The following is a 72089-nucleotide window of genomic DNA, read 5'->3' on the forward strand; positions in this document are numbered from 1 at the left end:
TCACCATACTCAAAGGAGACCCATTGAAATCTATGAGACTTCAATTAGGCATGACTAACTGAAGTCCCATTGATTTCAATGGGTCTGCTCTGAGTATGATTAAATCTGGATCCAACTGCTAGATTGCATGTTTCAGATTTGGTGAAAAGCTGCACTGTTCTCTTGCTTATTTTTTCCCCAAGTGGGTTTAGTTGTGCACCCCTGCACTAGAGAGCAGAAGTTCACAGCCTGCAGAGATTTAAATCAAATAAATAGGCAAAAGCTTCACAAAGTAGCAGGGCAGTCGTGTTGCTCCTTCTCACCATTCACAGCCTGGGCTAGGGTGACCATATGGAAAGGAGGACAGGGCTCCTGTATCTTTAACAGTTGTACTGAAAAGAGAATTTCAGCAGGCGTCATTTGTATGCATGCAGCACCTGGTGAAATTCCTTCTTCATTGCACAACAGGTAAAGCTGCAGGAGGTGTATTAGCCTGACCAGATACAAAAGAGGGCAGGGCTCCTCCAGCTTTAACTGTTGTGATGAAGAGGGCATTTCACCAGGTGCTGCATGCATACAAAGGACACCTGCTCAAATTCCCTTTTCTATGCAACTGTTAAAGATACAGGAGCCCTGTCCACCTGTCCCTGTGGTCACCCTAGCCTGGGCAACATCCAGGAGGGGCCTGAGTAAAGTGACCATACGGAAAGGAGGACAGGGCTCCTGTATCTTTAACAGTTGTACTGAAAAGAGAATTTCAGCAGGCGTCATTTGTATGCATGCAGCACCTGGTGAAATTCCTTCTTCATTGCACAACAGTTAAAGCTGCAGGAGGTGTATTAGCCTGCCCAGATCCAAAAGAGGGCAGGGCTCCTCCAGCTTTAACTGTTGTGATGAAGAGGGCATTTCACCAGGTGTTGCATGCATACGAAGGACACCTGCTCAAATTCCCTTTTCTATGCAACTGTTAAAGATACAGGAGCCCGGTCCTCCTTTCCATATGGCCACCCTAGGCCTGTGACTCATGCACAACTGCATTCCATGTGGCAGCTGAAATCACAGTTTGGACCAGAAGTGGATTTTCCCCTTGTACAAAGTTATAGTGGTTGGAGTGCCTGGGAAATATCGTATTCCTTGGAGCTGAAATGCAATTTCAGAAGATGGCTGGATATAGGAACATAAGAAGCTGCCTTATACCCAAGTTAGAGTATTTGTCCAGTTAGCCCCATGTTATCTACTCTGAGGGCTTTTCTACACGAGGCTGTTAACCCACTGCACCTGCTTTCAGTTTGCCTCGCTGAATTGAGATCCAAGCACTACATGAGGAGTGTTTCCTTTCCTGCTTCCCCACTAGATAACCTCTAGGTGGCACTGTGGCACAGCAGAATAGTGCAAATACCCAAGAGTAAACCGTGCTTTGTTTTGCCATCAGAAATAATACCCCATTTCCCTTGCTCTGAAAAAAAAAAGTGGAAAGTGCCATTTACAAACAGAAGTGAAACTGGGGGTGGGGATGGGGGTCACAATGTTGTCTAAAGAACCCATAAACAATCTTAGTAGGAATGATGGGTGCATAACAAATGCCTCGTGCAGAAAAGCTCTAACTGGTAGCAGTTCTACTGAGTCTCAAGTAGAGATCTTTATTGTCACCTTAACAGGAGATGCCAGAGATTGAAGTGTGTGTGTGTGTGTATGTGTGAGTGTACACAGACCCACAACAAATAAGTAACAGGTCAATTAAAAAGTGGTTACCTTGAAAAGAACATTGCAAGACACACCTAATGCATCTCTTGTCTTGCAATTGTAGCCTACAACAGGTGAAAGCAGCAGGAAGGGTGATGCCTACTTTCCCCAACTCCTATCATCCACAGCCATGCTGCCTGGGGATGGTGAGACTTTTGCTGGCAGTTAGTCGAGGGCCACCCCTGCCCCTTACTGGAGTGTGGGGCCCCAGCAAGTGCCCGACGATGCTGACCCAAGACAGTGGCCCTTAGTTTGTGTAGAGTCTTGCACAAAAGTTTGTACGAAAAGAAGATCTTCTCCGGATTTGTGTGCTTGTGTGTGTGTGTCACTATTCCCACGTAGCGCTCTTCTAGTAGGTTGGAAGCAGCCCTTTTGTGAGCGGAAGAAGCTTTCCACTAGCAGAAGGACACCTTTGGATCCAAGACATTGCCACCAGTGGAAGAGGAGCATGACTTCAACTGACTCAGAGACTTCAGGTGTGTTTTTCATAGCCGTTTCTGGGCCTTCGAGATCTTCCGGTGTTCCTCAGGATAGCAGCTTGTCCATGATGGGGCTGGTAAAAGAGAAATCGCTGAACATGTTTTGGTCCATGCTGTTGATGAGGGTTCTGTCTCCGAGTGACAGCCGGGGTTTCTCATTCAGAAATTCCTTGTCGAAGTTGCTGCAGTCACCTGGTGATTTCTTTCAGAAGGAGAGAGAAATTGGAGTAAGCTCTATCACCAAGACCCTTGGTCCATAGACTAACCCAGCCTTCCCCAACCTGGTACCCTTCAGATGTGTTGGACTACAAACCCCATCGCTACAGCCAGATGTGTTTGGACTACAAATCTGTCGAGTCACCCAACTTCCAGGATAGCCACTTTGACCTACCATAGGTTTACTGTTTTAAACTACAGCAGTCAAAAATGGCAGGCAGATGGAGGGGCAGAGGCTGGCCATTGGGCTGAATCCACCCAAAACACTTCAGCTGCTTCGGGCTAAGGCAGCCCAATCCGGTCCCAAACTAGATTCGGGTTGAGGTGGGCCGAATCAGCCCGCTTCGACTCGGATTCAGGGCTCGGGACCAAGGCAAAGCACACTCCTAGTATATACATGTATTTAAAATATTATATTTACATATTATCCTTCCTTGTGAAGGCGCTCCGAAATGGATAGACTTCTAATTAACCCTGTTTTGAAGCATTTTGTGTTCGTAAGGCATTCTAAGCATGGCTAAATATCAGCTGCATGGGGCACGTCCACAAGACAGCTCAACCGTTAGTGAGGGGCTGGGAAGCAACTTCAGCCCGATGTTCTGCCATTAGGGCTACGAGCTTTGCAGAGAAGCAAAGAACATGGAAAGGGAACAAACAAAGTCAAGGTTGGTTCTCACCACTCTCGGTCTGAAAGGTGGCTCTACGGCTCTTTCTTCCAGTGGTTCCCAGTTGATTTCTTGGAAGAAGGCATGCTGGCGGATACTCCCTTTGGCCCCCAGCCTCCTCTCTGGTTCTCTTACAAAAAGCTGGAAAGCGACAGAAGGCTACATGAAACAGCGCGCGGTGGTTCAGAATTGACCAGAAATCTGCGCAAATGGGCCAGAAATTTGCGCAAATTGCAGAATCTGCAGCGGGGGGGGAAAGGTGCGATATGCCTGGAGAAATCCAGCAACTGGCCCGATCCACTGCAGACTGAGTCAGACACCACAGCAGGAACCTCAATGAAGTGCAGCGAACCAAACCTAGGAAGTTTTGTCAAACTTCTCCCCCACCCCCCGAACAGATTTCCCTGACATGCCTATTGTTAGGCGATAGCTGGGAATCTCCCAGTGTTTCAATGAGATACTTACCGGAAATAGAGGAATGTGAAGGTAAGAGGAGTTGCAGGTGTGTGTGTGTGTGAGAGAGAGAGAGAGAGAGAGAGAGGCCTTAGCTAGACCTACTGTAAAGCCCGGGGGAAGAGGAAGGGAGACCTCGTGTTGTGAATAACGTGAGATCTCAGCCCCATTTACATGTAAGGCATGATGACCTTAAGAAGAGAGGTGTCGTGCCCGCCATTTTTTATTTTTAAAGGGCCAGCAGCGCATGAGCGCTCGAGCAACACAAGGTAAGTTGTTTTTTTTAAAAAAAATTGATTTCCCCACTCCCCCCATCCTAGCCCTGATGGACGCAGCTCCCGGCTCCGTGCGAGTAAAAGCGTGGAACGGGGTCAAGCTGCGGAAACAGGCCACAAGCTCCGTGGTCTCGGGGCTCAGCCCGAGACCACGGAAAAAGTGGGCCCAAAGGGTAGGGCTATATCCCGGGGCAAGGGAGGGATGATCCCTCCTTGATCCTGGGATCCCCTGTGCGTCATGTGGACACACAGGGATGATCCCGGGTATCACCCTGGGATATAGCCTGGTCTAACTAAGGAGAGAGAGAGAGAGAGAGAGAGAGAGAGAGAGAGAGAGAGAGAGAGAGAGAGAGAGAGAGAGAGGTTGGGTCTACAGCCTGATGCTAGCATCATTAGAAGCAGGAGATTCACTCTAGCTTCCACAACCCCATAAGGGTCTTTCAAGGTATTATTATGTAAGGTCTAGGGTAGCTGTTTCTGCCTGCCAACCTCCTTCCTTCAAGACATGATGACACAGTTCAGGGACCAACCCACCCCTACCCCCAATTGTACCCACAGTATGCTGGGGACCGAAATATCCCCCTCCCTCCTCCCTTCCATATAGTTGAAGGAAACAACATTCAGCAGAATTTGGTACAGCGCCAATTTTCATGGCTTTCTCTCCTCCAAAGGGAACTCAGCCCATGTAGCAGAGTCCCTGCGATTCTATCTGGAAAGGCTCCGATTCTAGTGCAAAGGAAACAGGGCTTCTTAAGAAGAAAAGGTTGAGTGGGATTGTGTGTTTGGGAAGCTGTGGGAGATGGATTCAGCCAGGAAAGGACGTTCCTTAATCCAGTCCATCCCTCTTCCCGACCTCACCTTTACTAAGAGGTCCCTGGCGTCCTTGTCAAGCCAGCGAGGGTAGAACGGGCTGTCCATGCGGATCGACTGGAAGAGCTCCTCTTCGTTCTGGCCATGGAAGGGAGACTGGCCGATCAACATCTCGTACAGAAGGACGCCAAAGGACCACCAGTCAACGGATGTGCTGTATTTTTGCCCCAGCAGGATCTGTTGAGGAAAGAGGATGGAGACTTGAAGAAGCGGGGAAGCTGAAGCATAAGAACCCGCTTTCTTATGCTGAGTCAGCCCATTGGTCCCTCTAGCCCAGTGTTCCTCATTCTGATTAGAAGTTCTCCATACAGTGCAGAGGTTAATGGGAAGTTAGATCTGGGACTCTCTGCATGCAAAACATAGGCTCTACCGTTGCACTTTGGCTCCTTCCTGCTTTAGGTATAGCATTGTAACCCCTGGCATAGTTGGCAAAAGGATCATGGCCACCACTCACAACCTGTCCCTTGGTCCACCCACAAGTTCACAGGCTGAGCATGATGGTAATGCATTCTTCCCTGCTTCCTTTTCATGAGTTCCCTGCAGGACAAGAATGACATGAAGGCTGTGCTTAAGGTGAATGCAGTTTGTGGACTTCTTCAGCAAATCTCTTTTCGAAGTAATTAACGTGGCAATGAGTTCCACAGATGAATCATCTGGTTGTCTTTATTGATTGATCGATTGATTTAGGACAACACTTCTCTCTCTCTTTTTTTAAAATGACTCTCAGATGTTTATGCAATTCTTTTTTAAAAAGGTACTAAAATAGCAATAATAAAGTCAACGTCGTATTAAATTTTAATTAAAATAAATGGGCATTAATGAAATTAATAAAGTAAGAGAAAGGGGCGGATCATATCACTATCCATGTTCACATATACTACAAAGGTGGATAAGTATGATAAAAGCCTTTTAATATATCAATAAGTTTCACTAGTACATAAAAAAAGTATATTGCCACTGTAGGGCTGTGTAGTCTGACATTTAAGAACACATTAAGAACACTTTAACAAATACCACAAACCCATTAAAAACACTCAAAGTCAAGGAAATTTTTTTAAAAAAACAAACAGACCCAATGCGTTTCGACCCTAAGGGAGGGTCTTCCTCAGTGGTCACATATACTATATAAACACTTAGAGATACTAGGTAGTTATTTACAAATTGCCAATACCACTAGATGTTACTGTCCCTTGCTTTTTAAAGTAGGTATTGGGCTAATATATTTCAGCCAGTATTCCAGGTTTGGAAATTAATCAATGAGAAGCATTTTGGAACAAGAATGTCTGTTTCTGCTAACAACTAGGGAAGAAAGAGCTTCAAAGCCATCTCCTGGCCCTCTTTGAACATGTTAAGAGAATGTATCAATTTAACGCACCCTTCCCTTCGCATGGGTTGGGACACAACTTCCATAATTGGTTTACCTTGGCTTGGGATGATGGGAGTTGTAGTCCAACCTATTTGGAAGGCAGTGGGTTGGGGAAGGTGGATTTATACAGCTGCTGAGAGGTCCACAGATGCCTCTGCACCTGTATCACCCAACATGGCTACTAAAGCAGAAACCAAAAGAGAAGCCAGATTTATATTGGTCTGGGAAGGATTTCTCATCCAGGAACGTGAAAAATGAATTTGGGAAAAGAACAACATGGGCAAAATCCCGAGACTTAAATTGGTGAGGTTTCCATAAAATACTAGACACTGATCCTGTTCAGACGACATGCAAAGCCATGGTGGTTAAGCATTTTGAGCTAAACATGATGGCTTAGTGTGTTGTGAGAACCATTCCTAACCATGGTGGCAACAAAACCAGTTTAAACATGCACTCTAACCATTTGCTGCAAAAAGTTTAGCGGTCTAACCATGGCTTAGTGTGTTGTCTGAACAGGCCCAGGAACTGCATTCCATTCCACTTGGCTGTCTCAGAGGCAGAGGTGATTCATGAGGCCCTGTACCTCAGCTGGGCTGAGACTAACAGATTGGTTGAGAATTCGAAGTAAAAGGTGGAAAGCCTGATCTCAGACTAATTACTGTTAAAGAATTTCCAAGTGTCTATACCACAGGACAGAATGCACAAATCCTCAAATGACACTTGGCACTAGGGAAATCAAGTGTTATCAGCATTTAGGATAGGGGTGGGCAATTGGTGGCCCTCCACATGTTTTGGCCTACAACTCTGATCAGCCCTAGCCCAAATAGCTAATGGTTAGGGATTTTTAAAAACATTTTCCTACAATTGTAGATCAAAACTATCTGGAGGGCCACAAATTGCTGGCTCTTGATCTAGGACCAGCTACGTACAGAAACCACATCTCAGAGAATCCTCAGGTAAAGACAAGGTCATCACACTTCCATCATTCAAAGCTGTAGTTCCTCTAGTTTGGGTGATTCCATTATCTGCTGCACCCGTGTCCTGCTTGTGGGTTCCTAGTTGACAGTTGGTTGAGCAGTGTGAAAACTGAGTGCTGGACTAGATGGACTTTTGGGCCTCAGCTAGACCTACCTGTTATTGTGCGACAGAAGCGTGAGGATCTCGTGATGTTTTTATCGTGAGATCCCCCCTCTGTTCACACGCGGCGTGCGCCGACCTCAGAGGGAGAGGCGTCACGTCTGCCATTTTGTTTTTTTCTTAAAAGGGAAGATGTGCACGAGTGCTCGTGTGCAAAAGGTAAGGTTTTTTTTTAAAAAAGTATTGTTTCCCCCCAGAATTGTTGTTTTTAAATGGATACTGTTGTTTTCATACGGTTTTTATGTTTTTTAATTTTTTGTATACTTTTAATGTTTACTATTTTTAATTGTTGTAAACCGCCCAGAGAGCTTCGGCTGTGGGGCGGTATATAAATGTAATTAATTAATTAATTAATTAAATAAATAAATAAATATTTTCCCCACTCCCCCTACCCCACCCCCGATGGGCGCAGTGCTCCTGAGGAGCTCTGTGCCCCATGTGTGGGTCCTGACTCCTCACGAGGAACCACGAGGAACCGGGACAAACTGCGATGCCCGGCCACACATTCTGCGGTCTTGGGCTCAGCCCGGGACCACAGAAAAACCGGGCTCAAAGGGTAGGGCGAGATCCTGGGGCAAGGAAGGGATCATCCCTCCCTGGTCCCGGGATTTCACCCCGTCTAGCTAAGGTCTTGGTCTGCTACAAGCAGGGCTCTTCTCGTGTTCTTATCATCACTAATAGCCAAGAGACATGGTGAGCGATGCTGTCATGCCTACCTCTGGTGCAATATAGTCTGGGGTTCCACAGAACGTGCTTGTCTTGGCATCTCCATACATGTTCTCTTTGCACATCCCAAAATCGGCAATCTTGATATGCCCTTCCTTGTCTAAGAGGACATTATCCAGCTTGAGGTCTCTGCAAGAGAGGAGCAGGTTAGGAATCTTCTTTGAAAATGCTCCTCTCTTCAAACACAACATGTTATATAATCCATGGCAGCCTTCCCCCAATCTGGTGTTTTCTGGACATGTTGGGTGCTGCCTTCCATGGCCAATGGCCATTCTGGCTTGAGGGATGATTGGAGTTTTAAGTCCAACACATCTGGAAGACACCAGGTTAGGGAAGCTTCACTGATGGGATATTTCCATGTGTATGAGGTAGGACCAAGGCCACAGCTAGACCTAAGGTTTATCCTGGGATCATCCAGGGTTCGCCCCTGTCTGAGCACTGGATCCCCTGTGTGTCACCTTGATGAATAGGTTTGACCTCTGGACGATCCAGGGATAAACCTTAGGTCTAGCTATGGCCCAAGTATCACATCACATTGGTGTAAATAACACTGAGCTACGTAGAATCTGTGAATGTTGTCATTGTTATTGACAGTGCCGGCGTCCAGTTTTTAAGGGCCATTGGGCAAGGCACACTCAATGGTCCTCCTCTTACTTAGGCTGTAGCTAGACCTAAGGTTTATCCCAGGATCATCCCGGGTTCGTCCCTGCCTGAGCGCTCGATGCCCTGTGTGGCACTTAGATGAACAGGTTTGACCCCAGGACAATCCTGGGATAAACCTTAGGTCTAGCTACGGCCTTAGTGAGTCTACCTTCTTATGCCACTGTCCCGAATTGCTGGTGCTCCTTGCTCTCTTTCTCATCATTGTTACCACTCGCTTGCCTGACAGGCAGAGAGCCAGAAGTTGGCAGTGGCGTCTCCTTCTCCTCCTCCTCACCAACACCATTGTTTGGGCCAGAGCAAGAGGCAGGTGAACAAGCAGGTTGCAACGGGAGAGCAACTCCAGGGGGCTTTTGTCATAGAATCATAGAATCATAGAATAGCAGAGTTGGAAGGGGGCTACAAGGCCATTGAGTCTAACCCCTTGCTCAATGCAGGAATCCACCCTAAAGCATCCCTGCCAGATGATTGTCCAGATGCCTCTTGAAGGCCTCAAGTGTGGGAAAGCCCACAACCTCCCTAGGTCACTGATTCCATTGTCATACCGCTCTAACAGTCAGGAAGTTTTTCCTGATGTCCAGCCGGAATCCGGCTTCCTTTAACTTGAGCCCGTTATTCTGTGTCCCGCACTATGGGATGATCGAGAAGAGATCCTGGCCCTCCTCTGTGTGAGACAACCTTTTAAGTATTTGAAGAGTGCTATCATGTCTCCCCTCAATCTTCTCTTCTCCAGGCTAAACATGCCCAGTTTAAACATGCCCAGTCAGTGGGCCCCCGCTGCGGGTGGTCCCTTGCAGGTGCCTAACCCTACCCTTGATGCTGGTTATTTATTTTACAATTTGCACAGGTATCAAATATAATAAGGCGCTACCACAGACGGTGCAGCAAAGAAGGCGATACATTTGGTATGTAGATCGTTCAATATGTTGTTGTTGTTGTTGTGTGAAACCAGGAAATGTCCACTATTTCTCTCCAGCAAAATGCGGGTCATGAAAGCCACAGCTCTGCTCTCTTCATGGGTGAAGAGCACATACTTTCTCATAAGAGTCCGCTGCATTGCCCCTTCCCTCTTGCTCTGTGCCAGCTACTTCACTGCTGTGAGCCGGCCTGCATCATTGTGACGTTGCTCGTGTGCCCACGGTCATCCAGTGCAGAACGGGAAGAGCAGTGCAGGCAAGCCTCACCTCCCTGTTCCACTCTGCATTTTTGCTAGACGGGCTTTTTTGCCTGTCTAGCTGGGGCGCTTCAGAAGGGTAGGGAAGGAGGCTGGAGAGGCATCCTCCCTACCCACTGGAATGCCCCCTTTACCCCCTCTCTGAGGTTGTGTTCTTGACCTTGGAGAGGTAGCCGGCGCGGTTCTGTCCGTGCAACTGGGGAGAGGGAAGGGGGTTGGAGTGCAGACTTCTAGATTGGAGGTCAGAGATTTGTCTTTGACCTCGGATCCAGGAATTTGAAATATTCTATGGCCCCCTAGATGCTCTCCAGGCATAGGATTGTTTCGTTAATTAATAAAGATGAAGCAGACTTTGTTGGCCTGGTTTCCCAAATGGATGGACAATTCTGCAATTCTAATTCTGCAATTGCAGTGCTTTTCTGGAACTTTTGAACAGTCTGCTTATGGATTTCAAAATGGATGTAATATTTTGGATACCATCCAGCACCTCAATGTTTATTTTATTGTACGCATCTAGGATATTCCACACCCTTTTCTTTTGGGACAGACACTCATCCCACCTTATAATTCTCAGAGAATTTCTGGCACTGTGATCCTGTGCACTTTTATTTGAAAATAAGCACCATAGATTGGAACACACACACACAGACACACACACACACACTGACCATGTTCAGACAACATGCTAAGCCACGGTGGTTGAGCATTTTGAGCGAAACATGTTGACTTAGCGCATCATGAACCATTCCTAACCATGGTGGCTACATAACCATGGTTTAAACATACTCACTAACCATTTGCTGCAAAAAGGGTTAACAGCCTAACCATGGCTTAGCATGTTGTCTGAACAGGCCCAATTTCTGGTTTAGGGTAAAAGTCCTACCTGTATACAATCCCTTTGGAATGAAGGAATTGCAAGCCACAAATGATTTCAGCAGCATAGAACCTGAAAAATAAATAAATTCCAGGGACATTTATTTTCCATGTTATGAGCATGGGAAGAGCTCTGTTGGATCAGAACACTGTTGGATGTGAACCGCCCAGAGAGCTTCAGCTATTGGGTGGTATAAAAATGTAATAAATAAATAAATAAATAAATCTAATCTATCTATCTATCTATCTATCTATCTATCTATCTATCTATCTATCTAGTACAGTATTCTACCTTTCAGAAGCCCAACAAGCACAGCCAATGATCAGGAATGCTGGGAGTTATAGTCCAAAATATCTGGAGGGCCATAAATTGCCCAACTCTGCTCTAACCACTGCACCATACTGGAACAAGCCAAATGCAACTTGCCAGACATCTGTGGCGGGCTGCTGGGAACTCAATAATTATCCCAATTTTGCAAACTGCAGGCAGAAAGGTGTCAATGCATAGCTGGCAGGTTGTATCTGGCTTTGCAGGCCAGAAGGGTGTGAAAACTTCTCTCTAAATGATTAGCACCCCTATTCGTCACTGTGAAGATAGTCTCTCTCTCTGTCTCTGTCTCTCATCCCTTTCTCTGGCTCAATAAAACTTAAATTTCCCTGTCTGGCTACTTATGCATCACGTCAAACAAGAGGATAAATGAGGTTTGCTTAAAACTCCTCCTGGTGCCAGTTGGGAGCAGTTTTATGCAAAGTGCATTCCAGTGGGAGGTGGAGCTGAAAGCCAAAAGCATGAGGCCAAAGGCAAAGATTGTTTGTGGCCGGCCCAAAATATCCCAATCCCAAGCATATTTCAATTTAAAGCTAGAGGTAACTAAGCATTAGCAGAGCCATTTCAACCTTTAAGAATGCCCCCCCCCCCCAAAAAGGAGGGGGGTAAAAGCTAGGAAACTACCAAAGTGTCGGTGGTCAAGAGAAAGGGGCGTGGCCATCTGGGGAAACTTGTGTGGGGAGCTTCAGGCCCGTGGGCCGGAGGTTCAACACCCCTGGTCCAGGATTCAGTTTTGGGATCTGTCAACTGTGCCCTGAAAATGGTTTGCGAAGGCAAGGGCCATGCCAATGAACAACTGGGGTGCAAATGAAGAAGATTAATGCAATCAATCAATCAATCAATCAATCACTTTATTACGGTCCAAGACCAGCACAACATTAATTACAAAGTAGTACAGATCCTTAGTTCCCATCTCCCAGAGATTTAACAGTCCTCTGAGGTTAATAGGTTATGATTAATGCCTTTGAGGACGTGCAGAGGTCCCTCACCAGTGAGAAACCATTGCCCACCCCCATTCCCATAAGAACATAAGAAGAGCCCTGCTGGATCAGACCAAGGGTCCATCTAGTCCAGCACTCTGTTCACACAGTGGCCAACCAGCCATCGGCCAGGGATGAACAAGCAGGACATGGTGCAACAGCACCCTCCCACCCATGTTCCCCAGTAACTGGTTTACAGGCTTACTGCCTCAAATACTGGAGATAGCACATAAACATCAGGGCTAGTAGCCCTTGATAGCCTTCTCTTCCAAGAATCTATCCAACCCCCTTTTAAAGCCATCCAAACTGGTGGCCATCACTACATCTTGTGGTAGTAAATTCTGTATGTTAACTCTGTGCTGTGTGAAGAAGTCCTTCCTTTTCTCTGGCCTGAATCTCCCACCCATCAGCTTCATGGGATGACCCCATTGGGTTCTAGTATTTCGAGAGAGGGAGAAAAATGGTCTCCCTGCCCACCTTCTCCACTCCATGCATGGTTTTGTCCACCTCTATCATGTCTCCCCTTAGTCTCCTTCCCCCCCCCCACCCCACAAGCTGAACAATCCCAGCTGTTGTAACCTTCCCTCCTAGGGGAGATGCTCCAGCCCCTTAATGCTCCTGTCCGGAGACTAGGGCCACAGCTAGACCTAAGGTTTATCCGGGGATTATCCAGGGTTCGCCCGTCTGAGCACTGGATCCCCTGTGTGTCACCTCGATGAATAGGTTTGACCCCTGGACGATCCAGGCATAAACCTTAGGTCTAGCTATGTCCTATAAGGGGGGATCTACACAGCGGTGTGAAGGCGCTTGCGTGCGCCTCCAGTGCGCCCCAAAACTCACTGTGTAGATCCTGACCAGAAGAGGAGGAGGAGGAGGAGGCCCCGCATCGCCCCTCGCAGGGACGGGGCGAAAAGTTCCCAGGGCTCTTGTCAGATGCGAGGTGGAACGGCTCCGAGTGAGTGACACCGTTGGTGCCTAGAGCGTCCTTGCTGCCGCCGCCCACCTCCCTACCGGCCTCCTGCTGCCGGCGAAAGAGCCACTCAGGTCGGAGAGCTCGGTGGAAGAAGGTGGCCCCTCCTTCTTCTGCCGAGCTCTCCGACCCGGGTGGCTCTTTCGCGGCGGGGAGGTGGGCGGCAGCGGCAAGGACGCTCTAGGCACCAACGGTGTCACTCACTTGGAGCCGTTCCTCCTCGCATCTGACAGGAGCCCTGGGAACTTTTTGCCCAGTCCCCGCGAGGGGCGATGCGGGGCCGCGTCCTCCTTCTCTGCCTCTTCTGGCCAGGATCTACACAGTGAGTTTCGGGGCGCACTGGAGGCGGATGCAAGCGCCTTCACGCCGCTGTGTAGATCCCCCCTAAGTGTCTCTTGCAGATCAGCTTCCAGGAAGGCTTGAGTCCCATCAGTTCTTTCTTTCAGAAATCCAACTCAGGAATCCCCGAGCGAGGCCGTGTGAGCCTGTACATCCCAAAGTCACCTTCGCTCCCTCTCCCCTCTCTCAGGGAGAATGAATAATTGATTTCAAGTAGCTCTTCAATCCAAACAAGTTTCTAAAGTGGGTCCAATATTGATTTTTTTAAAGAAAAGAAATCTCCCTTGTGGCACAAAGATATATTCTATTTGTTCAGTTCTTCTATTTGTTTGAATCATGGCTTGATAATTTTTCTTTTAATTCTCAGTTGGTGTTTGCTTTTTATTAGCCCACCCCTCTTTTTAATTTTTAACGTTTATATGATTCAGGTGAAGGTTTTTTTGGGGTGTGTGTGTGTGGAGGGAGTGTTACTGCCGTCTTGAGTTCCTGATAGTTATTCAGTACTCTTGAAAGCAGTTCAACAGATACTATTTTAATATCAATACTAATAATATCAATATTCAATATTAATTATATTAATTTTAAGATTGATATTTAATATTAATACTAGTTAATATTAATACTACTAATAATATTTAATGTACTGATTCCCATTCTGTGGAACTCCCCGCTGCCTGTTGATGTCAGGGCAGGCACCAATATTGTTTTGTTTTAGATGCCTCCTGATGACATTTTTAATTTAAAGAAATCTTCCCTGACCTACCAGCTTCAGCATTATTGGCATAATCTGATTTTAAATATTTTAATTCTGTATTTTGATTCTCCCCTTTTTTTTCTTTTATTGCCTGCTTTTTAGATACAGAGTGCTATATAAATCCTGTAAATGAATATAAAACAGAAACAAATAAATAAACAAACAAACAAAAGGCAGGTATGTTTGAAAAATGATGGTTCTAATATGGGATAGTCCTCTCATGGGGCTGTACCGTCACAGAACGCACTTGCAGGTTTCCTTGAAAACACCCCCAGATCAAAAACCATCCTGCAAATTGAAAGTTAAAACACCAGAGAGAACATGCTAGCTCCATACATGTGATCTTCTACATGAATTCAGAGCAGACTGGACCACATCCTTATACAGATAAGGATATGGTATAGCCTGCTCAAAAGTCATGCCATATCATTAACTGTAGATCTGAACAATCTCGTCAAACGTTCCTGTATGGACCGGGGAGGTTATCCGAAGATGGGGACTGAGGTGTCATTAATATGTGGATGATACCCAGCTCTACCTTTCCTTTTCATCAAACCCAGGTGAGGCAGTGGCTGTTCTGAACCAGTGCCTGGGCACGGTAATGGACTGGATGAGGGCGAACAAATGGAGACTCAATCCAGACAGGACGGAGGCACTGTTAGCGGGTGGTTCATCCGTCCGGCGAGGTGATGTTTGCCCTGTCCTGGAGGGGGTTGCACTCTCCCTAAAGGATCGGGTCCATAGTCTGGGGGTGCTCTTGGATCCAGAACTGTCACTTGAGGCACAGGTGAACTCAGTGGCAAAGAGCACCTTTTATCAGCTTAGGCTGATATACTAACTGCGCCCTTATCTGGACGGAGATAGCCTAGCTACCGTTATCCATGCTCTGATAACCTCTCGTTTGGATTACTGCAATGCGTATACGTGGTGCTGCCTTTGAAAACAGTCCGGAAACTTCAACTGGTACAAAACAGGGCAGCACGGTTACTAACAGGGACTGGCCGACAAGACCACATCACGCCAATCCTTTTCCAGCTTCATTGGCTGCCAGTCCAGGTCCGGGCCTGATTCAAAGTGCTGGTATTAACATTTAAAGCCCTAAATGGCTTGGGGCCAGGCTATCTGAAGGAACGCCTCCTCCCATATGTACCTGCCCAGACCCTAAGGTCATCCTCAGGGGTCCTTCTCTGCGAGCCCCTGCCAAAGGAAGTGAGGCAGGTGGCTACCAGGAGGAGGGCCTTCTCTGCTGTGGCACCCCGGCTGTGGAATGAGCTCCCTAAGGAGGTTCGCTTGGCACCTACATTATATGCCTTTAGACGCCAAGTGAAGACCTTTTTATTCTCCCAGCATTTTAACAGTCTATAAATAAATTTCAACGTGGTGTTTTAAAATTGTAATTTTGCTTTCCTGCTGCTTTTATCTGGTTGAGCTTTTATATTGTATTTTATGTTATGGTTTTATACTGTTGTTTTATACTTTGAATTGTTTTAACTTTTGTGGACTGCCCAGAAAGCTCCGGCTATTGGTCGGTATAGAAGTGTAATAAATAAATAAAAATAAAAATAAAAATATCATTAACTGAAAATTTGAACAATCTCTCTAGCCCTGTTCAGGTATTAGCCTCAGTGCTTGAGGGCTTAAAGGCAGAAGAGTGATGTTGCCGTGCCATGCATGTCCCCACTCTCACTTCTTTGTGTGTGCCAGTCCTGGCAATGTTGAATCAGCAAGGTTTGAATGGGAGTCCTACTTGCATTTGCTCAAATGCGAGTAGAATTCTCCGCATGATAAGAGTTAAGGAAGGGTCCGTGATCACGTGGACAGTTCTGTTCGTGTTCAAGCGAATGCGAGTAGAGCACCCTTTCAGACCTTGTTGATTCTGGACTGAGGATGGAGGTGTTCGCACACTGGGAGACCAAGGAGGTATGGCCAGTGTGCCCGGCCTAGTTGCTCTTCCTATTTTAAGCCATCCTGCATTCAGGCAAATGCCAGAACTGGGTTTCTGTGTCCATGGGAATGTGCGACCTAAAGGAGCCAGTGTCGGTGTAGTGGTTAGAATGTCGAACTGGGAGTCACGAGATCCGGGTTCTAGTCCCCACTTGGCCATGGAAACCCACTGGGTGACTTTGGGCCAGTCACAGACTCTGAGCCCAACCCACCTCACAGGGTTGTTGTTGGGAGGATAAAATGGAGAGGAGAAGGAGGATTATGTACGCTGCCTTGGGTTCCTTGCAGGAAAAAAGGTGGGATAGAAATGCAACAGTAAATAAATAAATAAATAAATAAATAAAATCTTACCTTGCTCGGCCAATGTCAAACTTGTGACAAATCTGGATATGAAACATCAGGTCTCCCCCGTTGAGATACTCCATAACAAAAAAGAGATTTTCCTAGGAAATGATAAAAAGAAATTATTTGCTTTATTAATTTTTGAAACGTCTTCTAGAGAAGTAGATACCAGAAGACTCGAAAGGGAATGTTGTCTCAGCAACTGCTTTCTCATTTGGAAGCATAATGGCTGAACACTGCTTCATGCTCAGAGTATTTATTGTACCCATTCTACAGATGGCGACCTGAGGCAGCCTCAACCGCTCCATGGTTCAGGTGAGCAGCCTTTTAGTTTATCAAAATATCAGCTCTCCCCACCCAGAGTTGTCAAAAGCCACTAAAATCTTCAAAATTCCACCTTCCATGGCAAGAATTCCACTCTCAGAGTAAATAGGGTTGACATTTGCCAAAAACCCAAAGCAAACATTCCCTCTCCTCAGAGGTGAATAAGCATATGTGTGTGTGTGTGTGTGTGTGTGTGTGTGCATGTAGGTGTGTGTGTTTACCTTGGTTTGGAATGTACAGTAGACGTGAGTGAGAAATGGGTGCTCCCAAGCCAGGGAGAGCACACGCTTTTCCACCATGGTACATTCCACGTCATCATCCATCAGCACCACCTCTTTCTTCAGTGCTTTCATGGCGAAAAACTGGTTGGTAGCCTTCAGTTCGGCAAGGAAGACCTGGAGCAAAAATTTGTCACGGATAAGTGAGGTGGCCGCAAAAACAGGCGATTCTTGGCAAGGTTAGCAAAGCCATGAAATTTGGAACAGAGTGTAGAATTTCACATCCTAAGTATCTTAGATCAAAATTAAGGCTGGCCCTACCATGAGGCAGAAGTAAGGCAACTGCCTCAGGCGGCAGAGGCTCCAGGGCAGCACAGACAGCCCTCTGACCATTCCTCTCTTTTAAGGGACACAGGTATTTGTGCCCTATGGTCTGTACTGCATTTGCTAAACTAGCTCGTTGCCCTCAGGTGTAGTATTGGGCATGGTCCTGTTGCCAGTGTTGAAGGAAAATTCAATTGCCAGCCAGGTTGCTTCTGTAGGTGGAATGGGGATGGACAGATGGGAACATCTTATACAGCAAAATATTTTGGGATGCCCCTGCTTGAAATGTGTGTGTGTAATATGCATGCCCCTTTTAAATGCCTGAAATCCTGTAGAACCACTGGTTGTCAATGTTGATACTACTGGGCTGGATGGATTTAGTAGAAGGCAACTTCCTATGTCCGTATGAAGCTATGGAAGGTAATTGGTCAGCCCTAAAGTGTACTGAAATACATTACATGTTCATTTCTTTAGCTACTGCTTTACTTAGGGTGACCATATGAAAAGGAGGACTGGGCTCCTGTATCTTTAACAGTTGCATGGAAAAGAGAATTTCAGCAGGTGTCCTTTGTATGCATGCAGCACTTGGGGAAATTGCCTCTTCATCACAACCATTAAAGCTCCAGAAGCCCTGCCTTCTTTTGTATCTGGTCACTCTAGTATAGTGCCTGCAGCTTTAATTCTTGTGATGAGGAGGGAATTTCACCAGGTGCTGCAAGCATACAAATGACACCTGCTGAAATTCCCTCTTCTATTCCATTGTTAAAGATACAGGAGACCTGTCCTCCTAGCTTTACTCCGATCTTCTGTAAGGAACATTCTGGTTAAAAGCAAAGGAAAAACAACCCTGATGACAGCCCCTTGAATAGCAGGAAAAGTCCCGGGCACCCGCCTTTGTATATTTTGTGGTTAAGACAACCCTGGTTTGCTGTTCTACTCCAGGAGTGGCTGCCAGACCCTGTAGAATTCACATACTGCTTGCATGACATTACATTCAATTTAAGTTGGGCTTTGTTTTTGTTTTAAAAAAGCACCAATGTATTTTGCCTCTTCATTTGCCTTTTACTACTTACCTTTCCAAAGCTTCCTTTCCCCAACATTTTGTGCAAAACAAAGTCATCTATGGTCAATTTCGGCAGTTCCAGTTGGAGGTCTTTCCTTGGTTCCAGTTCCACTGGAGATTCAGGACGCGTTACGTCTTCTGCCGGGGATTCCCAGGAAACCCCTTGAGGCTCTGTAATGGATTCCAGAGCATTCATGTTCAAACATCTTCAGATCAATTTTATTTATTTTATTTATTTATTACACTTATATACCGCCCCCATAGCCAGGGCTCTGTGGGCGGTTTACAGAAAACTAAAATAGCTCCCTGGTACACCAACAATGCTCAACCGCTTAGTGTACTGCATCCCAAATTGTGTCCTGGGGATAATGCAGCTTGGCTCGCTTGCTTATACTCTAGGTACAATGTTCATTTCCTTAGGGAGAGATTTTCAGCATTTGGCATGTAAATATTTGAAAACAAGTGACAAATATATAGTCCAGATGAAGTTTCTTATTACATTGGAGGTTACTCCAATGACAAAATGTAGTACCTTTTTTCTCTGTCAGAGGTGCTGGCACAGAAGGAGTGGACAAGGCATCTTTGTCAGGGAAGACTATTTCAACTGGCCCTTCTCTTAAGATCTGCTCTGTGTCCTGTAGACTTCGAGCCTGGATCACAGTGAAAAAGAAATACATTAAATGGCACATTGCCGTACATGCCTGTGGACTTTACAGATTTTGGAATTTGGGATCAGGAACCAAATGAGAGACCAAGGGCTCCTTTAAACGAGTGATTTATTGCACACTCATGAGTGGCCACACATGGAAGTTTTCAGGTCCATTATATGATGTTGTCAGTGACCAGGATGTCTCTCGCAGTATCCCCTGGAAATCCCAGTATGAAAAGAAGCACTTTTAATGTTGTAATATCAGGGGGAAAGTGGGATTTTCTGCCACTAGATGGTGCTGTCACAATAGAAGTGAAGGCAAAGAATGTATTCAATTCAAAGCACATGGTCCCCCTCTCTGCCCATGTAATGCAGTCCATAACAGTCATGCCAAAGAACCAGGCAGCACAAAGCCCTGGATAAGCTTCGCAATTTCCCCTTAACGTAGAGATGCTCATAGACTGGGTTACTTACAACACGCTAAAAGCCACAGTCAGCATGGTTTGGCATGTTGTGTGGAACAGCCCCAAAGATTCTAAGAAAACACAACCAACCAAGCAACAGCAGAGTAAGTTTTTCTGCTCCTATAAACTGGGATTGTGCAGGGTTGAGTTAAAAAGAAACAGTTTTGTAATGTCCAGTTTGCCTTTGGAAAGATAACCTGAGTTTTGAAAGGGGGCAAAAGAGAACGGCAGGGAGAATGGCAGGAAGCTGGTGCTGCTGCTTTTTGGGGGACTGATGCCATTTTAAGATTAACTTTAGGGAGCTGTAAGGATCTGTTCTTGCTTTTGTGCTTTCATGCCATGTTTGTGTATTTATTTATCCTTTTTACAGTTTTTTGTATTTTAATGACACAAAATGAAACAGCAGTAATAGTAAAACAATACAATGAAAGCAGTTAAGAGGGTTGAGAGCAGAGCTAGGGAAGAAGGAATAGAAAATAAAATGGCAAAGCTGTGTTTGGGGTGGGTCATAATACAGGTGTCTCGATATGAATGACACATGAAAAATAACATTTATGTACAGTAAGTCTTTGAAGTTCTCAAGTTAAAGCTCCTGTATATGCTGACCAAAGTGTTTAACGCACTGGTTCCCAAACTTTTTCAGGTAACCGCCCGCTTGGTTCCACAAACTCATGCCTAGTGCCCCCTACCCTACATTATAAAAATCATTATTCAGAATAGCGGTTTTCAATGACCCACTAAGGAAGATAACAATAAAATTCAAAACAGTAACAATTAATTGAATACTTATTCAAAATCCAAAGCACCCGCCGCAGGCTTGCCGAGGGAGGGAGGGAAAAGAGAGTGAACGCCTCTGTTTTGCAGCCGGCGTGGCGGGGCACACCAAGCAGGGTATGTCTCTTCATTAGTGTTTTGGTGCTTTTGAAACATTTCAATTCACCGTTAAAAGGACTCTTCTTAAACGGTATTAATACATGTGTGGATTCTTCCCCTATATGGCTTGGGACCAAACTACCTTCTCCCATAAAAATGTCCCTGGGTTTTAAGACCTTCTGGAGAGGCGCTTCTCGGAAAAGACCACCTCGAGTGCCCCCTTGCCGCCCCTTTGCTTCTTAGTGCCCTCCTGCCGCCCCCTTACCTCTTAACGCCCCCCTATGCAATCCCACCGACTTCGGGAACCACTGGTTTAAAGTATCTCCATACATTGGCATCTGCAATAAGCAATACATTCAAACAAAGAGAGTGCTGCTACATCTTCAGTCCATTGATGCTTGGAAGGGATGAAATCTTTCCAGTGCTGTGTGGTGCATCTTTTGGCTACAAAAAGGGCTTGATGGAGTCAGGTTTGGCAGCTGCGGGGGATTCGGCCCATCTTAAAACTTCCCTTGGCTGCTTCCACCCATAGATTTCCAGGACGCTCTCCATACGAGGAAACTGTCTTCAAAAACTCTCCCTGGAACTTCCTACTATCTCTTGTGGAAGTGGCAATCCCAAATCAATAAATGCACCTAGGTCTCCTTGCTGTTCGCCACAGGGGAGCCATCGGATGATATTGCTCACCTACCTGCTGCCTGCTCTCAATCAGTGCCAGTGCTTCAGCCATGAGCTTCTGGTTCACGCCACAGAGGTTTGCCACTTTAGTTTGGCACTTGTGGTGGACGTTCATGGTGCAGGCTGCAAGGAAGACATTTCGTCAGGAGAGGGAACCCTGCGCTCCGAATCGGCTCGCTTTGTGGTGCTATGGGGTTAGATACGGCGCACTGTATTCTTGCTGGGATGTTGTCAGGAGGCTTTATCATTAAACTGACATGATGTGTGAAGGGCGTATAAATACCGTAATCAGGCCCCTGTCTTAACGGCCTTGGGTCTGTGCCCCAAGGCCCCAGGCCCCCGAATTGGCGATCCTTCCCAGCATCTGCATGGGCAGGAGCACCAATTCGGAGTTGCTGCTGCCACCGCTGGCACAAGCGACGAGAGAGGAGGAACGGGGCAGCAGGCTCTCCTCCCTCTAAGCTTTGACTGTGAAGTACCCCCATGCATCCTGCTTTAATTGTGCTATAAAGAGAAAAGACCCACCCTATTTTGCTACTAGTTTCCAAGCGTGTTTTCCGAGCGGCCACTGGGGCACAGGAGCAGGATTTGATATGGTTAAAGAAAAATCAAACAAAGGCTTACACCTGTGTAAGTTTTAAAGATAAAGACATCAAAATTGGCACAGTAATAGATATTAAGGAGAGCTTTAAGCATACCAAATTTGAATCGGATTGGGTCATCCGTTGATTTTTTTTTTTACATTTCCCCCCCTTAAACCCTTTGCAAAGGATCTTAGGAGCGCTGCCACCCAGGGTGTGATTTAGCAACAACAACAACTCCAACAGCTTAGTGCTGTAGGGGATAAATCGAGGGAAACAGGTACGTGGGATGAAGTCATAAGATGCCAGTTTCGTTAAATGCACACATGGCTTCGTTGTGTAACTGGATTGCACCATGAGAGTTAGAATCCCGCCCCTTCCTCCTTTGTCATAGACCTGAAGGAAATCCCTCTTCTGAAGCTAGGAGTTGTCTGTGTGGATGTGTGTGTGTGTGTGTGTGTGTGTGTTTGTGCATGCATGTGTTGGAGGGGGAATCCCCCATTGGTGCTAATGGATTTTTTTCCTCCCGATGCAAATTGCAGCTGAAAAGGGGAGATTTTCATCAAGGCTGCAGCAGCAAAAAAGGGAAGGGCCACCCCCCACCCTCCGTGCCTACTGTGAGTCTGATCATTGTTGTGCCCAGCTGCTGATGCTATTTGCGTTTTAAAAAATGGCGCCTGCACTCAACGTTGCATGCAGTTTGGCCCCGAGAGTCAATAACCAGCGGGACTCACCGTCGCATTTCAAGCCCTGCCGGGCCAAGCCCCAGAGCAGCGTGCCGCAGTGATCGCAAAACGTGGGGCTTTTGTAATTGTAGACCTTGAACCGGTGGGGCATGTCTATGTTAAACCTCTCCTTGTGAAACTGCAAGAGAGAGAAAAGCAACGTGTCGATTGCTGCAGCGATGGTAGAAACCAAAGCTACGCTAAAACCTGACGCTTCTGTTCCTATCTTTCCCCGCCTACCTTTTCAAATCTAAACCATTTCACTGCAAAATTCCACAAGGCTTTTTATATTTGGCAGCGGCTGTAGTCAAAGGCTGTGAATCATGTTTACATCGCCCTGTCTTTACCTGACTCGCCTTTACAGCAAGCCTGGGAAGCACATTGCGACTGTACCCATTTCACAGAAGGGGAACTGAGGATGCGAAATAAAAGCCAAGCCAAGTCCAGACATTGCTAAGAGCGCAATGGGACAGTGGCAGCATGAGACCCAATGTGATTTGTGACAGGATCAGGGCTGGCCCTGTCGTTAGGCGAAGTGAAGCAATCACCTCAGGCGGCAAATGTTAACAGGGTGGCAGTGAGGTGTTGGAGGACAGAGCTATAGATGTTATTCTGCTTGTCATGAACCTTTCTGTCCTCAGATGTGGTAGAGGATGCTATCCCATCATCTGTGTTGAAGTAAGATTCAACTGTATCACTGTGGTTGACTTCTGCATTGCTGGCTGCAGCTGGCTGCCATTTTATCCTTTGCCTCAGGCGGCAAAATGTCTTGGGCCATCCCTGGCCAGGATACCTGAGTTCAAGTTCTCATAGGATCCTCGCATTCCTCCCCCTCACCATTTATTTATTTATTTATTTCATTTCTATACCGCCAAACAGCCGAAGCTCTCTGGGCGGTTCACAAAAATTAAAACCATGAAGAGCATAATAAAACAACCAACAATTTAAAAACACAAATACAAAATACAATATAAAAAGCACGACCAGGATAAAACCACACTGCAAAAATTGATATAGGTTAAAATGTGAGATTAAAACAGCAGAGTTTAAATTTAAGTTAAATTAGGTGTTAAAATGTTGAGAAAATAAAAAGGTCTTCAGCTGGCGACGAAAGGAAAACAATGTAGGCGCCAAGTGAACCTCTCTGGGGAGCTCGTTCCACAGCCGGGATGCCACTGGTCTCATCCCTGTCAGCCTACCTCACAGGGTGGTTGTGAATATACAATAAAATGGGATCATGCCATGGAGGACATTTGAGACAATAGTGAAGTAATCCAGGGATGTTGAACCTCAGGTTCATGGGCCAAATCTGGCAAACCTGAAGTCCCTCCCTGCCCCACATTTCCTCAGAGGGCCACGCCCCGGTCCCCCAACCACCAATCATTGGTGGTTTCCAGGCCTTTGAGCATTTTTCCACATTCTAAAAGGTTGAATGCTTCACCTAAGGCCTAGTTAACAGCACTGAGAGCTTCAAGATAAAATACATAATTTGGTGGGTTTTTTGCCTTTTCCCTTTGGCTCCGCCCATCACTGGAATGTGGCTTCTGAGGCCTTCTCCAAAATTGAATTCGACCCCCCCCCCCGATGTAAACAGACAGGAGAAACCAGTGAATCCTGAAGCCAAGGAGCACAGCTACAAATCCAGCTATCCAATAAACCACACTAGAACCCATTTTATATTCCAGTGACCATGGTTGCATACAGAAGTTTTGCGTGGATTTCTTTACTCCAGTCATGGTTTTAAGAGAAGTTTTGAAAATCCTTCCTAACTGAGTGCATAGCCATGATTCATTCAGATTCCTGAGTGCATAGCCATGGTTCATCCAGATTCCTAACTGAGTGCATAGCCACGGTTCATTCAGATTCCTGAGTGCATAGCCATGGTTCATCCAGATTCCTGAGTGCATAGCCATGGTTCATCCAGATTCCTGAGTGCATAGCCACGGTTCATTCAGATTCCTAACTGAGTGCATAGCCACGGTTCATTCAGATTCCTGAGTGCATAGCCATGGTTCATTCAGATTCCTAACTGAGTGCATAGCCACGGTTCATTCAGATTCCTGAGTGCATAGCCATGGTTCATCCAGATTCCTAACTGAGTGCATAGTCACGGTTCATTCAGATTCCTAACTGAGTGCATAGCCACGGTTCATTCAGATACATACCATGGTTTCTCTGCTATTGACGGCTGATCCTGTACACTTTGCGATTATTTTGTCGATGCACTTCTTGTGAATGGCAGCATTGCATTCTGGGAGGGGAGGAAGGAAGAGGTGTGATTTAATAAAGGGTTGCAACAGGCCACAGAAAGGCCACAAGAAATAAGGCCAAAACCAAAATGGAGGAACGCGTCCAAGTCAGGTCAGGAAAAAAAGGAGAGACAAGTTTGTAATAAAAATGTTTGCATCCTGAGAACTTGTTTCTCCTTTTTTCTGACACAAGAAATAAGAGAAATATCATTATGCACCCAGGGTGGATACAACTCTGCACAGGGCTCCATGGAGTCCTTTTCCTACCATCAAAGGGGGTTCTGACTGTAGGAACCACGGCACACCGGTCATTGCATATAACGGGAATCCACAGACACACATTCAGTCCTTTTTCTTTGCTCCAGGACCAAGTTCACAAATTATTTGTCCTTAGAGATAAAGCGCCTGAGACTCAGACCTGGCAGCTGCCTCCCTCTCAAACCCCACGTTTTCTCTCTCTTGGGGCAGTGGTGGGAGGTTTCTGGGTTTCAGGGTGGCCATCTAAGTAGCGGAGCCGCCCCGCCCTCTTCCTGGTAGAAGGTGACCAATCACTGGTTGCCTTCCACCAGGCACCACACCCAGATTGGCCCTGGAGTGACGGCAGATGGCAGAATTGCCGTATTGACGGCGCTCCGACAGAAATACAGCATCAAACCGCAGCATCACGGGAAAGCCCCGATGCAGCGTAGATCCACAGACATGCAGGGCTTTCCCCATGTATAGAGAGCTCCCTGGAGGCTCAGGGGGCTAAAGGGGAGTGTCTGATTGATCAGGAGGTGGAGCCTAAGAAGGTGAGGGCGGAGTCTGTTGGAGTAGAGAGTGACATCTGATGGGTCAGGGGTGTGGCTCATAACTTAGGGGTGGAGCCTGATGGAAATGGGGGTGGGACAAATAGCAAAAGCTCTCAAACCAAGCAGGAAACACGTTACCCACTTGATTCTGGTATCTCACCCTGAGATTTTACAGTTTCCCTTAGAGATCCCGAGGGAATGGTACAATCCCTAAAATGGCAGACCAAACTGTGAGGCCGGGCCACTAGTGCCATATCTGCACAGGGAATTGCCCTGTTTACAACTTTATTTTTCTGTCTTTTAAAAGTGTTTTTTCACGAAACAGCCAAACATCAGCATTTTTAATTCCTTCCGACGTCAGTCAGAGATAATTTGAGATGACGAGGCTCTTGTAAGATAATAATTGAGAGCAGAATTATATTATGTTTTTATACACGCTTCATTTCTATAGCTGGCTTCTCCCCCCCCCCCTTCTCACAATATTCAGCATCGTGTGCAAAAAAATACGGTAATATCTATCGTGGTCATAATCAGCAACATTGTCATTAGTGTAGTGTAATAAAATCTCTTACGCCTGCACTGATATCCTTGCTTGTTAAGACCCCTGGAATAAAGAGGGAGGGAAAAGTGTTAGTATAAAAGAAAGTACAAATAATCCTTGAATGAAATGATTTTTAAAGACAAAGCAAAAATGAATGCAGCATGCTGCATTCAGGCCCAGAGAAGTGATTTATTATTTCATTTCTTTCTTTCTACTGTCTGTAGGCCACGCTATAACAGACAATTACGAGATTAAAATAAAGAAAACAACAAGTTAAGAAAGCAATTCTGTGCCCCACTAGACAGAGTCTTGTGGGTGGGGATAGGGTATTTCAGATTCCTGGATCTGAGATACTGCTCCAACCTTGAAGACGGGAATCAGGGTTCCTAGCCCCTCCCCTCCCCATTGCAAGAGACCTTAGAGAGGAGGGATAGGGGGCATGCCGGTGGCTGGACATAGGTGTGCACAAGGGGTGTGTTGGGTGTGCCCAGGCACACCCTAATGTCTCAAGCAATAAGCGCCGAATTGAGGTGGGGGGTTGCGTAGGGATCCAGAGGGGAATCCCAACGCAGCAGGAAAGGCCCCCCAGCTGCTCCACCGCCACACCAAAGAATTGCTGCCTCTGAGGGAGCACCATTGCTCGTAGCAGCAAGAGCAAAGAGGAATCACTCTGCTGGGAACCTCTCTGCCAGGAGCTGTACCCCCTCGGCCACTAGGCCTCTGCTTGAGCACCTGCAATGGCCCTCCCACGTGCCGGCAAACTGAATGCAGAGTTGGGCATCAGCGTCTACAGTGTTTAATAAATGTGAATAAAAATAATGTCCTTTATGATTGAGTATTCAATAAATGGCCGCCTTTAAAAAACAACTACCCTGGGTGCACACCGTAATGAAATGTGCTGCACACGCCTATGTGGCCAGAGATGGGAGGGGACTGGCGGAAGGTTTTTACCATATCCCCTGGCCTCCCCAGCTTTCTCCCCTCCTTTCCACAGAGCTCAGCTAGACGGGGTTCCCCCCCCCCCCCGTAAAAACCCGCCTAGCCCAAATGCAGAGCAGGAGCAGTGTGGAGGTGAAGATTGCCTCCTTCCGCTCCACACTGGAGGGTTGTAACCCTCTGAGACCGGAAGCTTACAACCACCCCCATAGAACTGCACAAGAATCACCATTACACTAAAGTACATAGAAATGCCACAAATAAGCCACAGCTATAGGGTCAAAAGGGCTCCTTTAAAAAGAACACCACTGTGCAGCATTAAATAAATTTAAAAAACAGAAATCAGAAGAATATAAATTTCACCGAGCACACTCAGTCCTCATTGAGATGTTTTGGGGTTTATCTCCCACCCCCTAAAGATTTCGTCTATTTCTGTAAACTTTGGGGTTTGCTCAAGCCTGCTGGTGCCTCCCTCTTGTACGTGGGTAGTGCTGTTTTGGCTACGTGACTCACGGACTGAGGGATTGATGCTGAGAGGAGAAGTGCCAAAGCTCAGCGGCTTTGCACAGAGAAGGTCTCAGATGCAGCCTCTGGCGCACCCAGGTGAAAGGATCAGGGCAGTGGACGCCTGGTGGCTCTGATGTCAGTGGAACAGTGAATCTGTTCCAGGTTTCAGCCAGAACCAGACAGAACTCCAAGGGAGCTATCCAAGGTGCTGATCCCTAGCGCCAAAATCACTTCAGCACCTTGGATAGCTGCTTTTGGAGTTGGCCTGGTTCTGACTGAAACCTGGTCTGAATTCATGTCCCCAGTGACACTGGAGTCACCAGCCTCCACTGGATCAGGTAGAATCATAGAACAGCAGAGTTCGAAGGGGCCTACAAGGCCATCGAGTCCAACCCCCTGCTCAATGCAGGAATCCACCCTAAAGCAGCCCTGATAGATGGCTGTCCAGCTGCCTCTTGAAGGCCTCTAGTGTGGGAGAGCCCACGACCTCCCTAGGTAACTGGTTCCATTATCATACTGCTCTAACAGTCAGGAAGTTTTTCCTGATGTCCAGCCAGAATCTGGCTTCCTGTAACTTCAGCCCATTACTCCGTGTCATGCACTCTGGGAGGTAGCAGGTCTGGGAACGATCTGGGAGATTTGTGCCACTCCTGAGTAGACCATATGGGTGGACTAGATAGACCAATGGCATAACTCACTATGAGACTGCTAACCTGTTTTATGTAGGCTAGGTCAAAGTGTCACCAAATCAATGGAGAGGGTCTATCAAAAGCTACAAACCAGGATAGGTATAAATGGAACCGTCAGCTACTCAGGCAGCATCACTCCCCTCTATTTCAGATGCTCAGCGGTGAGTGCCAATGCAATTTGGCAAAACAGTACCACCCACGCAAAACAGGAAGGTATCAACGGGCTCAGGGAAACCCCAAGTTTTGCGGAAGTAGTAAAAACATATATTTTAGGGGGAGGTTGGAAGTTTTAAGGGGAAATCCTCCCAAACAGGAAGACTGAGCATGCTCAATGGTAACAGAATGCTGATTGAATGTTGGGGGAGGGGAAAAAAGGGGGCAGAAATAGATCGGAGTAGGGATGCAATGGAGTGGCTGGAATCCTGAGCAGAGAACATTCCAAATGGGAAGATTTTGTAGATGCTCATCTTGACGGTCCTTATAGCCATGCCCACAAGGAGAGTCCAAAAGTGGGGTTGATCTGTAGCAACAAAACACTTCTTGTAATTTTCATCACCCACTGGAGCAGATCTTTGGAAAATGAGACTTAGCCCACAATCCTATGCAAGTTTAGATGGAAAAAAGCACCCCACAACTCCCAGCTGGGAAATGCAGGGAGTTGTAGGACTTTTTTGTGTGTCTAAACATGCATAGGATTGTACCCTTAATTGCCCATTCAGGACCAAGTTGCCCCAAAATTCTTTGCATGATAACAGAGAATATATTGTTGGCCTGAAAAAATCTGTAGTGCCCTAAATTAGCAGTCCCCAACCTCTTTGGCATCAGGGACCAGTTTTGTGGAAGACAATTTTTCCATGGACCGGGGGTGGGTGGGTTGAGGTGATGGTTTTGGGAAGCGACGCCTGCCCCCCAACTCCAGTGTCCTGGCTTCGCTTTGGCTGGGCAGGCGAGATGGCGCCCCGCACCCAGGTACGCTGAGGTGGGGGTGGGTAGGTGAAAGCAGCTCACCTGCATGGCCTGGTTCCTAACAGGCCACGGACCGGTCCCGGTCCATGGCCTGGGGGTTGGGGACCCCTGCCCTAAATTACTATAAGGATGGCAGCTAAACTCAGAAGAAATAGGGTGGCTTCAGGGAGGTGGCAGATGATGTCATGGTCCCTGCTAATCAAAATGTCCTGGTGCTTCAACCCTATGAGGCCCCTGCACCACTGAGGTTCATCTCAGCAAAGAAGAAACAGGCGACCCCCTCTGTAGACCAAGCAAAAAGCCTAAAGTCATACCAGACAAACTCGTGGCAAACGGAGCAGAACGTGGGCTGGGGGAAGAAGGTGGCCGTGAACTCGTGACATTTGACATTGTGGATCTTGGCTTGCTTGATGGCCCCCCTGCGCTGGTGCAGTGTGAAAAACCCTTCCTTTTCACAGTCGATAAACTCTGGGTCATCTAAGTGTAGAGAAAGGAGAAAGATGATGATGATGATGATGATAAAATCTTGTGGTCAGGTTGTCAACTAAAATAACATGTTGTTAAATCAGCGTGAAAACACCCCTCCCTCAAGAGAATAAAAACAGCAAGGCACACTTCCCAAAATGTCTCAGAGCTAAGTTACAAGCAGGGGAATTGAGAGCTGGTGCACCCCTTTTTGGACTCTACCAGTTCTGTCTGTGGGGCGTGAGGGTATGTGTGTCATATATTTGAATGCTCCCTCCCCCAACAGCAAAAGCTCTCTGCCTGGGGGAGAACTAACATCTCAAGGAGGACAAATCTTGCTTATATTTGTCCTTAAGGTGCACAATTTCCTTGCATAGGGAGCATTAAACATGAGTCCGCCTCCCCCAGTGTCTGACAAATGCAGAATGCAATTTTGCCAATAGGGACTTTGGCTCCCAGTAAAATTCTGTAGTGTCCCATGAATACCCTCCCCAGTGAAATAACCTTCTAGACCAGGAGTGAGGAATCTGGGAACCCCCAGAAGTTGCTGGACTGTTACTTGGTAGTTCCAAAACACACACTTTATGTTTAAAACAGCTGGCCCCTGGAACACTAGGAGTGTCCATCAGATGAGTGTTTTATTGCACACTCATTACCCGGAACTCATGGATTTTTGCAGGTTCCTCTCATGATGTCTTCTGCCTCCTGTGTGCTTCCTGCCCCTTCTAGCCTTCTTCACATGACACCCCAGTAAGTTCAACTTATTTGTAAAGGCAGAAGTTGCCGTTATCTCTTGCTATGTGCAGGAGAAGCAGTGGGATCAAAACGGCCCACTGAGTGGGCCACGCACATGTTGTTTACTTCCTCTTTCAAAAGAGGAAGTAATGAGGGACAAATGCGTGGGTGGGGAAGTGACGGTAAGCAAACACGATTTCCCCGTGTGATGATGCTCTACAACATGGATGTCATGTCAAGTCATGCATGAAAGGGAGGAGGGAATCTTTGTGGCACCACAACGGTGGCTATGACTAATCTGGAATTTGTGTGCTGTCCTTAAGGTGAGTCAGACATGCATATTCATTAGGGATAATTGAAAATAAAATAGCAATATTGCCACTTGCCAGTGGTTTCCAGGAAGTATTTTGCATTCATTAGCATTCTGCCTTGGGGCTTCAGTTCTAGCTAGAAAGAAAGAGAGAAAGAAATAGACAAAGTTTTGTTTTCAGTAAAGTCTTTGTGCAAAAGTAAGCAATCTGGTGTGCTTCAGATAGTTTCGACTACAATTCCCATGATCCTTGATCACTGGCCATGCTGGCTGGAGATGATGATATTTATAGTGCAAAACATATGGAGGGCATCAGTTTTTCTTTCCCTCCCTTAATGGAAAGAACTCACAAATCTTATTGGTGATGCATATAAAAATTAAGGGGTCTTTTTGGGGGGTGGGGGTGGGGAGCTTAAACTGGTCAACCAGAAATGGCCTCCATGGCACATTCTTTTGCATGTAAAAGGGATGAATAACATATCGAAGGGAAGATTAAACTGCAGGTGTAACCATGTGAGATTTCACCCCTAGATCTACGATGGTTGGTAAGTTTCCAAAATTCGATATGGTGAGTGCAAATGTAAGAAAAACCATAAAGCGTCTTGTGGCATCTTAAAGACTATGGCCACAGCTAGACCTAAGGTTTATCCTGGGATCATCCAGGGTTCGCCCCTGCCTGAGCACTGGATCCCCTGTGTGTCACCTAGATGAACAGGTTTGACCCCTGGACGATCCAGGGATAAACCTTAGGTCTAGCTATGGCCTATGTCTGATGGCCGACATTTTCACCAGCTAGAGCCTGCTTAATTAATTGCATCTCATAAAATGGACTGTACGCCACAAAAGCTTATGCCATCATAAATTTGCTAATCCTTAAGATACCACAAGATCCTTGTTGTTTCTGATGCAACTGACTAACACAATTACCCCTCTGGAAATTGTTAAAAATGTAAAAAAAAATTAATGGACATTACTGATCCCCAAAACAAGTTCTTGCAACACGAGCAACAGGATTTTTACACAAGTGTATTTCAATAGCGCCCTGTGCAAATTGCAATTGATTTGCACAGTTCACTACATTTCTTTATTAGCCTCCTGATTAAATTTCGGTGGGGAAATTCCCCAGCGAGGCATCCAAGTATTCAAACTCTCGTCGCTTTCATTACTGCCAATTATTATCTCCCTCCGCAAAGGGAGTTTCTGTCAAAGTGAAGCCTATTACAACAGAATCCAGACTTGGCCAATGCATTATTTGTTTATTGAAAACATGTCTTTTCAATCTTGCGGGAGAAGGCGTTGTAAATGTAATGTATTGTGCTTTCTGATGATTGTGGTCAGCTTTTTTTGGGCAAAGTTTCTTTATACAGTATATTCCTCGCCCTGAAGCCTCTTTTGGTCACTTTATGCACCTCATCATCTCACTTGGATTTATTCCATGGTATAAGATGGGTATAGAATACTGTGTACAGTTCTGGTCAACACACCTATAAAAGGATATTATAGAGTTGGAAAAAGTGCAACTAAAATTATTAAGGGGCTGGAGAATCTCCCCTATGAGGGAAGGTTACATCAACTGGGATTCTTTAGCTTGGAAAAAAGGAGGCTAAGGGGAGACATGATAGAGGTGGACAAAATGGTGTACAGGATGGAGAATGTGGCTAGGGAGACCTTTTTCTCCCTCTCTCAAAATACTAGAACCCAGTGGGGTCATCCCATGAAACTGATTGGTGGGAGATCCAGGACAGATAAAAAGAAGTACTTCTTCACACAACACATAGTTAAATTATGGAACTCATTGCCACAAGATGTAGTGATGGCCACCAATCTGGACGGCTTTAAAAGGGGGTTGGATCAATTCCTGGAGGCAAAGGCTATCAATGGCTACTAGCCCTGATGGTTGTGTGCTTCCTCCAGTATCCCAGGCAGTAAGCCTGTGTGCCCCAGTTGCTGGGGAACATGGGTGGGAGGCTGCTGTTGCACCAGGTCCTGCTTGTTCATCCCTTACCGATGGCTGGTTGGCCACTGTGTGAACAGAGTGCTGGACTGGATGGACCCTTGGTCTGATCAAGTATCAGGGCTCTTCTTATGTCATTGTTATTAACATGTATTTATGTATTTATATTTATATACTGCTTAATAAAATAAAATACCTAAACAAATATTTTATTTAAACCTGTTCTCTACATTCCACCCTTCATCATATTTACAGTCAAATTAAACCAAAACAACTACCGTTAGAAGTACACTAAAACAATTAGTATTAATAAGCAATCGACACAATTGAATATCAATTCAATCCCAGCCCATATTTAAGCAATGGAGTTTTCTAACACAAAGTGTAGTTATGGCCACCAATGTGGACGGCTTTAATAAGAGATTGGGCAAATTCATGGAAGAGGAGGCTATCAATGGCTACTAGTCATGATGTCTATATGTTATTGACCTCCAGTATCAAAGGAAGTGTGTCTGTGTGCACCGGTTGTTGGTGAGTATGAACAGAAGGGTGCTTTTGTACTGATGTCCTGCCTCTGGATCTCCCACACGAAGATGGTTGGCTATTCTGTGAGCAGAATGCTGGATGATGGACCTTTGGTCTGATCCAGCAGGACTCTTCATTATGTTCTTAGTGACAACTTCATTTCCATTGCTTCAAATACAGCATCCATCCAATACTTAAAATACAAATCATTAAAATGTCCAAGAGATTCTATGGGGAGGGAGTCTGATAACTGGTTGCCACAGAAGGGAAAAGCCTTTTAAGAACATAACAAGGTAATGCTGAATCAAGCTGAAGTCCTATCAAGTCCATCACTCTGTTCTCACAATGGGCATGCCTACACCAGCCATTTATCCCAGGATCGTCCTGGGATCATCCCTGTGCATCCAAATGCCACACAGGGGATCCCGGGAGCAGGCCGGGACAATCCCTCCATTTTCCTGGAATAACTCTTGGGTGTAGAAAGAGCCGATGACCAACCAACTGCCTGTAGGAAGTCTACAAGTAGGACATGAGTGGAACAGCACCCTCCCTGTCATGTTCCCCAGCCATACTGCTTCCAATACTAGAGGACAAATAGAGCCATCATGACCAGTAGCCATTGATAGCCTTCTCATCCATGAAGAACCACTTGCTTGATTTCCAGTGGTGGTGGCATTCAGAGATGAGCCTCAGTGGAAGGTCCTACTGTTCAAGCAGCTTGATACAAGAGAAGGCAGAACTTAAGACGTCAGGGACCCAAGCCATGAAGGCCGTTGAAGTCCAAAGCCTAACAAGTAGCATGAAAAACACAAGCAAGGGTTCAAAGGTTCTGACACTTACCCAAATTTCTGTTTTCCCGTTGTTCTTCTTGCACTTCTCTGCAACTGAGTTGAGCTCAATGGTTGTTTCTGAAACCATCTCTGCACTCTTATCCTTCACAACGATGTGCATGACACGGCCCTTGCGGATATGGGCGTCAAAAGTGCTGTTCCAAGGCGGGTACATAGTAGGCTTCTTCTGAATGTAAACCTGACCATTCTCTAGGATCAAAAGTACTTCTGTCTTTATTCATATAGCATCAACAGTGCACAGGGCACAGGGCAGAGTAGCAACAGAAGAGTAACTCCCTGCCCCAAGGAGCATGCAGTCTCATACTCTCTCTCTAATTAAAAGTATTTCATTCATTTAAAATAGTTTAATATTTTTTTACTCTGCCTTTCCAAAGTTTGTGGGCAGCTTATGAAACAAAATTTAAAGCATACTTACAAACAAACAGACACATAGCAATTGGCAGAATTAAATAATCCAAGAACCAGCAGCAACAGCAGCAAAGTAGGGAAAAGAAAATGGATCTTCACTGGGGACCTAAATCACTAAGCTGGGGGCACTACACGCACATTTCTGGGAAGAGTGTTCAAGAGATGGGGTGCCACCACATGAGAACATCAGAAGAGCCCTGCTGGATCAGACCAAGGGTCCATCTAGTCCAGCATTCTGTTCACACAGTGGCCCACCAGCTGTCGACCAGTGACCCACAACCAGGACATAGTGCAACAGCACCCTCCCACCCATGTTCTCCAGGAGGCCTGTTCTCTGTCCAGTTGTCATCCTGTCTATTTAAATGTAATGATGAGCCTACATGCGAGACATTCGTGAGTTGTGTACTTGAGGTTGATATGTGTCCTACTTTTGTTGTTGTTTATTCGTTCAGTCATTTCCAACTCTTCGTGACTTCATGGACCAGCCCACGCCAGAGCTTTCTGTCGGCTGTCGCCACCCCTAGCTCCCCCAAGGTCGAGTCTGTCACCTCCAGAATATCATCCATCCATCTTGCCCTTGGTCGGCCCCTCTTCCTTTTGCCTTCCACTTTCCCTAGCATCAGCCTCTTCTCCAGGGTATCCTGTCTTCTCATTATGTGGCCAAAGTACTTCAGTTTTGCCTTTAATACCATTCCCTCAAGTGAGCAGTCTGGCTTTATTTCCTGGAGTATGGACTGGTTTGATCTTCTTGCAGTCCACTGCACTCTCAGAATTTTCCTCCAACACCACAGTTCAAAAGCATCTATCTTCCTTCGCTCAGCTTTCCTTATGGTCCAGCTCTCGCAGCCATAGGTTACTACGGGGAATACCATTGCTTTAACTATGCGGACCTTTGTTGTCAGTGTGGTGTCTCTGCTCTTAACTATTTTATCAAGATTTGTCATTGCTCTCCTCCCAAGAAGTAAACGTCTTCTGATTTCCTGGCTGCAGTCAGCGTCTGTAGTAATCTTTGCGCCCAGAAATACAAAGTCTGTCACTGCCTCCACGTTTTCTCCCTCTATTTGCCAGTTATCAATCAAGCTGGTTGCCATAATCTTGGTTTTTTTGAGGTTCAACTGCAACCGGGGCAGGATCTACACTACTGCTTTAAAGCACTTTATAACAGTTATAAAGCGCTTTAACTGCTTTAAAGCGGTATAAAACTGTTATAAAGCGCTTTAAAGCAGTAGTGTAGATCCGGCCCAAGCTTTTGCACTTTCTTCTTTCACCTTCATCATAAGGCTCCTCAGCTACACCTCGCTTTCAGTCATCAAAGTGGTGTCATCTGCATATCTGAGATTGTTAATGTTTCTTCCTGCGATTTTAACTCCAGCCTTGGATTCGTCAAGCCAAGCACGTCGCATGATGTGTTCTGCATACAAGTTGAATAGGTAAGGTGAGAGTATACAACCCTGCCATACTCCTTTCCCAATCTTAAACCAGTCCGTTGTTCCGTGGTCTGTTCTTACCGTTGCTACTTGTTCGTTATACAGATTCCTCAGGAGGCAGACAAGATGACTTGGTATCCCCATACCACCAAGAACTTGCCACAGTTCGTTATGATCCACACAGTCAAAGGCTTTAGAATAGAAGACAGTACTTTGCTTGAAGGCATGTTCTGTTTGAAGGGCTGTCCACACCATGCCCAGTTGAAAGACAGAGAACTCTTAAGAAGGGAGAGGAAACATTGCGTCTGCTAGAGCTGGCTCCTGGCACCGTAGAGTTCTGACTGAAACCTGGAGCGGATTCACAGCCCCACTGACATTGGAGCCACCATCTTCCACTGCGTCCAGTCCTGTGAGCTGCCATCAACAGTCTGAACCTGCAGTAGTGGTACTGTCAGGATAGGACTTTGGGGCAGGTGCCAGGGCCCATTCGACAGAATGTGCAGGAGGGCCCCAAAATGCAGCAGGGCCCCAAAATGCAGCGGGGCTAGCTTGCTCCATTTTGAAGAAATGCACATTACAGTGTCCACTGTAATGGTCAGTGGTCAACTGCACCACTGACCTGCAGTGCTGAGAAATTTTAGTGACCTTTCCCTGTTTTCTTGCTTGTTTATTGTGTCTTGCTATATGGATGGATTGATATGGGAGAAGATGGATTAGATGATAATAATAATAATAATAATAATAATAATAATAATAATAATAATAATAATAATTTTAAAAATCTATTTATTACCCGCCTCTCCCTCTGGATTGAAGCGGGGAACAACATAAATGCAAAACACCATAAAATAATATAATTAATTAAAACATATAAAACTAATATATTATTAAAAAGCAGCACATTATTAAAAGGCATCTTAAAATTTAACTGGGTAGGCCTGCCGAAAGAAATCAGTCTTTATGGCTTTCTTAAATTCCAGAAGACTCTTAAGTTGACGAATCTCTCCCGGCAGGCCATTCCACAATCTGGGAGCGGCAGAAGAAAAGGTTCTCTGGGTAATGGTTGTCAGCCTTGTTTCTGTTGACTGGAGTAAATTGGTAAGAGATTCAGGAGAGATAAAAGGAAGGATTTCTTCACATAGCGCATAGTTAAACTATGGAATTCACTTCCACAAGATGTAGTGATGGCCACCAAATTGGACAACTTTAACAGGGATTGGAACAAATTCATGGAGGACAAGGCTATCGATGGCGACTAGTTAGTCCTGATGGTTCCATGTTGCGTCCAATAACTGAGGCAGTATGCCTATGTATACCAGTTGCTGGGAAACATGAAGGGGATGGTGCTTGTGGGTTTCCCGTGGGCATCTGGTTGGCTACTGCATGGACAGTTTGCTGGTCTAGATGGAATCCAGCATGGCTCTTCCTATGTTCTTAAGGTCAAAACGGGGACTTTTCAATTAGTGTAGACCACAATATACTCTGCCACCTCCTCAGGCTCACCTGTTCCCTCTGAGCATAGCAGCAATTCTCACAGTAGCTGGGGGGGGGGATTTATTTTCCCAGCAACAATATACTGTTGTGAGCAATCCGTTTTGTAATATAAAGTATTTTGGGGTGTGTGTGTCTTGAAGGCATGAAGAAAACTCCGATGCCACCCCCTCACACACAAGGCTTTGACGCGCACACGTCCCTCAGGCTAAGCACCACCACTTAAATACCTGAAGAAGGGGTAAAAAGAAAAGTATAACCTTCCCCTTATAGCAGAGGGAAAAGGTAAGGAGATTTGGAAAAGGCTTTTCTGTGAATATAACAGGCTGAAGGTTTAATGTAATGTGTTTATTTATGAACCAATAGAGCAGGAGACACAGCCAAACTGACACGTGGTTTTATGGGAGCAAAATAAAGAAAATGTTTATTGTAGTTTACAGTTCTTAGTTCCCTTGAATTATATTCCAATCCTGCCTATTCTTAATAATTCTGGTAGTAACCAATCTAATAATAACAATCCTTAGTCATAGAATCATACAATCATAGAATAGCAGAGTTGGAAGGGGCCTACAAGGCCATCGAGTCCAACCCCCTGCTCAGTGCTGGAATCCACCCTAAAGCATCCCTGACAGATGGTTGTCCAGCTGCCTCTTGAATGCCTCTAGTGTGGGAGAGCCCACAACCTCCCTAGGTAACTGGTTCCATTGTCGTATAGAATCATAGAATAGCAGAGTTGGAAGGGGCCTACAAGGCCATGGAGTCCAACCCCCTGCTCAATGCAGGAATCCACCCTAAAGCATCCCTGACAGATGGTTGTCCAGCTGCCTCTTGAATGCCTCTAGTGTGGGAGAGCCCACAACCTCCCTAGGTAACTGGTTCCATTGTCGTACTGCTATAGAAAGTCCCTATGATCTTATTTTCACTCGCTCCTCACACAACTCCTGACAAAAAATCACTCAGCCAAACACATCTACCCTCCAAACCCACCCACCAACTGAACACCTCAAACCACTCAGCTATATAGACTCCTCCTCCATCACCAGCCACACCCACTCAATCCAACATTCCACACTCTCTAAACATACCCATCCAGACATACCTAAGGGAGGAGAAATGTGGGTAACGCCACAGAGTCCCATTAGCTTTACAAAACAGCAGCAGCAGCAACACCCCACCACCTGCTCCTGGTGGAGATTAAAGCAGCTAAAATTGACTTGTTGCCTTTGAGATCAAATGTTTCTCTCTGGTGCTGGAGAAAGAAAGTCCTGGAAAATCTTGAGCTATTTGGGGATATGTTGTGTCCCTCTCTTTGCATTGCTCATGCCATCTCAGGTGTCTCCCTAGCCAAAGTCCAGCAGGCTAATCTCTACACTGCCCTTTGCCAGCTCACTATTCTATGACTGACAGTGGATTGTAAGAAACTGAGTATTATGCAATAGACTGCTGCTCTTTAGGTGTACACAATGGATCAACACAGCTCCGTGCATTTTTGGACTCCCCTTGGGGGAGCTGCCATGATCAGTGCCTATACTTTGAAATTTCCTTGCTACACCACTGGGCAGCAGCACTTTGAATGGTGGCTGGAAGCAAACAGAGAGCCAATGAAACTGTTGCAAAACAAGTATGATGAGATGCCTCCTCCTGGTCCCTGTCAGCAGCATCGCACCTGCGTTCTGAGCTAATTGGAGCTTCTGGACGGTCTTCAAAGGCAGCTCCACGTGGAGCGCATTGCAGTCCTCCGGCTCTTGAAGTTACCCAAGTATGGAGAACCGAGGCTAGGCTATGAAGAGAAAGTCCCCCTCTGTTAGGCCCTCTGAAGAGTTGTTGGGGATGGACTCAGAGGAGGAGGAAGCAGAACCTTTACAGGCAGAGGCTAGTGTCACGGCTGCTGAACTGGTGCCAGCTGGGAGTGGGGCCAACTCAGAAAATGAAGTGGAAGCAGAGCCAAGTACCAGTGTGCCAGTGATTAAACCAGCAGGGAGCTTGGCCAATTCAGAAGACACAGAGGGAGAAGCAACAAAGTTACCTGCACAGTTGTTTAGACAGCATAGGGCAGAAAAGGAAGCCCGGCGCAGGTCTCTGCGTATTTATACTAGACGCCAACTCAATAGGGAACACCTGTAGCTGCCAGGGAGGGGTATTTAGAGAGCTGGGAAGCAACAGGAACTTTGCCAGAGATTAACTGAGCATCCTGGCGAAAGCTCTTGATTCCTGCTTCGGATCGTGGTGACCTCGTATCCCGGTTGAACTTTGGACTGGCTTGGAATTCGTGACCTGCTCCTATCCCTGGACTTCTGGACTGTTTCTTGGACTCTCTCTACCTCTCGTAAGCCCTTGACTTTTGGAACGGAACTGAACTCTGCCTTACGTTTAAAACGTCTTGTACTCTGACATTAAAGAGTTAACTGTGTTATTTCATAGCGCAGATAAAGACAAACTCCACCGTTTGTTTGCTGAGTTTGTGGCCAAATTCTTGGGGTTTGTCTGGGCACGCTGCCCACGTCTGTATCTCCGTCTAATTAGCTGGTCTACTGGCAGCTTTCCCGGACACCCTCCCTGGTTGTCAAGGGGCATCCTGTGGAGTTCAAACGCACATCAGATGACACAAAGGCAGGTAGTTGCTCAAAGGACACCGGTATTCCGGTGGCCTGATGGTCCAAGGCAGTCTTGAAAGGGCAAAAGGTTTGTGTACTCTACAGGGCTCATCAGCAACCAGAAGACTTCCTTTTGATGTAGCAGTAGTCCTGCTGGCCCATATTCTAGCGACAGGTGCAGTGTGGGTGGCTAGCTTCGATAAAACATTAGAAGTGAAGTGCCCGCAAAAGAGTCTAAGGTGAGACCTTCCTCCCAAGCAGATTGTAAAGGATAAAAAGTAGCTGTGGCCACATCTAGACCTAAGGTTTATCCTGGGATCATCCAGAGTTCGCCCCTGCCTGAGCACTGGATCCCCTGTGTGTCACCTAGATCATAGAATCATAGAATAGCAGAGTTGGAAGGGGCCTACAAGGCCATCGAGTCCAACGCCCTGCTCAATGAACAAGTTTGACCCCTGGATGATCCAGGGATAAACCTTAGGCCTAGCTATGGCCCGTGTGTGACTGCTAAACAGCTGTATAGCTGGGGTATTGAATTTCAGATCTGTGGGCCCGACCTGGCCAAATCCAGCCCTCTGGGGTTCTCCAAACAGCCATGCCCCATTCCCCTTGAATGCTCATTGTTCGGTGGTTTCTCAGCTTCTGTGTGCCTTTTCCCTACTCTAAGAGGCTGCAATGTGTCTCCTAAGGCATAGTTCCTAGCTGTAAGAGCTTGAAGCTAAAGTACTTCTTCACCCAGTGCAGAACGACGAGATTCGCTTCCACCAATTTGTATGGCTTTAGAAGGGGGTTGGATAAATTCCCGGAGGGGAAAGCTATCCATGGTTACTAGTCCCAATGGCTATGTGCTACTTCCAGGAGCAGAGGCAGTAAGACTATATACACCAGTTGCTGGGGAACATGGGCAGGAGGGTGCTGTCGCACTCATGTCCTCCTTGTGAGTTCCTGGTCAACAGCTGGTTGGCCTGTGTGAACAGACTGCTGGACTAGATTGACCCTTGGTGTGATCCAACGTGGCTTTTTAAATTCCCTGAGCTTTCTCTGCACAATCAAATGTTTTTCTGCATTAAAGCGGCTTATTTTTGAGTTTACCAGCACTCCTGGATTGCAGTCTTCTTATCTGTGCTCAAACTAGGCACTTTAAAACCTAATTGGTTTCCTTCGCATTATTTTTAAAAAGTGAAAATCCACATGGGTGGGCAGACTGTGACCTGGGAAGGAAGAAGGGCGGATGGATGGAAACTGTTTAGTCCCTTCCCTTTGGTCATTTTCCAGCTCAAAAACAAACCACCTACCCCCAGCTGATGTCTCACCTTCAGGAGGAAAGATAGAGGGACCTTGAATTGTTTCCCCCAGGGGTGAAAAAGCAGTTTGGGGAGGGTGATTTTCAGTTGAAAAATGACCAGAGCGAAAGGGATTAAATAATGTTTCTCGATCTGACCTTCCTCTGCCCTGACTGAGAAACCAGGCTGATCTTGGTGTAAAAATCAAACTTCATTGGGAAACCCCCACCCCCACCCCCACCGCAGAAGGGATCGACTGGTAGAACTCTGGGTGATTTGCAGTAAATCAGCAAGAATTCCTGATTCCCTGAAGAAAGCAAGGTAGGTGGGTGGGGGACACGGTTTGCTTCCAGAAAAGGATTTTATTGCGATGTCACCCTGCCTTATTCATGGAATTTTAGGGGGAGTGGGGGGGGGGGGTCCAGAGGCCATCATCTACTCAATACCCTCCCATGCTTTCTCACACTTCTTCCATCCTTTTTCTTACCCCGGAAAATCCATTAAGGATGAAAAGAGGAAAAAACTGCACCATGCCGTCAAATTGGTAGTGCAAGGAGCCCTCCAAATGGAAGCAGCCTAAATTTTAAGGCTGAAATGTGAACTCCGTTCATTTCTGGTGCTTGAAACAAATTCCTGGTCAAATTCCTGGCTCCTGAATTCTTTCATTCTACATATATAACTTTTGCACCAGGCTCCAGTTTGTGAATCTTGGGGCTGTAGCAAAGGACTCGCAAATCTGAGGTCTGCCCACCCCGGATGTAACGTGTCGTTTGAAACTCAGTCAACGTAAGGTTGGGACGGCTGATGGCCAAACCAATGGGACCTAAAAGCTCTTCGCTTTGGCTGGCTTGCAACCTCAAACACAGAAGCGGCTGCTCACCTGACTCCAAGGCTTCTTTGACCATCACAGCGCAATACGGATCAATCACATCCCCTTGGGAAGGCAGGTAGGGGCCGCTGTCATAGTTGGACAATCCAATCCGAAGGAAGGGAGACATGCCGGGATCTGCGTTGACCAGAAAGGAGATGTTACGTCGCATCGCTGCTAAAAATGGCCTTGGACTTTTTGACGGCATTATCATCCCACAACAAGTGCATGCATTTAACGCAGACGGCTCTTATCCATCCAAACAGCACTTCCCCTTCTCTGTTTCCCAACCAGCTGAGTTAGCAAAAATTGGCCGGCCAGCTGCACGCTGCACAGCGGTGCGGCTTGATCTGTCGGCTTAGCCGCACCGCCAGAGGGGTCTGCGATAGCCAGGCGACGGCCGGGAATAGCATTCAATTGACTTTGCTCAATGAAAGCATTGGCCCGCTGCAAAAAGGCTGGAAATGAGATATTGGATGCCGCTTCTGCAGCAGGAGGGAGACGCATTCGCTTGGTGAACCTTAAACACGAGTTCAGGCAAAGTCATGAGCAGACCCCAAAGAGGAATGACGAGCAAAGGGGTGCCCCTGGCCATTGACATAACGACACTGCATAGTAGCGCTAGGAACGTCCACGGTTCAACGTGATGTTGGCAAGTGTTAAATGCGTTATTTATATACTGGATGAAAATGAAACCAGCCAGCTGGTAGAATCTTAGGCAAATGACCTAAGATTAGGCAGAAGAAGACACCACCGCCACCCAAGAAGAAAAGACCAGCTAAGCTTTTCGTCTTTTGCAGCTGAACTGTTAAGGGTGAAGACCAATGTAAGGTTTATTAAGAGCAGTTCAAGCCGACCTGGTACCACCTTCACGGAATTTAATCTGAATATACTTTCCCTGCCTAGTCTGGGGAGGCAAAAGTTCTGCAAGACTGAAGCAGGTTAGGGAAGGCTTTTCTGTCCTATCCCCAGTTTAGGGCCTAATCTATACGAAGCAGGATATTGCACTATGGAAGCAGCATGAAAGCAGTACATAAGAGGAAGGAGCCACACTACTGCTTTATAGTGGTGTTGAAGTGCACTGACAACTGTTGGGGCCCATAAGACACATCCCATATACTGCTTTCGTACCGCTATATCCTGCTTAGTGTGGCTCCTGCCTTTTATATACTGCTTTCATAGTGCAATATCCTACACTATGATTAGGCCTAGGTTGCACCTAAGCCAAAAATATCCTCCTTTCTTTTAAGAACATCAGAACATCAGAAGAGCCCTGATACTGGATCAGACCAAGGGTCCATCTAGTCCAGCACTCTGTTCACACAGTGGCCAACCAGCCATCAGCCAGGGATGAACAAGCAGGACATGGTGCAACAGCACCCTCCCACCCATGTTCCCCAGCAACAGCTGCACACAGGTTTATTGCCTCGAATACTGGAGATAGCACACAACCATCAGGGCTAGTAGCCATGGATATCCTTCACCTCCAGGAATTGATCCAACCCCCTTTTAAAACCATCCAGATTGCTGGCCATCACTACATCTTGTGGTAGTGAGTTCCATCATTTAACTATGCACTGTGTGAAGAAGTCCTTCCTTTTATTTGTCCCGGATCTCCCACTAATCATCTTCATGGGATGACCCCCATTGGGTTCTAGTATTATGGAAGAGAGAGAGAAAAATGTCCCGCTATCCACATTCTCCACACCATGCATAATTTTGTACACCTCTATCATGTCTCCCGTTAGGCTCCTTAGGGATGAATGATTGGCTAGACCCTGTTTGAATGAATGGAGATATTTTCTTTTGAGGTCTTCTGCTGCCCCTCACCTGCTTTTCTATTTTACAGGCCTAATACATACATACATACATACATACATGCATGGAGCTACATGGAAGCTGTAATTCTCCAACTGCCTCAGGCTCCTGGCGAAAGCATACTGTTTGGCTATTAAAACTTTGAACTTTTATGACCGTCTAAATTTTCTGCACATCTACACCACTCATGCTTCAGTTGAAAACAAAAATGAGCGAAATCGGACTGGTAGATTGCGAGTAATAAGCCTTACACTACCGTATTCTTACATAAGATCATTGCTTATATGGTGCCGTCCATGAACATGATGCACAATGAATGTGATGCTGCAGGAGAGACAGCAGAGGAAGAGAAGAAAGGAAATGGAGACAGTAATAAACTGGGGAAAGATGGGCAGGTATTTCAGTTTTGCATACACAGCCGACACGCACTGAACAGTTTGTCACCTTTTTAGCTTATGGGCTGGGCTTCTTGATGCCTACACACCACCACCACCACCAACAACTGGGCCTTTATGCAAATACACTTTTGCTAGTGTTGCCAACCTTTCAACCAGTTCATGTTCCTGTGCCTTTTGCGGACGCTCGTTCTGCAAACCTGAGTAAGTGATGACATTTCTCGGTGTGCTCTACAAAAAGAAGAAGAAGCTTCACCTCCTGAGTTCTACAAATCAAGTTTATGGTGCAGAGTACATGAGCAGACCACACAGTGTCTTTCCTGGTCGTATGGCAACCAGACCCCTTATTCCACCACTCCCCAGGGTACCTCAATATTCTTCTACCCCAGTACCTTTCTGTTCTATTACCGTGTGTCCCAGGTCCATTACAAAATCAAGACAATCCTAGCTGCGACTCTACATGTAATACTTGCTTCATATACCCCCTACAGTATTTATTTATTTCTAAAAGGAAACACAATTGAAGTTCCTACACCCACAAAACCTAACCACCAGGGGAGTGGAGTAGCATTTCGCAAGCACTTCCTGCCCTAATCAATCTGAGAGTTAAAAGCGCTAAGACAGTTAAGTTAAAACACGTGAAAGCTGAAGTTACAGTTCAAGCGAAAACATTTGAAAGTTAAGCGTTTGATAAATGTCAGTCAGACTGGCAAGGGAATCAAAGGATGGCAAACTTCAACACCAGTTATAATGGATGAATCTGTCAGATACACTTTCTCTCACATTTGATCCCACCCCCACCCCAAAAAATCTCAAGTCCTTTCTATTTATGGAAACAAAGCCCTATGAAGAGAGACTGAAAGAATTGGGCATGTTTAGCCTGGAGAAGAGAAGATGGAGGGGAGACATGAGAGCACTCTTCAAATACTTGAAAGGTTGTCACACAGAGGAGGGCCAGGATCTCTTCTCGATCCTCCCAGAGTGCAGGACAGGGAATAACGGGATCAAGTTAAAGGAAGCCAGATTCCAGTTGGACATCAGGAAAAACTTCCTGACTGTTAGAGCAGTACGACTATGGAATCAGTTACCTAGGGAGGTTGTGGGCTCTCCCACACTAGAGGCCCTCAAGAGGCATCTGGACAACCTTCTGTCAGGTATGCTTTAGGGTGGATTCCTGCATTGAGCAGGGGGTTGGACATGATGGCCTTGTAGGCCCCTTCCAACTCTGCTATTCTATGATTCTATGAAAACCCCAAATTGAATGAAATTCTGATCCATCTCTATCTGGAACAAGCCAAGATAGAGATGACAACTTTAATTTACCCCCCCCCCCCAAGTTGTCAATTCTTTCTGCACTGAAACACAACAGTGTGAACTGTGTAGACAGAAACAACAACTACATTTAATTCCCCGATGCATTTCGAGCACTAGATGCCACAACCTGGCAATTGGCATTTCATTTTCCCACAATGCTTCAGACATTGTTAGTTCTGTGGCATTCAAGGAGGAAATGGTGACTGCTAACAGCCCAGCATCTCATCCCCGGAATGCTGGGTAAGTTTACAACATCCGTTACTTTATGGTCATGAGCAATTGTGGACTAGATTCATCCTTGCAAGTTTATCATTTTATTTGATGGGGAAAAATCACGTGTGTTGATCGTGCATCAAGATGGAGAAATAGGCTAAAAATACAATTAAAAAAGGAATTCAAATGCTAAAAAAACCAAAAATGGGGGCGCAATTTAGTCTGGGGTTGGCTCTGGGTTCAACCGTGGGGCATATAAATAAATAAAAGTGCCCCTGATCAGGTGCAGAGTGCATTTCACCCATACCACCGATTAACTACTGAGAGTTACCTCACCGTGAGGTCTTCCAGATGGACCTTTGAGCCATGAATATCTCCTTTTTGAGAAATTAAGAGCTGTTCGTGCCAGCATTTTCCACCTGTGAGTGCAACTAGTCCTGAAAAGAAGCTGTCCACCCGCTAATTAAAAAACAACTTTAGTGAGGACCGAAAGTATCCGATGGCACACCTGGAGTCTCCTGTTACCTCATTAGCATTCTGTGCCGATTACTTAGCATCTGCCGAAAGGCCCTGCGGTGAAACCGGCAGGATTTATTCGGAAATGCTGTCGTCAAAGCTTTAGACGTTCCCCTTCTTTACGCATGCAGTGTGTTTCATCAGAGCCTATTGCAGCATCATTTCGCATATGGAGATGAAATATTGGGGATTCCTGGCCTTTTTGGAAGATCTGTTTATTGACAAGTTTACAGGTGTGGATTTATTTTGGGACCAATGAATTCTTGGGTTGAAGGGTGCCCATTCACTTTGCTTTTCTTTCATTCCAAGATAAGGACGGAGATGAACAAAAGGATGTAAATGGGCCCCACTAGGGCCTCCCATTAATGACTAATGGTTATCTTTTTCCGGTAGTAGGTGCCACGACACAGCTCTGAACACCAGGCCTAGCCACAGCTACTCCCTGCTCAAGCCAAGCACCACCGCTTGATACGCCTGAGGCGAGGGATAAAAACCACCTTCCTCCAAACTATGTGGAGAAAGGGGTTAAATGGAGAAGGATTTCAATATATAAAATAATACACTGTGAGTTATATGTGCTGAGGTGAATTATTGTCAGAGTGGGTGCTGAATGTATAAACTTCAGATTATAAATGCCAAACAGACACGTGGGATTTTTGTGGTAGTTAAAAACAAAATAATTAAAAAATATTTTTAAAAGTTCACAAGCGTTGTTTCAAATAAAACATTTAAAAATCTTTTTTGAAACCTTTCATCCAATCCTTTCACTTGTTCACATACACGCTTTCCTTTCCCTCACACAATCACTCTTGAGCTTTCTTTATTATCTGTATTGATTAATATACATCAACTATGTGCACACCACACTCCAAAGACACCACTCTCTACACTGAACCTCAAATTCTCCAGAACTTAAGTACTCTAAACCCCAAGAGCTAATACACAGAGAGCCCTAAGAGTACCCCAAAGTCTCCCTCAATCCCCCCAGTCATTCCCTTATATATCACTCCTCCCCCTCCCAAGACACTCTAACTCCGCCCACTCAGGCCAACATTCTAAACTCACCACACACTTACAAACTGCAGACATACATTTGGGAACTGACTTGTGGGGTGTAACGCCACAAATGGATGTAAATGGGCTCCACTCGGGCCTCCCATTAATGACTAGTGGTTATCTTTTTCCGGTAGTAGGCGTCATCATTTTCCCCTTCCCCTTTTTTATTTCTTATTCAAGAATGATACAGTGGCTGGGACATCCTGGGACAGAAAACCATGTGGGCGGGATGGGTGGGTGCAGTTATAAATGGACAAAAGAAGAAGAAAAAAAGGAAATGTATCAACAAAAAAGAGGACAATGGAGGAAATTAATCTGCATAAAATGTGCATGCTAATTTATATGAATAGATGCAAATGTAGAAATAATAATCTGAATAGAAATAGAGAACGTCTCTCCACTGTCTGGAATATGGACAACATGTCTTAGTGTCATAGAGCACATGTTTTGCAAGCAGAAGATTCCAACGTTTGATCCCTGGCTTCTCCAGGGAGGGCAAGGAAAGGTGCTTCTGGATCCATTGCTCCAAATGACAGCTCAGATAGATGCGATGGCCTGGAGTGTCTACTATCAGCTTCGGCTGATATACCAGCTGCACCCCTTCCTAGAGTTGGAAGACCTAAAGACGGCAGTGCACGCACTGGTAACTTCGAGGCTCGACTTCTGCAATGCGCTCTACATAGGGCTACCTTTGTGCCTAGTCCGGAAACTTCAACTAGTTCAAAATATGGCAGCCAGGCTGGTCACCGAACACCTAGGGGGGATCACATCACACCAGCTTTAAAATCTCTTCATTGGCTGCCAATTAGTTTCCGGGTGAAGTATAAAATGTTGGTTATTACCTTTAAAGCCCTACATAGTTTGGGTCCAGGTTACCTGCAGGATCGCCTTCTCCCGTACAATCCGCCCCGCACACTCAGGTCCTCTAGGAAGAATCTACTTCAGTCTGCCAAAATTAGGCTGACGGGTATTACCCAGAGGACCTTCTCTTCTGCTGCTCCCAGACCGCGGAATGGCCTGCCGGAGGAGACGTCAACTTAATAGTCTTTTAGCATTTAAGAAAGCTATAAAGACTGATCTCTTCCGGAAGGCCTATCCAGTGGAATTTTAGGATGTTTTCAGGATGTTTTAATAATGTATACTATGTTTTTAATTCAGTTTTATGTATTTTATTCTTATTGTTGTTCCCCGCCTCAATCCAAATGGAAAGGCGGGTAAGAAATAAATTTATCATCATCATCATCATCATCATCATCATCATCATCATCATTATCCTGACTTGAACCCTGGTGAGCCACTGCTGCCAGTCAGTGCCAACAATACTGGGCTAGATGGACCTACTGTATGTTCTGACTCAGTAAAAGGCAGCTTCCTATCTTCCTGTGTTGTAGGCCTGCCTGTTAGGCCTGTTGTTCAGGATTGGCAACAATTCTTGTGGTTCTTTACCTTCAAACAGGACTCGGACTGGATAGCCCTTCAAACAGAGGGCACCTTCAAATAGAGAAAAGTCCTTTTGCACCCCTCCAAATAGATGACTGTCCTCTGTAAAGGAGGACACATGACCACCCTAAAACCATGGTCACCAGGACCAGTTGCTGAGCTCAGTGCTGTTGTCCCGACTGCTTACATTTCACAAAGAAAGAAAGAAAGAAAGAAAGAAAGAAAGAAAGAACCTCAAACATCATCACATGGGGGAAAATCACGTTCCCTTACCGTCGCTTTCCACCCCCACTTTCGTCCCCCATTACATTCTTATTCTTCCCAGATGGGAAAGAGGAAGTAAACAAAGACCACGTGGCCCATTCAGGTGCTATTTTGATCGTACCGCTTTTCCTGCACACAGCAGGAGATCGTGGCACATTCCATTTTTTAAAAGAACTCAAATTTTGGGAGGTCTATTTTGCGTCGTAAAAGCAAGTGGGAGGTGCGCGGGAGGTGGACGTCATCATCTAAAGGATGCGCACACATCCGGAAGTGGGCAGTAGCGAGCATGCAATAAAACGCTCGTTGGAGGAACGTCCTCATCAAAGAAACAAGTTGTGTCCAGTTCTGGGAGCCACACTTCAAAAAGGATGTAGACAAACTGGAATGTGTTCAGAGGAGGACAATGAAGACGGTCGGCAGCACGGAAAGCAAATCCTATGAAGAAAGCTTGAAAGGGTTGGGCACGCTTTCCTGCAGAAGGGAAAACTGAGGTGGGATACTCAATCACACTTTACTTTTCAAATGTATAAACAAGAGTCACACAGAAGAGGGCAAAGACACTTGTTTTCTGCCGACTGAGAGGACAGGACCTAAGATCTAGAGCATGTCTAGATGATGCTTTATCCCGGGGATCACCCTGGAATCATCCCTGTGCATCCACATGATGCACAGAGGATCCCAGAGACAGGGAGGGATGATCCCTCCATTTCCCCAGGATTACTGGGATGGCTTTTAGCCCGGTTTTCCCCGCAGTATCAGCATCATCCCTAGACCGCGGGAGGTGTGGGTGGCCATCCTGGTTTCGTCCCGGCTCCTCGTGAGTAAAGGCAAGGAGCTGGGAACTGGGCATGGGGCATGGAGCTCCTCAGGCACTCCGTGCCCGTTATAAGAACAATATTTTTTTTAAAAAAATTATCTTATCGTTGGAGCGCTCATGCACTCATCTTCAATAATAATAAAGAATATGGCGGCCGCAATGTCCTCCTTCCTCCCGGGACATCACGCGCCACATGTGGACTGAGGGGGAGGATCTCGTGATTAGCATATCGCAAGATCCTCCCCCTCCCCTCCCCTGGTGTAGACATGCCCCTAGTGGGCTCAAGTAAAAAGAGGTTAGACTTCAGTTGAACATTAGGAGAAACGTCTTGATGGGAAGAGCAGTTCGATTATGGAACCAGTTCACTAGGGAGTGGGGTGCGGGGTTGGTGGTGTCTCTTCCTTATTGGAGGCCACCAAGCCATCTGTTGGAGATACTTCAACTCTGGATTCCCTGCATCGAGCAGGGTGTGGGTGGGGACTTGATGGCCTCCAAAAAACCCCTCCCACCCCATGGTTGGTTCTTTTTTTACTGAATAAACACTGAAGTGAACCAGTCCTTTAATGCCCAAACGGATGATGTTATACAAGAGCAACGATAGCATCCACAACAGATAATTCTTGCACAATAGTTACAACTATACAGGCCGAGGAGGAGCAGTACATGAAGGAGAGCAAGCAGTGCTAGTCTTAATGCCGCATCAGTCTTTGCAAAAGCAACAGCACGTCTCTGCAGCTCCCCAAAGCTGCATTCGTGGCAGCCATAGTCAGACTGTTTCTCTTTCTCAGTTCAGATTCAAATGGCAAGACTTTCTGCTCTCCTTGTCACACTGTGTGTGTGTGTGTGTGTGTGTTTAGCACCACCCCTTAACAGGAAGATATGACCTACATTCAGTTTCTAGGAGGCGAATCAACTGACAGTCAATGCCCGTTGAGTACCTTTTGTTATCTAGATATACAAAAGTGCAGAGAGAACATCTCATTAACGTTCTGAAATCAGGAGCATACATATGATCATAGGAAACTGCCTTTGGACCATTGGTCCAGGTAGCTGACTGGCAGCGTCTCTTTAGGGATTCAGACAAGGGTCTTTTCCAGCTCACAACACCCCACCCATAGGTGTCAGGGGTTGAATTTGGGCTCTTCCCGCATTACTGCAAAGAGGGTGGTCCACCACCTAGTTCAGCATGAGGAAAAGTTGGATACTGAATTCCTGCTCCTTAATAATCAGCTAACTTTTCCCAACCACTTTCTCTCTGTTCTCGTTGGATTTTGAGGTTTACTCCTCCTCCTCTTTCTTGTCATTACTACCACTCGCTTGCTTGAGAGCCAGGGAGCAAGTAGGCAGAGGCATCTACTCCTCCTTCTTCTCACCAACACGGTTCTCTGGTCCAGAGTGAGGAGCAACTCCAGGGGACTTTTGGCAGTGCGCCTCTGCTGGGGCGTGTGTCCTTGACAGGAGCCCAACCGTACCTACCCTGGCACTCTCCCACCCATGCTTCCGAGCAACTGGTGTATATAGGCCTACTGCCTCCGATACTGGAGGCAGCATATAGCAATCAGGACTAGTAGTCATTGATAGCCTTCTCCTCCATGAAAAAGGTGATCATGGGGAGCCATGATAGAGGAGTACAAAATTATGCATGGCGTAGAGAAAGTGCATAGGGACCTCTCCCATAATACTGAAATCTGGGTTTGTCCCCAGTAGCCATTGATAGTCTTCTCCTCCACAAAAAGGGTGAGTATTGGGGTGTATGGAGAGACATGATAGATGAGTACAAAAATTATGCATGGTGTAAGGAAAGTGCACTGGGAACACTCCCATATTACTAGAATCTGGGGTCATCCCATGAAGCTGAGTGGTGGGAAATTCAGGATAGATAAAAAGGAAGTCCTTCCTCGCACAGTGCATAGCTGAACTATGGAATTTGCGACCCTAAGATGTAGTGATAGCCCTCAACTTGGATGGCTTTAAAAGGGGATTAGACAAATCCATTCATCAGAAGTGCTAGGAAGTCCAAACTGTTGGGAGAGAGCTATGTTCCTTTAAGGCTGCAATCCTATACACACACAGCTAGGAGTAAGTCCTACTGACCTCCATAGGACCTACATTTATTTATTTATTTATTTATTTATTTATTTATTTATATCCCACCTTTCTTCCATTGTGGAACTCAAGGTAGCTATGTGTGGTTTCCAGGTGGTCTTCCCTCCAAGCATTGGCTAGACCTCGCCAGACCTGCTTCAGCACGGGGATGGATTCATTCAGATAGCACTGTAAGAAACATTACTGCCTGCTACAGTGAGAACATAAGAAGATAAGAAGAACCACGATGGATCAGACCAAGGATTGATCTAGTCCAGCATTCTGTTCACACAGTGGCCAAACAGCTATTGACCAGGAACCCAAAGGAAGGACATTGTGTAACAGCACCCTCCCACCCATGTTCCCCAGCAACTAGTGGATACAAGCATACTGCCTCTGATACCAGAGGTTGCACTTAGCCATCAGGACTAGTGGCCATTGATTGCCTTCTCCTCCAGGAATGTATCCAATCCCATTTTAAAGCCATCCAAATTGGTGGCCATCACCATATCGTGTGTTAGCTGTTGAAACAAGTGTTCCATCACCAGAGGGGGAAAAAATAACTTGGGGAAATTCAAGTGAAGCCAAAATTATTTTGGCAAGACTAGCAAAAATTCTTGGAGCTGGATACTGCAATTGCTTAGTTATGACCGTGAAGAAGAAACGGGGTCATTTCACCCTGAAATCCAATTTATTCCTACACTTTTTAAGAAGAGGAGTCTGAAATATTGTCAGTGTATTTGTCTGTTGTTTAATTCAAACAGATCTATTTCCTGGAACGTCTGATTCTGGCATGTAGGTTTCCTGCCCCAACCACATGCTGACACACACTCAGCGTGTCGCTTCATTGCCACACTTACAATTAAAGGTGCAAGGCAGGCAGCCACCATGAGTAAATCTAAGAGGAAGAACTGTTTCTCTACCCATCCTGGTATCACCTCCCCTCAAAATTTCTAAGGGAAGCCCATCCAGTAACTTAATACTTGTCCCTGCTGAATCAGTTCCATCGCCAACAAATATTTATTAGTCATTTATAAGAACATAAGAAGAGCCATCCTGGATTAGACCAAGGGTCCATCTAGTCCAGCACTCTGTTCATACAGTGGCCAGCAAGCTACCCATAGAAAACGCACAAGCATGACACAAGCACAACTGCACCCTCCCACCCATGTTCCCCAGCAACTTGTACATAGGATTACTGCCTCTGATACTGGAAGTAGCACATAGCCATCAGGACTAGTAGCCATGGATAGCCATCTCTTCCAGGAATTTTCCAACTCCCTTTTAAAACCATCCAAATTGGTGGCCATCGCTACATCTTGTGGTAGTTTAACTCTGCGCTGTGTGAAGAAGTCCTTCCTTCGATCTGTCCTGAATCAGCTTCTTGGCATGACCCCTATGGGTTCTAGTATTATGAAAGAGGGAGAAAACTGTCTCCCTATATAGAGATCCACATGGAATAAAAATTCCGAGCTGTGAACAATAAACGGGAGAATCATTATCATCCCCCATCGAAATACAGAATGAAAACCTTTAAGATCGGTTGGTGCCAATAAAATAGTGGCTAGTTAGTCAGGGAAGGCTTGCTGAAATAAAATGTCTTTAGCAGGCGCCGAAAATGAAACAGTGTTGGCATCAATCCGCAGGGAGTTCCAGAGAGAGAAAGGCAATGAACTAAAGGCTCTGCTCTGAGCAGACCCCCAAAAGGATTGCAGGTCCATGAGGAACTACCAGAAGTGCCTCATCTGATGATGTCAGTGACCAGGCAGGCTGGGAAAGGAGAAGGCCCTCTCTCAACTACGTGTTAAACGTCATCTTTCCACTTGGAAACTGGACATTAATTGTGAAACACGGCAGTATTTAAATGGATTTTAAACACAATAAATAAAAGAGGCATCACGATAAAACAACAACGCCCTCAAAACGCAATGCAAAACAGGCATATAATCAGGTGGCACTCACAAAAGCCGTTTGAAACAAGCAAACAATGTTCAGTTGGCAACAAAAAGCATAAAGCCAGAGACAGGGCATGGAATGGATCTCACGGGGGAAGGCATTTGCAGCGCAAGGCCCCTGCTCCCCATCCAAAGACAATAGGATGTCAAAAATAGGGTGTCCCCATCATTCCTGTATCACTACTTTTGAAAGGGAATGTAGGACCCTATTAGCCAGGGACTCTGAAATTCAGCCAGTGTGCTCAGCATATGCTGTGTGGATTAGGAGAACCCTGCAGGTGGTCAGCAACAATGAGGAAGTCGGAAAGGTGCCTGTAAAATCCTGTCTCTTGCATCTCCCAAACCTAAAATTTATGCACTTTTGCAACATCCAAGCCTTCTTCAGTTCCTCCCACATTAGCGAATGCACGAGGGGGTTGTGCCCAGCTGCCACATCCCTGCTGCTACACCTTATGACCATACTGACAGTAATAGTGTGAAGGGAGACTTATACAAGGATCCACACCTTAACTTAATCATGCTTTAGTCACATTGTGGGAGTCTAGCCAATCAGGGATTCCTAGCTGATCAGGGAGTCCTAGCCAATCAGGGATTCCTAGCTGATCAGGGAGTCCTAGCCAATCAGGGATTCCTAGCCAATCAGGGAGTCCTAGCTGATCAGGGAGTCTTAGCCAATTAGGATCCCACAGGAGGCCTGGGCACATATACAGTATTTGTAGCCATGTAGGCCCCTTCACACTGTTACTGAGAATGTGGCCACCAGGGTATATGGCTAGCCAACGTTTTTCTGCTACATTAGTCATATGTTCACTAACGCATAAGCAAACACACCAACTAGTTTGCCTCTCAGGTTTAACAAAAAAGAAAGATGAGCAAGACCCCTTCGGACATCCTCAGTGAGCAGAGAGGAAGAGAGGAGAGGAACCGCCCAGAGAGCTTTGGCTGTGGGGCGGTATATAAATGTAATAAATAAATAAATAAATAAATAAATAAATAAATCTCTAACTTTGAGGTGCCTTTCACCAATACGGCCTCTGTTGGCACCCTCAGCCAGAGACTTACCTGGCCACAGGAGCTGTCAGCGACAAGTCACCATTTTAAATTCCCCACAATGTTCTGGAGCGACGCTACATCAAGAGCATTTGGGAAATGTTTGAATGGCAGCTCACAGACCCAGGGCAGGTGTGAATGCTAGTGGGCCCTTGACGTGTGCCCAATGATGCCATGTACTGCTGCCAAGCTTGGAGAGGAGTATATAGTTGGAAGTTAAGTGTTCCATAAGGCATGCAGGGCCCAGGCTCCGCTCTCCAAGAAATGCCCCGAGTCTTTGATTTCTTTTTTTCCACATTTGATAGGATGGGGCCCATATTTCACATGACGAGTTCAATTCCACATCTCACAGAAACGTTTTCTCCACATGCTTCTTAAAGCTATATACCCAAACACTTCGGAACAAACATGGATGATTGCTATCCAACTTCTCACAATAGTGAACACACCCACCCACCCACCCACCCACCCCTTACACAAGCATCGCTCACAATGATGTTCCCAGCAGCTGACACCCAAAGCTCGCCAGCCTTGACACGTGGCTCGTGTCGCACTGTCATACTCTCACAACGTCGTTCCCGCATGCACATTCCTCTCCCACAACCAACTTCCTCCTGCAGATGTCCGTCCTGGGATGTGATGCTTCCCCAATTGACTTTCTACGGTCGCTTCCCCTCTGACGTTTACACAATCGCATCTCTCGGCCCACTGGCCAGCCAGCACTGTAGCACGGACAAAATGGCCGGGTTCACACAACATGCTAAGCCGTGGTGGCTCATTTCCTGGCGGAACCCGTTATGAGTTCATGCGTCGTCTCTGGGGTGTTTCCACCACTCACAATGGGTTAATCCACCCAAACAGCCTACTCTGAGAATGGGCTGTTGGCATAATCTGCATCGCATAGTAGTTAGCAACCCTTCATGGCTTAGTGTTACATGTGAACCCAGCCAACAAGTCACACAATCCTATCTCTGATATCAAGCTCTCCCTGCCATGAATACAGAGAACTATAGATCCTTTCCTCTATCTCCCAGCTCAAGGCAGGGGATCTAGGGTTGAAGCATCTCCCACCAATGGCTGTCCAGGCTCCGTTTGAAGACCCTGAAGTGAGGGAGAACACCCCTCACTCCTTTGCGAACTGGTCCCATTGTTGAACTGTGCCTCTTGCCAATATCTGAAGAGTGCTTTCATGCCTCCCCCACCCCTCAATCTTCCGTTCTCGAGGCTAAAACCTGTTAGAGCAGTGCGACAGTGGAATCAGTTACCTAGGGAGGTTGTGGGCTCTCCCACACTAGAGGCCTTCAAGAGGCAGCTGGACAACTAACTGTTCCTACTCAGTTCCTTCAACTTTTCCTCAGAGGACTTGCCCTGACAATCTTTCTTGCCCTCCTCTGAGCCCATTCCGACGTGTCTATATCTTTCTTAAAGTGTGGTGTTATGATTAGAGTGCTGGACTGGGACTTGGGAGATCGGGGTTCTAGTCTGCACTCAGGCCGTGAAGCTCACTGGGTGACTTTGGGCCTGTCACTGATGCCCAGCCTAACTGGCCTCACAGAGTTGTGAAGGGGATAAAATGGAGGAGGAGGAAGACTACCCTATTTCTTCGATTTTAAGATACACTTTCCCCCCCGTATAAACATCTCTAAAAATGGGGTGCATCTTAGAATCGCGGGTGTGTCTTAGGATATTTTTTTTCTGTTGGTGGTGCTGAAATTAGTGTGCATCTTACAATCGATGGCTTCTCACAATCGAAGAAATACGATATATAAACTGCCTTGGGTTCCTTGCAAGAGGGGAAAAAGGCAGGAAATTAAATAATAATGATAATAATAATAATAATAATAATAATAATAATAATAATAATGATGGAGCACCTGGAACTCAACACAATTCTAAAGCCACTAGACAGGTCAGTTACTTGGCAAATGATGAAGGGGATTTTTACTGCACCCACAAAGGCAGGACCAAGACACTTTGTTGCTTGAGGCGGAACAGGAATGGCGCCATTGTTCTCCTTCCCCTCCCCAAAACTAGCCGAGTTATTTTGCTACCTGAAGCAAAAAGTCCCACAAATGCCCTTTCCTGGCAATAATAAAGTTAGGTAACTTTCAATTTCTTCCCCTTGCATACCACCCATAATCAGTTGCCCGAGGCAGCTGCCTCATTCTGCCTCATGGTAGGGCTGGCCATGCCACCCCGCCACCCCTGAATTGGAACACTGGGGAAGGAGGAGAGGGGTTAAATTCTTCTCACTGTTAGACGGGCTTTTACACACTGGCCTGCTTACCGATGGTGACAGGAGCGTCATGGTAAGTTACACCTTTGTGAAATAATCTGTACCCAACCACATTTTCTCCTTCGAACCCCAATTGCCTCTTCACAGCTTTGACACCCATTTGCGGACCCCAGATTTCATGTCACGCATGCCTTCTGAGTAGGGTTGCCAACTTACCAGGCGAAACAGTGACACCCTGGTCTGCTCTGCTCCTGTGCCTTTTGTTTAAGAAGGTTTTCTCCCTAGAAATCAGCAGGAAACGCTTTTCGTTGTGAACATGATCACCAACTGCTCCGTGTGGGAGATGAAATCGCTGTTGAAGGCACAGCAGCAGGGGCCAGTTCAAAAGCTGGCAACCCTATTTCCGAGCCTTTAATAACTGCAACAGGGAATGTTTGACAAGATGCAGCTTTTTCTTTTTTATGTTTCTATACTGCTAAATAACCAAAGTTTTCTCAGCGGTTCACAACAACTTCTGTTGGTGTTTCTGCCCTGGGATAGGAGGAGTTCATATATAAACAGGAGCTCCAAGCCGTATGAGAGCTGACCTCTCAGAAGCTCCAGCAACAGTGGACAAAAGAACGAATTGCCCAAAGAACTGGTTTGTCAACTGCTGAGGAAAACACTGGGCCAGACTGCTCCTGTGCCCTTCACAGAGCTGCGTGCCCTAAGGAAGTCACCCTTTTCCTGGCAAGGAACACAGCACTTTTTCATTGCTGCAGATCTAATGGGACATTACAGAAAGAGGAGCAAGAGCTGCTCAGCAGTTGGCAACCCTGGTACAGATTACTGACAAAAGCAGTCTAGAAAAAAAGTGGGAGAAATTCTTTTCCCAAAGCCACTGCTAAATTTAGAGTACCGGCATAACATTACAAGAGTTCCAAAGGTGGGAAAAAAAATGTGTAGTCCCTTTTCATGACATTACAAGAGTTTCTAAGGTGGAAAAAAAAGTGAAGTCCCTTTTCATGACATTACAAGAGTTCCAAAGGTGGGGAAAAATGTGCAGTCCCATTTCATGACATTACCAGAGTTCCAAAGGTGGGGGGAAATGTGCAGTCCCATTTCATGACATTACCAGAGTTCCAAAGGTGGGGAAAAATGTGCAGTCCCATTTCATGACATTACAAGAGTTCCAAAGGTGTGTGAGTGGGGAAAGTGCAGCCTCTTTTCACAGGTCAAGCGTCCCAGTAGCAGCCGAGCTAGGCTCAGCCAGTTGTCTCTGATTGTAACCTTGGATCCCTCCCAGTTTAGCTGCTTTGCTGCCCCCCCGCCCCCCCGTCCAATTTCCCCCTTACCTGATCTCCAAGCTGAGGCCTGCCTCTGCCTTTTGCCCCGTCTGTTTCAACCCGAGCTTTCTCAAAGCACCAGAGCTCAGATTGTGGCTGCTTGCAGCTGCTGCTCTCAGTCAGCCAGCAGCCAGCCAGCCAGCCAGCCAACCAACCAACCCCACCCCCCTCCTCTCCCCACCTCCCTGCCTCTGCCGGGGACAGTGATGGAACTTAAGATGTCGCAAAGAGCTGGCTTGCTCCCGGCTGGCACAGTGCCAGCATGGATGGGGCTCCCCTCTCCAACCATTGCAAAGCTCCTTGGCAGGAGGAGAAATGCCCCCCTTCCTCTTCTATGACCACGACCGCCGCCCCCAACTTCCCCATAGGGCCACCCACAAGATCACTTGAGTATGTCCATACGCAGGCTGGAGACAAAAATAGTCTTTTTTAGATGGTTGTATTAGCGTACACACACACACACACACACACACACACACACACACACACACCATCATTATCATAGCAGACTTCCTTTTTTTAATGTACGTACTTTAATGCCACCACAATTCAAAGGAAAAGAAACAGAATATAAGTCTTTAGGGTGACCCTATGGAAAGGAGGACAGGGCTCCTGTATCTTTAACAGTGGTATAGAACAGGGAATTTCAGCAGGTGTCATTTGTATGCATGCAGCACCTGGTGAAATCCCCTCTTCATCACAAAGCTGCAGGAGCCCTGCTCCCTTTTGTATCTGGTCACTCTAGTATAGCTCCTGCAGCTTTAACTGTTGTGACAAAGAGGGAGTTTCACCCAGTGCTGCATGCATCCAAATGACACAATTCCCTTTCCACACAACTGTTGAAGATGCAGGAACCCTGTCCTCCTTTTCATATGGTCACCCATAAAGCCTTTCTTTCTTTCTTTCTTTCTTTCTTTCTTTCTTTCTTTCTTTCTTTCTTTCTTTCTTCTCTTTCTCTTTCTCTTTCTCTTTCTTTTCCTTCCTTCCGCCCTTCCCTCCTCCCTCCCTTTATCTTCCTTCCTTCTTCTCTCTCTTTCCCTTTCTCTTCCTTCCTTCCTTCCCTCCTTCCTCTCTCTCTTTCTTTCTTTCTTTCTTTCTTTCTTTCTTTCTTTCTTTCTTTCTTTCTTCTCTCTCTTTTCCTTCCTTCCCTCCTTCCTTTCTCTTTCTTTTCTCTCTCTCTTTCTGTTCTTCTCTCTCTCTCTCTCTCTCTTTCTTTCTTTTCCTTCCTTCCTTCCTTCCTTCCTTCCTTCCTTCCTTCCTTCCCTCCTTTGCTACCACTGCCTTTCCAAGAATCTGTAGACATCTCTAAGGCAGCTTCCAAGACACTGAAGAGTTAAAATTAAACAATACTAGAAAAAAACACCAAACGACAAACCACAGAGAGAAAAGGAGGGGGAAGGGGCAGCTTCAAAGAGAGAACGTTCTCAGCAAACAGCAGCACAATCAAAACTGGATGATTAAGTGGCGCAATCCTCTGCGCATTTACTCAGAGGTAAACGATGGGAGCCTCGTGTGGCACAGAGTGGTAAGCGGCAGTTACCGCAGCCGAAACTCTCCCCACGGCCTGAGTTCAATCCCAGCGGAAGCCGGTTCTCAGGCAGCCGGCTCAGGTCGACTCATCCTTCCATCCTCTCGAGGTCAGTAAAATGAGTACCCAGTTAGCTGGGGGAAAGGTAGCCATGACTGGGGAAGGCAATGGCAAACCACCCCGCTATAAAGTCTGCCAAGAAAACATCAGCGAAAGCAGGCGTCCCTCTAGGAGTCAGCAATGACTCAAGTGCTTGCACGAGAGGTTCCTTTCCTTTCCTTAAGCATGTATAGAAATTGCTGCCTAAAAAAGTAAAAATGTTAAAAGATCTCGGCAATTGTTTAAAAAAGTAGTTGTCCCCCTGTTCCTCCGGCTTAGGGTCCCAATCCGGTCCTCTGCAGTTTCCCAGAAGGCCATGCCCCTTGTCCCCCAACACTTATTCTTGGATGGTTCCCCGTCTTTTTTTTGCATTCTAAAAGGTTGAAGTGTCTCCCCTAAGGGCTTAGTAACTGGCAATAAGAGCTTGAGGCTACAACAGCCTGGTATGTTTTTGCATTTTTGTCTCCACCCCTTTTGCCATCCGGGCCAAATCTACACGTTGTACTGAAGGTGTTTGCGTGCGCCTCCAGTGCGCCGTCAAAACGATGGTGTAGCCTGCGAAAGAAGAGACGGAGGAAGAGACGGAGGAGGAGGAGGCTGGGGAACCGGCCGCGTCCCCCCCCGCCGGCGCCGCCTCCCCGCCGGCCTCCTACTGCCGGGCTAAGAGCCACCCAGGTCAGAGAGCTCGGCGCTCTCCTACCCGGGTGGCTCTTACCCCGGCAGCAGGAGGCTGGTGGAGAGGCGGGGGGAGGACGCGGCCAGTTCCCCAGCCTCCTCCTCCTCCGTCTCTTCTTTCGCAGGCTACACCATCGTTTTGACAGCGCACTGGAGGCGCACAGAAGCACCTTCAGTACTACGTGTAGATTTGGTCCCGGAGAAGAACTTTCAGTGTGGTGGCCCCCCCTTTCTGTGGAACTCCCTGCCTCTGGAGGTCAGGCAGGTGCCAACATTGTGTTTTTTCGGTGTGTCCTGAAAAAAATCTTTATTTCAGGAAGACTTCATTGACTGAATAGCCAATTTTTTTTTACTGGTATTCTGGTTTTAAAAATAACACACACACACACACACACACACACACATATTAAAGATGGTGTTTTATTCTTTTATCTTTTATTATGCACCACTCCAGAATCTGTTGAGGTATAGAGAGGTATATCAAGAGTTGGGAAATCCAGGTTCTAGTCCCCACTCAGCCACGGAAATCCACTGGGTGACTTTGGGCCAGTCACAGACTCTCAGCCCAGCCTACTTCACAGGGTTGTTGTTGTTGTGAGGATAAAATGGAGAGGAGGAGGAGGATTATGTATGCCGCCTTGGCTTCCGCAGAGGAAAAAAAAAGGCAGGATATAAATGCAACAAAAATAAATAAATAAATAAATAAATAAATAAATAAATATAAGCACTCTAATTGCTCATTGGATCATAGTTATCTAGGTCAGATTGTTTCCATTACTTTAATTATTCACATGCAGGATTTGAAAACACGGCTCATAAATGCCTAATGCTTATCATAACCCCCTATTATCTTACGTAGCAATTTCAGTGTTCAGAATGGACAGGAGCACTCTCTATTTCTGATGTTTAGGCCGAGAGTGGTGTTGCTTATGTAGCTAAAACAGCACAACCCGTGCGCCAGAGGCAACTCTTCACAAGCTTGGGAGAACCCCATGGTTTGCAGAAGGACGAGTCATCTTAGGTGGAAATCTAAGTTACAAGATGGGGGATACTTGGCTCAGCAATACTACAAATGACAAGGATCTTGGAATTGTTGTAGATTGCAAGCTGAATATGAGCCAATAATGCGATATGGCTGCAAGAAAGGCAAATGTTATTTGGGGCTGCATTAATAGAAGTATAGCTTCCAGATCATGTGAGGTACTGGTTCCTCTCTATTTGGCCCTGGTTAGGCCTCATCTAGAGTATTGCATCCAGTTCTGGGCTCCACAATTCAAGAAGGACGCAGACAAGCTGGAGCGTGTTCAGAGGAGGGCAACCAGGGTGACCAGGGGTCTGGAAACAAAGCCCTATGAAGAGAGACTGAAAGAACTGGGCATGTTTAGCCTGGAGAAGAGAAGATTGAGGGGAGACATGATAGCACTCTTCAAATACTTAAAAGGTTGTCACACAGAGGAGGGCCAGGATCTCTTCTCGATCCTCCCAGAGTGCAGGACACGGAATAATGGGCTCAAGTTAAAGGAAGCCAGATTCCAGCTGGACATCAGGAAAAACTTCCTGACTGTTAGAGCAGTACGACAATGGAATCAGTTACCTAGGGAGGTTGTGATATAACTTATAGATAATACAACATAAGTATCATAGAATAAACTTTAGTAACATTTTAAGAAAATAAGTATTTAAACATATGAAATTATACCAAAACAGAAATGTAAAGTCCACATGGTGACATTGCTGAATAATAATAATAATAATAATAATAATAATAATAATAATAATAATTTTTTAAATTTTTTTTAAAATTTATTTATTTATTAAATTTATATACTGCCCCATAGCCGAAGCTCTCTGGGCGGTTTACAAAAGTTAAAAAAAAAACAGTGGACATTAAAAAGTATACAAAATTTAAAACCATCAAAAAAATATAAAAACAACAGTATAAAAACAGTATCCATTTTAAACAGCAACAGTTCTGGGGTCCGTTAAAAAACAAACAAACTTAGCATATGTTGTTAAACGCTGTTAAATGCCTGGGAGAATAATGCCTAGTAAACCTGTCTCAGATGTGTTTCAACCACTGGAGTAAAAGAATTGGAGTTATTTATTTATTTATTTATTACATTTTTATACCGCCCAATAGCCGAAGCTCTCTGGGCGGTTCACAAGCTTTCTGGGCGGTTCTCAGTAAAAGAATCAGTGGGCAAAAGAATTTTATCATAACTATTCCCCCCCAAAAACCCCCAATTTTGTTAGTTATCAAACTAAGACCTGCAAGAGAAATTCAAAGAGAAACTAGAACCCCAAATTGTCCTGTTTTTCCTTCACCATGTCTTCTTGTGACTCTCAAGATCACCATACCGACCTGGGTATTTACAAATTGCAAAGAGCAGCCCCAGAAGAAGGAAGGGATAATTAATGAAGGACAAACCGAAATACTCACACAAAAGCAACACAGAGTAACAGAAGAGTGCTGGTGGCGATAACACCCTGACGGAGCACAATCTAAAACAGGAAATTTGAGCCACAAACGCAAAACGGCATTAGTTAGTGTGGACCGAGACAAGAAAGAGTATGCAATCAGAGTGATGGGAGCAGAATATGAAGCAGAGGATAAAGGTGAAGGAGAAATTTGTTCAGCTTGCATTTTAATGGGAATTTACCTAAAGCTGTACTTTTGAACCACTCTCTGAACAAAACTCAGTTATCACTTGAAATCAGCTTTCTCTGACCAAAAAAATGCATACAAAAATGCATAGATTAGGGGAAATAACAAGGAAATAATGCATTCTGTTAGAAATGTTGCTTGCCCCCCCCCCCCCAAATGTGTCCGTTGGGCAAAAATGCATGCATTGTTCACAAAAATGTATGTGAATTTTCACATGAAGTGGGAGGGGGGAATCATCTCAAATTTCAGGACGAACTAAGGCCGTAGCTAGACATAAGGTTTCCCAGGATCATCCCGGGTTCATTATTATTATTATTATTTATTTATTTATTTATTTATTTATTTATATAGCACCATCAATGTACATGGTGCTGTACAGAGTAAAACAGTAAATAGCAAGGCCCTGCCGCATAGGCTTACAATCTAATAAAATCATAATAAAACAATAAGGAGGGGAAGAGAATGCCAACAGGCACAGGGTAGGGTAAGCAGGCACAGGGTAGGGTAAAACTAACAGTAGAAAGTCCGCACAACATCAAGTTTTAAAAGCTTTAGGAAAAAGAAAAGTTTTTAGTTGAGCTTTAAAAGCTGCGATTGAACTTGTAGTTCTCAAATGTTCTGGAAGAGCGTTCCAGGCGTAAGGGGCAGCAGAAGAAAATGGACGAAGCCGAGCAAGGGAAGTAGAGGCCCTTGGGCAGGCGAGAAACATGGCATCAGAGGAGCGAAGAGCACGAGCGGGGCAATAGTGTGAGATGAGAGAGGAGAGATAGGAAGGAGCTAGACCGTGAAAAGCTTTGAAGGTTAAGAGGAGAAGTTTATATTGGATTCTGAAGTGAATTGGAAGCCAATGAAGAGATCTCAGAAGCGGAGTAACATGGTCAGAGCGGCGAGCCAAGAAGATGATCTTTGCGGCAGAGTGGTGAACAGAAACCAACGGACTGATGTGAGAAGAAGGAAGGCCAGAGAGAAGAAGGTTGCAGTAGTCCAACCGTGAAATAACCAGCGCATGAACAAGCGTCTTGGCAGAAGAGACAGACAAAAATGATCGAATCCTGGCAATATTATACAGGAAAAAACGACAAGATTTAGCTACTGCCTCAATGGATGCCCTGTGTGTCACCTAGATGAACAGGTTTGAACCCAGGACAATCCTGGGATAAACCTTAGGTCTAGCTACGGCCTAAATGTGACTGGGGAAATTTTCAGCATTCGAGACAATTTGAATTTAGGATTGGAAAAATGAAGGAAATAAAAATGGACAGATTTAGCCATCCCTAAGAGCTCAGATAACATTGCACCTCCCCCTTCACTGCTGCCCAGCTGATGGGCACTTTTTAGGGTACCAATCAGCTGAGTAGCAGGAGGAAGTGAGGTGCATGATTTAGCTGTAGGAGGAGATACATGTGGAGAGTCAACCCTGTGTACCTCCCTTCCCACCTGATTTGCACTTCCATCAGCCCTCCAAATAGCCCTCCAGAATCTCTTCTCTTCTCGATCATCCCAGAGTGCAGGACATGGAATAACGGGCTCAAGTTACAGGAAGCCAGATTCCAGCTGGACATCAGGAAAAACTTCCTGACTGTTAGAGCAGTACGACAATGGAACCAGTTACCTAGGGAGGTTGTGGGCTCTCCCACACTAGAGGCCTTCAAGAGGCAGCTGGACAACCAGCTGTCAGGGACGCTTTAGGGTGAATTCCTGCATTGAGCAGGGGGTTGGACTCGATGGCCTTGTAGGCCCCTTCCAACTCTTCTGTTCTATGATTCTATTTTGTGGAGTGCAGTTTAGCTGGAACAAGGTGTATGGGGATGAATACTCCCACTATCGTCATGCACCTCTATCTCCCATCCCAATAGTGCTTTGGTCAACTCACAAAACATCTGGAGAGAGAGAGAGAGAAGCTCAATTCAGATAAGACATTTCTCAATGGTGGTTTTTGAATTCCACAGTGGAGTTTTTACACCACCATTGAGAAATGTGTTGTCTGGTGGGAAAACTCCATGCAACGGTAGAGGTTTTTTTGGGGGGAAACACTCCACAAAGAATATCCAGGCTATGCCTGCACAACCATTGTGTTGCGTGTTGTGGTGCGGGCTCTGTGGACTTTGTGGCTCCATCATGTTGACTTTTCCCACTGGCTACAGAGTTACCTGGCAAGAGCAGCTAAAGGAGCGAACGACCCTCTAGGAGAGCTGCTGGGATTGTTGTTGTTTTTGCAGCAATGGCTGATGGGATACCATCGGGAGGACCGTGGGAGGAGAGAGAGTGGAGGAACTGTCAATCAAACATTGCAATAGATTTTACTCAACTCCGTGGGAGCCCACAGTCACACAATTGTGGAGTTAGAACGCGTTGTGTGGGGAGTACCTCCTGAAAACTCAACCGTTGAGTGGAGTTTTCATACTGCATTGACTAACATGTTGTTGGAACTGAGCCAGAGAGAGAGAGAGAGAGAGAGAGAGAGAGAGAGAGAGAGAGAGAGAGAGAGAGAGAGAGACTTAGCTGGGGAAGAAGGCACATGGAAATCAATCCTGTACAACAACTCCATCTCACAATTCCATCCTGCCCCAGCCCACCAGCTGAGCTGCGAGATCCGGGGTGGGGTGGGGAATTCAGGGGCTTTGACACTCATGGTGGGGTGCAGTCAAGGCCTCCAAGGGCCGCATGCAGGCTGCAGACTGCTCACCTAAGATGTATGCCTGTTTATATTGTACTGCTTTTGTGGCTCTGATGTTTATATATTACTCTGATTGTAGAGCTGGTTGCCGGGTAGGGAATGGAATATCCAGTTTCTCTAACCTCTTTGCACTCCAGTTTCTGTGGGGGGAAAGGTAGTTGTCAGTTTGGCTTGCATTAAAATCTCACATACAGACTGACTGAGGACTAGGAAGAGGTTCAAGGACATTTAGAATCTAAGGGACAGGGATCCCAGAGGCAATGGGGCTGAAGGAAGCATACAGGACAGGCAATCAAGTGCCTTTATCTTCTCCTGTATGTCCTCTTCTCCCCTGCTCCAGGCATGGAGGCGAAAACAGCATGTCATAGACACGCCTTGGCTCAACACTTCTTCCTGACATGCTAGATTTCTGCGTTCGGGGAGCATTTGTTCTTTTTAATTTCCCAGGGGAACATTTCATCACAGGAGAGCTTTTCCACTTGCTTCCACCGGGTTGCATAAACTGGCCCAGAGTATTTCGCCAATTAGCAGTTTAATCTGACTAATTATTCATTAGTCTCATGCCATTAAATAATGGCAAGGTACTCAGTAATGCCATCCAAGCGCTCTCTCTCTCTCTCTCTCTGTGTGTGTGTGTGTGTGCGAAGGGAACTTTCAAGGAACTTTGTTGTTTAATGAGGAGATAATTGATAACAGCGTCCTGAGTGATAAAAGGACGTCTCTACAAATGGTAATTGTGCTTCTCCACAAGTGATACACCTTCCCTTGGCAGTAAGAAAGGGCAATTAGTCACCCCATTTCAGCGACTGCTGATTTTATTTTAGCAATTATTTAGCTGCTGCCATTCAAGAAGGATGCAGTTGTCAGGTAAAAGAGCAGCGCGTGGAAATAACAGGAACGAGAGCCTTTCTCCTCTTTTACGCTCCCATATGGCTCTTCTCGTTCACTCTGCTGCACATTCCACTTCTCCGGAACGTCCCGTTGTATGGGCAGCCATGAGAAAGCTCCACGTCCCTTGCCAGCAAAAGCGTGACTTCTGCAGGGTGAGCAGTTAAGTACGCAGCTGACCTTTAAAGTTCAAGTCCACGATCGTTATTCGGTAGCGTTTCTCTCTCCCCTGTTGCGCTCGATGTTTTCCAGTGGTTTCGCTACGAATGAACAGGATCCTGTGCAAAATGAGCATAAATGAAAGGAAGGCCCTTTCATGCTACAAATTGCCCTAGTAGCTCTTCTGTTCTTATCGGGTATCTTTTATTGCATCAGGAGGGTTTGGAAGGCTTTTGTAGTCACGGAGTGGGTGGAGTGCAATGATAATATATTTGTTTTTTTAAAATCATCATCATCATCCATCAAGCAGATGTAAGGCATTTTAAGCCTTCCATGCAATACTCTTCAGCCATTTCTACACCTGCCTTTTTTCCAGGGATCTTCCCAGGATCATCCCTGTGCATGTAAATGACACACAGGGGATCCCAGGGGCAGGCAGCGATGATCCCTTCGTTTTCCTGGGATAATCCTTAAGTGTAGAAAGTAGGGTGACCCTATGAAAAGGAGGACAGGGCTCCTGTATCTTTAACAGTTGTATTGAAAAGGGAATTTCAGCAGGTGTCCTTGTATATATGGGGAATCTGGGGAAATTTCCTCTTCATCACAACAGTTAAAGCTGCAGGTGCCCTTTCCTCTTTTAAATCTGGTCACTCTAGTATAGCTCCTACAGCTTTAAATGCTGTGATGAAGACGGAATTTCACCAGGTTCTCCATATATACAAATGACACCTGCTGAAATTCCCTTTTGTATGCAACTGTTAAAGATACAGGAGCCCCGCCCTCCTTTTCATATGGTCATCCTATGTTAGGATAAGGAAGACCCTTACCAATTTCAATACAATTGTTAAAGTTACAGGAGCCCTGTCCTCCTTTCCGTATGGTCACCCTAAATAAATGAAATGAAATGGCAACACACAGCCGTTTAAAAATGTTCTCTGTTTTCACATTGTTATGGTAGTTACTTCCGGATTATTATTATTTTAAGAATCGGGTGCCATAATGGGAAGGACCACTGGTGCCTGGTGCTGGGGAAGGGCTCAGCACACTGCTGTCAAGGGACCCCACAGCTAGGGTGACCCTATGAAAAGGAGGACAGGGCTCCTGTATCTTTAACAGTTCTATTGAAACGGGAATTTCAGCTGGTGTCCTTTGTATATATGGGGAATCTGGGGAAATTTCCTCTTCATCACAACAGTTAAAGCTGCCCTCTTTTAAATCTGGTCACTCTAGTATAGCTCCTACAGCTTTAACTGCTGTGATGAAGACGGAATTTCATCAGGTTCTCCATATATACAAATAATACCTGCTGAAATTCCCTTTTCTATGCAACTGTTAAAGATACAGGAGCCCTGTCCTCCTTTTCACATGGTCACCCTAGTAGAAAGGGCCTTCTTTCCCATAATTTCCACCAGGAGATTGTGTATTTCCTACAACTTCACCACCGTTAAAAATAAAAGGTGGTCTTAGCAGCATGCTATTTTTTGCCTCTCAGCCTGATCTCCGTTAGGAAGTGCAGGTGCTGCTGCCTGCCAAATAGTTTAGGAATGGCACAATCTCATCAAAGAAACATGTGAACTGGATGCCAAGGATTCGATGGGTTAAGGCAGCCTTTCTCAACCTGGGGCGCTCCAGATGTGTTGGACTACAACTCCCAGAATGCCCCAGCCAGCTGGCTGGGGCATTCTGGGAGATGCAGTCCAACACATCTGGAGCGCCCCAGGTTGAGAAAGGCTGGGTTAAGGGAATGGGTTAAGGATCGAAAGCTCAGTTCCTTCTAACAAGGTCCTGACCCACACCTGTCACCCTTACCGTCCCTCATTGAGGCCATTGCAATGAGGAAGAGCAATGTCTAAGGAAGAGCACCTGCCTCCCACACACCACCAGTTTGCCTCCCAAGGCACTTTTCTGTGTGTCAGCTGAACTTGAGTGTCAGCAAAACTAGGGGTTGGAGGGAATGAGCTGGTGGAGAGAAGGTACAGGGAAAATTCAGGTCCTCTCATACACATGTCTCTTTTGCTCTAAAAATCGGCCTCCCGGCTTCCTTCCTTCCTTTTTGCTAGGGCTGTGTTCCGCTTCTCTTCGGTTCGGAGAAGCAGTAGCGAGGCGGCCTGATTCGCCTCCAGAAAAGGCGGAGGTGAAGAGAGTCGGGGGAGGGGCTGCAGATCGAAGCGAAGAGGATCGCCTCAATGTGGAGCTCCGGACACAGGTAAGTGGGGGGGGGGGGAGGGGGACTCATCTGGCGCCGGCGCCACCACCACATACCTGTGGCAACGGCAATGGAGCCAGGTAAGGGGGCAGGGAGGAGGGAGGCTTACCTGCGTCCATCGCGGTCTGTCGCGGGCTTCAATTGAGGCCCCGGTTGAAGCCAGAAGTGAAGGCTGAGGCCTCTTCCGGCTTCAAGCCGGGCCCTCAATTGAAGCCTGCGACGGACGCAGGTAAGGGGGCAGGGGAGTTGGTCTACCTGGCTCCCGTCCATGTGGCACCGGCAGAGCCAGATAAGGGGGCAGGGAGGAGGGAGGCTTACCTGCGTCTGTCGCGGTCCGTCGCGGGATTCAATTGAGGCCCCGGTTGAAGCCAGAAGTGAAGGCCGAGGCCTCTTCTGGCTTCAAGCCGGGGCCTTAATTGAAGCCCGTGACGGACCACAATGGACGCAGGTAAAGGGGCGAGGGGGTTGGCCTACTATGCGGCAGTGGCAGTGGCAGAGCCAGGTAAGGAGGCAGGGAGGAGGGAGGCATCCTTCGCGGGCGTCAACTTCCGGTTGAAGCTGGAAGTGAAGGCCGAGGCCTCTTCTCGCTTCAAGCTGGGGCCTCAATTGAAGCCCGCGATGACAGACACAGGTAAGGGGGTGGGGGTGGGGTAGCTTACCTGGCGCCGCCACCACCGTCCATGCAGCGATGGTGGTGAAGCCGGATCTCACTCCACGGAGTAGAGCTGGGGATGGGCGGATCGGCCTGAAGATTTTCCGGATCGGGCCATGAAGCTGATCGGGGGGGGGGAGGGGGTCCGTGCACAGCCCTGCTTTTTATAGCTCATTTTCCTTCCATCTTGAGACTTTCTAGGAGCATAGGCAGAGCCAGACCTAAAATAAATAGCGCCCAGAGTGAAGGGTGCCTTTGGTGTTTCTCCCTGCTGCCGGGTCAGCTTTTCAGGGTAACCCAGAGGGTTTCTGTGTCCTGGTGCAGGTGTGATGTTGCGGGCTGTGCTGCTGCCCTCTACAAAGACCCGTGCATACGTGTACAAAGCTGGGGGGGGGGGCACATGCGAGAATTATTGCATGCACGGACTACATCTGAGAATTGTCGCCTGCAGCTTCTCCTTGCCCTGGGATCAAGCGGAATGATAAGACGTGCTTCGTTATGTCTTACATAGGAATAAGGGAATGAGGTTTTTGTGCTTCTCCTGAGTGCCGCCTCCAACTCCAACCCTCTTCTGGCTTCTTTCTGTTCTTGGGCCTCAGGCTCCCAGCGCATTTACTTCGGCCCACCAACCTGAGGCAAAATCTTCCTAGACAAGGGATCAGAGCGGCTAGACTGGAATAGAAAAAATGGCCTCTATTTGATGTGTTTTTGTGTGGGTCTCCTGAGGCGGGGGAGAAGCGTAGCTCTCATCCTGCCCTGGCGTCAAACCCAAGCCGTGTGTGGGTGTCTGTGGTTAGAAGAACACATTCGCAGTGTGTGTTAACACATTCTTAAGAACCTGCTCACGTGAGTTATAGCCTTCACTTGTCACGAGGCAATAGAGATCCAGCGAGGTTTCAGAAAGAAAGGAAACCCACGGCACCCACGCTGCTGAGCCACGCTCGGTTCCTCCCCAAGCAAAAGGACTTCACAGAACCACGGAGTTCTACTGGACTTTCTGTTGGTGGGGATGGTTTACCCTGCAATCTATTCTCAGAGCATGCAGAGTACGGAAAAGGAGTAGCCATGGGCAAGGCAATTTTTGTTTTTGTTTTTTTTACTCCGTTCGCTTTCATGGTTGAAAGACTCCTTTGTTTTGGTCTTCATCCATCCATTCAAATTCCATTCATTTTTGGTACGGTTTCATTTTGCCTCCACTCATGCATGTTTGTTTATGTATTTTGGTCTGTTAAAGTAAATTGTCGTACACATTGTGTCCCAGAAAAAGGGGCTGTGATTAAGACAGCACCATAGGGCTGGCGTGGGAGGTAGCTGTCATGTGATGCCTCCGCCATGTGATCATCCGGGTTAAGAACATGATGCTATAGGCACGTGGGTGCAACAGTGTCATGTAATGTAAAGAACCAGTGCTGCACCGATATTCACAAGACTGTCTGTTTATAGCGTTATTTATTTATTTACAATAGTTATATACTGCTCCCCATTGAGGAATTTTAGAGTGGTGGACAAATAGAATGAAAGAATAAAAACACATTAAAAGTAGAATCATAGAATCATAGAATAGCAGAGTTGGAAGGGGCCTACAAGGCCATCGAGTTCAACCCTCTGCTAAGTGCAGGAATCCACCCTAAAGCATCCCTGGCAGATGGTTGTCCAGCTGCCTCTTGAAGGCCTCTAGGGTGGGAGAGCCCACAACCTCCCTAGGTAACTGATTCCATTGTCGTACTGCTCTAACAATCAGGAAGTTTTTCCTGATATCCAGCTGGAATCTGGCTTCCTTTAACTTCCTTTAACATTCTTTAAAAGAAACAAAGTGCAAATAAAACCACGGCTGGTCATTAAGAGAAGGCTTCCTGGAGCAACATTTTCAGGAGGCACTGGAAGGAATACAAAGTTGGCACCTGCCTGATCTCCAGAGGCAGGGAATTCCATATGGATGTATGAGAAATTCAATTCAGTTTGGCATTGATCAGGGTTTACCCAGGCAAGACTCCTGCAGCTTTATCTGTTGTGATGAAGAGGAAATTTCACCAGGTGCTTCAGCATTCATACCAATGACACCTGCTGAAATTCCCTTTTCAATACAACTGTTAAAAATACAGGAGCCCGGTCTTCCTTTCCATATGGTCACCCTAAAGATACAGGAGCCCTGTCCTCCTTTCCATATGGTCACCCTATGGGATAGCATCTTCCACCGCACCTCAGGGCAGCAGGCTATTTTATGGTAGGTTGACCATATGAAAAGGAGGACAGGGCTCCTGTATCTTTAACAGTTGCATAGAAAAGGGAATTTC

The 72089-nt window shown here is 46.3% G+C and overlaps 1 protein-coding gene across 1 annotated transcript; it reads right to left on the reverse strand.

The window, feature by feature from the left end:
- Window positions 1-1780: 1780 nt before the first annotated feature.
- Window positions 1781-58294, reverse strand: PRKCQ (protein kinase C theta). Its single transcript, XM_063134698.1, has 18 exons — window positions 58256-58294; window positions 41775-41900; window positions 33681-33880; window positions 30438-30498; window positions 29166-29328; window positions 25785-25816; window positions 24338-24423; window positions 22182-22311; window positions 20880-20989; window positions 18735-18852; window positions 18213-18373; window positions 16819-16992; window positions 16283-16374; window positions 10627-10689; window positions 7900-8038; window positions 4669-4857; window positions 3095-3223; window positions 1781-2403 (listed from the first exon to the last, which is right to left on the reverse strand). The coding sequence occupies exons 2-18, from the start codon at window positions 41890-41892 to the stop codon at window positions 2248-2250; spliced, it is 2121 nt and encodes a 706-aa protein (XP_062990768.1). The 5' UTR covers window positions 41893-41900; window positions 58256-58294; the 3' UTR covers window positions 1781-2247.
- Between the last annotated feature and the right edge of the window lie 13795 nt (window positions 58295-72089).

Source organism: Elgaria multicarinata, chromosome 9, assembly GCF_023053635.1.
Source record: "Elgaria multicarinata webbii isolate HBS135686 ecotype San Diego chromosome 9, rElgMul1.1.pri, whole genome shotgun sequence".
Lineage (NCBI taxonomy): Eukaryota > Metazoa > Chordata > Lepidosauria > Squamata > Anguidae > Elgaria > Elgaria multicarinata.

What these genes read in the sequence shown, in the direction of transcription:
- PRKCQ (XM_063134698.1), bottom strand. Translation starts at nt 41,892, where the DNA reads ATGTCTCCCTTCCTTCGGATTGGATTGTCCAACTATGACAGCGGCCCC. An exon ending in GCAGGGCTTGAAATGCGACG is followed by an intron (nt 20,990 to 22,181) that starts GTGAGTCCCGCT and finishes TCTTCCTTGCAG; the next exon opens with CCTGCACCATGAACGTCCAC. An exon ending in ACTGTACATTCCAAACCAAG is followed by an intron (nt 16,375 to 16,818) that starts GTAAACACACAC and finishes ATCATTTCCTAG; the next exon opens with GAAAATCTCTTTTTTGTTAT.